The following is a 72,089-nucleotide window of genomic DNA, read 5'->3' as shown; positions in this document are numbered from 1 at the left end:
AGTGTTGGGTGAATCACTTGACACTTCTAATCTGCCTCCCATCTGGTTAATGAAGAAGCACAATCCCTGGTAGATAGCTCAGACGTTGGCTTATGAAGAATCAGTGATTCCGACAATATACCCTACTCTAATGGGGCTGGTATCGACCTGAACAGAGGATAGCAAGCCTAATCGAGGATAAAATAAACCTTGGCTAGCAATTCACGTGGTAATAAGCCCCTAGGACAGTACCCATAGACATAGTTTGGTCCACCTATCTCATATCTGTGCACAGCTTACAACCCCAACATAGAGAAAGCCACATCTGATTTGATGTGCCCTCCATTGCCCATTATACGTCTTTACCTGAGCTGGCCTCACAAAACTAGGTGACTTTCCACCAAATCAAAACATTGCTCGCAGCTCAAAATTTTCTTTCGTCCACAATAATCACATCTATGCATATCTTCCACCTTATGTCATGTTTCCTCCCATACCAATTTATTTCAAAAATCTTCTTAAAATCAAGATGTTGAGGTATAAATGATTAAATAACACCAATAACGCTTAAGCTTTTGGAGTAATTGGTTGTTTCACATGGTATCAGAGCTATTGCCTCACCGCAGGTCCTGGGTTCAAAACCGTAAAACTCTTTCGCCTTAAAAATCCATGTGTACGGCCAACCCCAAAAAGAGGGGCCACACGTGAAGGGGAGTGTTAAAGTATAAATGATTAAATAACACCAACCTTAACAGCTTAAGCTTTTGGAGTAATTGGTTGTTTCACACGAGATCGTTAGAATCTTAATGATACTTTCAGTCCCTTAATCAAACATTTAAGAAGGTTTAAGTGACTGCAACTTAACAACGCATTGAACAAAATGTAAAGAGTGTTTTCATCATTTTATAAGACATGTCAAACTGATTAGGACACAAACTCCATTAATTGGTACTCTGCCTCAATTTCTATCGAAGTGACTACAAAACTGTATACAGATGGAAGATTTGTTAAGGCCATTGGGCGTTTAGAAGCCATGAACAAGCAATGGTTGGTTTGTCTGTCTACATTTGAGTAAGGAATAAGCTGAACACCGGCCGGTGGCTATTGAGATGAGTAGAGCCTTCTCTACATCTTTAGACAAACGTCTCTGGATCAATGACACAATGTAGTCCATGATGATCGCTTCACATGGGAGTGTGATAGGCCCATTGCCCGGTAATCCGAATTCATCTTCGGACATCTTAAACAGCTCTGTGAAGATTGGGCTGTTTAGATGTGCCAAGGGAAGTGAAAAACGTTTTCCATCTGCTGTGTACACTGTAAACTGACCCTTCTCGGCTACTGGTCTGCCACTCGTACTTGAATCTGTGGCGCCATTAGTTCTTGGCAATGAGATTCTTTTCCTCCCAATGGAAGCTACCTTCCTCCACTTCATTGCCATCTCCACAATTATCTTAGTGTAGATCATGGTTTGATCTATGAGCTGGAGGGAACAGTTTGAGCAAAAAGTGTTAAAGATTTTTCAAAATCAAGTGTTTTTGGTCAAAACAATTTTTGAAAAATATTTTCTTTAAGTATGTTTTGGAAAAAGAAAAACTTTTCTTTGGAAATAGTTGCTTTTTGCAAGAGAAAGAGAATAGTGTAATGTAGTTGAAAAGATAGTCCCAAATCGGATGAGAGAAAAGAAAGAGAAGGGCTTATAAAGCACTACACTTTTCTATTACTTGTTTGATTGCACATTGGGTTGAACCCATGGTTGGACCCGCGGGACGGTGCAACGCACCGTTCGCGCACGCGCACGCGCACGCGCACGCGCACGCGCACGCGCGGCGTGGGCAATGGGCTATGGGCTATGGGCTATGGGCTATGGGCTATAGGGCGCATAGTGGCGCTTTATTGGCGCTTTTTAGGCGCATTTTGCACTTCGCATGCCGCATCGTAGCGAGGAGCGATTGGAGCCTTTAATTTTTCCAGATCTGATCTGGACCGTTGGATCTGGACGATTGTGGATCGGTCTAGTGGGTGGGCCGAATAGTTCAAAGGCCCATCAAGCCCAAGCCCAGTGTCGAATAGTTCGATTGGGTTGGGCTTTGATTCGAGTACAACGGTCGGCCCAGCGGGCCTAGTGCTCCAACGGTCAGTGGGTGCGATCCATTGGGTTGTGTCCCTTCCCAACGGTCAAGGATCTAAGGGGTGCGATCTGTACCATAGATGGATCATCTAACGGTTAGATGGGAGGACGGAAATTTAAATATCCCAACAGACTCTCTAGGATTGATCTGGTTCGTTGAATCGCGTATGGGCGCGATCTAACGGCCAGAATTCAAACCGATCTGGAAAGACTCTATACAGGGGTGCTTTTCACACTGAAATGACACCAGAGGCTCTATAAAAGTTGCAGAACCCAACCATTTCAAAGAACAATCGAATTTACCCATTTCTGGATAAATTCTTAAGACTTCTAGTGCATTATACTCTCTTTCTTGCTCCCATCAAAATTCGTTTTACTAAACTATTTTCTTATTGTTTATCTAATTACTGTTATACTGCAGTAACAGAAATTAGACTGATTCTCTCAGGCTTGTAAGATTCTAAGGGCATTTCGGATTTGACTCCGCTTGTGCATAGCGTCGTCAAATTAGTAGGACATTCCTACTGGCTTCATTGTATCTTGGAGGCAGTTCGCGGATCCCCTTTGCACACTTCTAGTGGGGGCGAAATCTGTCTTAAGGAAAGCGATTTCGCGCCTTGAAGCAAACTGGTTACTGCTTTTTCTTTCCAACAGATACAGAATTATTTCTCTAACAATCTTAAGACAGATTTATCTTTGCTTCAATGGCGTTGTACTCAATCCGTCAAATGTCCCAAGACTTTGTCAAACTTGAGCGATTTGACAAAGGGAATTTCAAGCGATGGCAGAAGAAGTTGCACTTCATCCTTACGTCGCTCAAAGTAGTTCGAGTTCTCACATCCCCAAGGCCGACAACAGTTGAAAATGAGACATTAGTGCAGGCTCGTGCAAGAATGAAATGGGAACAAGATGATTACATCTGCAAAGGGCACATCCTCAATGCTATGTCAGATACTTTGTTCGACATATATCAGGGAATGGGATCGGCAAGTGAGATTTGGAACGCTCTCGAAGCGAAGTACATGGCGGAGGATGCTAGCAGCAAAAAATTCTCTGTGAGTCGTTTCCTGAATTATCGCATGGTAGATGATAGACCTGTTATTGATCAATTGCATGAAATCCAACACATGGTGAGTCAAATTCATTTGCAAGGCATTTTACTTGATGATTCCTTTATAATTCCGTCGATTATTGACAAACTTCCGCCAAGTTGGAAAGAATTTAGAAAAAGTCTTAAACACAAGAAAGAGGAGATTTCTCTTGATGACTTGGCTCTATGCCTCAGGATTGAGGAAGAGTCAAGGATTAGAGATCATAAAGATGATCATGAGAATTCTTCCTCTAAGATACACTTGGTGGAAAATGTCAATAAACCAAACCAATAAGGGAAAGGCAATCGGAAGAGAAACAAACACTCTGACAAGAAGAATAATAAGAATAAGAAAAGGAAGGGTGCTTGTTTCAATTGTGGCAAACCAGGCCACTACAAGAGTGAATGTCGACTTCTTAAAGATAAGAAGTCGGGAACACCAACAGACAACAACAAGTTTGTGGCCATGATTTCAGAAGCAAATATTCTTGAAGATGGCAATGATTGGTGGATTGACTCGGGTGCGACGAGGCATGTCTGCAAAGACAGGAATCTGTTTTCGACCTATGAAACGGTTGAAGATGGAAGTGTCCTTTACATGGGCAATTCGTCGACGGCAGAAGTCAAAGGAAGAGGCAAAGTAGAACTGGAATTTACATCCGGCAAGCGCCTCACTCTTACCGATGTCTTTCATGTACCTGAAGTGCGAAAGAATTTAGTTTCTGGAAGCATTCTTAACAAGAATGGCTTCAAGCTCGTATTTGAATCTGACAAATTCATTCTTTCTAAGGGGGGTACCTTTGTTGGAAAGGGATATATGTATGAAGGGATGTTTAAACTCAATATCAATAAAGTGAATGTCTTTGCTTATGTTGTTGACTCTTTATCTTTATGGCATAATCGTTTAGGACATGTTAATACTAGAAAAATGCATGATATGGTTAAGTTAGATTTAATTCCAAAATGTGAAATTGATTTAGTAGATAAATGCAAAATATGTATGCAAACTAAATTAATAACTAAACCTTTCCCTCAGTAGATAGAACTTCTAATCTGTTAGACCTTGTACATAGCGATGTATGCGATATACATAATGTTCATACCAAGGGAGGTAAAAAGTATTTTGTTACTTTTATAGATGATTTTACTAAATTTTGCTATGTATATTTACTTAGTCATAAAGATGAAGTGTTGGAAAATTTTAAGGTTTATAAAACAGAAGTAGAAAACCAATGTGAAACAGGCATTAAATGCCTTAGATCTGATAGGGGTGGTGAATTCCATTTTCCTCTTTTCTGTGAATCAGTGGGCATAGTTCATGAAACTTCAGCCCCTTATACACCACAGCAAAATGGTGTAGCAGAAAGAAAAAATAAAACTTTAACTGAAATGGTTAATGCTATGCTTGTTAATTCTGGTTTGAATAAAAGTTTTTGGGGTGAAGCATTACTTACTGCTTGTTACATATTGAATAGGGTACCAAGTAAAAAGAATAATGTAACTCCTTATGAACTTTGGAAGAAAAGAAAACCAAACTTGAATTATCTTAAAGTTTGGGGTTGTAGAGCCATTGTTAAAGTTCCTAAACCTAAATTAAGAAAATTAGGTGAGAAGGGTATAGAGTGTATTTTTTTAGGATATGCTAGCCATAGTAAGGCATATAGGTTTCTAGTTATAGAACCTAATGATTTTCTACAAATTAATACAATAATTGAATCTAGAGATGCCTTCTTCTATGAGAATAGGTTCACTTCAATTCCAAAAGAAGTTCAGCCTAGTAATACTGTGGAACTTTCTTTAGAACCACAAACAAAAGATGGTGAACCTAGTGAAATAAGAAGAAGTAAAAGAGATAGAAGTGAAAAGAGTTTTGGTCCTGACTTTGTTACTTACCTAGTAGAAGGGACAAGAGAAAAACTCAAATCTTCTATAATGTTAGATTTAAATGTAGAAAGTGACCCTCAAACCTATACGGAAGCCATAAAGTCACAGGATGTCGCTTTTTGGAAAGAAGCAATTAATGACGAAATGGATTCTATTATGGGTAATAAGACTTGGTATTTAGTTGATCTACCACCTGGATCTAAACCTATTGGGTGTAAGTGGATCTTCAAAAAGAAGATCAGAGTAGATGGAACTATAGAAAAGTTTAAAGCTAGGTTAGTTGCCAAAGGGTTTACTCAAAAACCCGGAATTGATTATTTTGATACATATGCACCCGTTGCTAGGATTTCTATCATTAGAGTCTTGATTGCTCTTGCTTCCATATACAAACTTCACATTCACCAAATGGATGTTAAAACAGCATTCTTAAATGATGAACTTGATGAAGAAGTGTATATGGAACAACCTGAAGGTTTCATTTTACCTGGTCAAGAGCATAAAGTCTGTAAATTAGTCAAATCTTTATATGGCCTAAAGCAAGCTCCTAAGCAATGGCATGAAAGATTTGATAAGGTCTTAGTCTCTAATGGTTATAGAATTCATGAGTCAGATAAATGTGTATATAGTAACTTTAAAGGTGGTAGTGGTGTTATTATATGTTTATATGTTGATGATATGTTAATATTTAGTACAGATTTTGAATGTATTCAAAGTACTAAATTATTTTTATCTCAAAACTTTGATATGAAAGATATGGGTGAAGCAGATGTGATCTTGGGTATAAGAATCATAAGACATAACAGTAGTTTGATTCTAACCCAGTCACATTATATTGAAAAAGTTCTTAAAAAGTTTAATCATTTTGATTGTTCACCTGCTTCAACTCCTTTTGATCCTAGTGGGAAGTTATATCTTAATTCTGGAAGGACTATTTCTCAACTAGGGTATGCTAGTGTGATTGGTAGCCTTATGTATGCTATGACCTGTACTAGGCCAGACATAGCATTTGCTGTGGGTAAGCTTAGTAGGTTTACCAGTAATCCAAATTTCTCTCATTAGAATGCAGTCTATAGAGTATTAAAATATTTAAAGAAAACTATAGACTATGGTTTATGTTATGGTGTGGGAGCAGATCCCGCGAGAGGGGTGTGGGGCGCGAGCCGCCACGCGCTCTCTCTTGGTCTCTCGTACCCACGCGATTGGCGTGTGCCTTTTAGTATTGATTTCGTCTTTTATGTGAACTTGGGATCACTAAGGTAATCCGAATTCCACACGAAAGAGAGTGACAGAGTCGCCACCTAGATGTGGGATCTAGGACCCATAATCAACCAGAAATCTAGACTCGCTACCTGGTTACGAGAATGGAAGGTATGGGGAGTTATCCGCCACATGCACCATTCCTGCCCGATAATCGGTCTTCGATTCCAAAAGCTAATTCTTTTAAATTTATTTTAAATAGCTCATTCAACTCTATGTTAATGTGCGAACTAAGTGACATGCATCCTATGATCTAATTTCAATGTGAATCCTAGATGTGTATCTTGATTTATTAATTTGTCTGGATTCATTCTAAGTGAAAGTTCTCCTAGAATTCTAATTTCATGGAAAGCCCTAAGTGATTTGATTAAGCATTTACAAGAAAATTAATATCCAAAACACCACAATTTGTTGTGGTGCCGACTCGCGGGTGGTATGCCGTCAGACATCCAAGCTGCCTACGTACCCAAGCCTCACTGGGATCAGAGTCGACGTAGTTCGGTGCACCTAAGCTAAGTTACATATGCCTAACTCAACTAAGACACCGACCTGGACGGGATTGACTGTTTCAACAGTTTTAAGAGGAGTTATTTAATTCAAGTTGAGGATTTTATTATCTTAGGATTTCATCTAAGATGCTATATGATTCTTATCTAAATGCAAGTTGTCCCTTAGACTAATGCAGGTTTGCCTACATCCTAGTTTACTAGGCATGTCCTAAGAAAAGATTGGGTGACTAGTGTAACTAGACCTATGGCACGGTTGCTATTCATAGAAAGCGTCCGTGATGAGGCTGGACTCCTAACTCTAGGACTCCCTAAAACCTAGGACACGGCACGACACCAGTGTTCCTAAATTGGGCTCTAATGGTTCTTAGATTGGAAACCATAATCCAATGGTTCCGGAAGACTCGAGACAAATAGATTCAAATTCTTGAAGTTAATTAATTTCAGGTTTCATGGATTTTTGGTTTCTGGACATTTAAGGAATACCAATGGTTCCAGGGTTCACCAATTTCGGCCCAGAATGACATCCAAGGAAGGGAATCGTGCGCTCTTTCCTTGCGCAATTTAATACTTAGGTTATAACATCTTATTGCCTGGCATATCTCAGGATTTCCGTGGACAGTAACCTCGGAGCCAACAGCATGCTATAGCTTAAATATTCAAATTGTCAAAGATCGGTTGCAATTGGGATACGATTATGGATGCACTGGCCATTTTTCCAGGGAAATCTAAAGATCCTAAAATTTCTGTTTCAATGGATTAAGGAATGAACATGTGACAGAATTTAAGGTTCTTTGGAAATTTTTACAATGACTTTTAATTAATTTCGAATTTTCAATGGATTTTATCAATTTTAAGCATATGAGTGATTTTACAAGTGAAATTATTGCAAACGAATTCGAAATGAGTTAAAATTTCTACAGCAGCACGATGGGAATGTATGTAGCTTACTGGATGAGTTTTGTAGATTTTTACGTTAAATTCATATTTAATTTCGATTTAACAATTAATTGACCAGATTGCAAAATAACACAGAAACTACTAGCAATAGAAATCTAAATTCATGAAAATTTCTACAGAAATAAGATATGAATAAAAATAGCATGTTGTGAGAATTTCATGAATTTTGGAAACTATTTACTATCAATTTCGGATTTTCAATTTTCAGACCAGATTATGAATTAACACTACATCCCATATGCAAACAGATCCAAATCACTTGAAAATTTTACAGTAACAAGGAATATGGAATATAAGACTACTGTAAAAATTTTAAGAATTTTAATGGTGATCTGGTGTCAGTAATAATTCTCACAAAATCTGATAATTTTCAAAGAAAAATAAAATAATATACCAAACAAAATCCAACAATTCTCAAAAATTCATGATAGAATGTGTCAGTATCATATTATTTTTCCACGAAATTTCATTAATTTTGGAATCTGTTTAGTATATAATTTATTTTTCTTCGTCAAAAGAGGTTTTTTTTTGAAGAGTTTTCACGATTTTCGAAAAAATTCGAAAAAATTCAGAAAAATTCGAGAACAGTGTACCTACCTGTGGTGAAGATCTCCGCCCAATCCAAGAGTAAAAAAAATATGAAAAATCCTGCCGCCGCCGATCCGCTCTGCCGTCTTTTGCTTTCTCTTTCTTTTCTTTTTTTTTTGTTTCTCTCACTGTTGATAGAGGGAGTGATTAGAAGAGATAATGGAAGAAGAATATGTCTTAGAGGGAGTGATTGAGGGAGTGATTTGAAGAGATAATGGAAGAAGAATATATTTTTTCCTCTCCCCTCTGATATGGATGGGAAGGAAGATATATATAGGGAGAGAAAGAGAGAGAGAGAGAGATGTTAGTGGAGAGCCCATCATGTTGTCCTTCTTAGTGGAGAGCCCATCATTGCTCTTAGTGGAGAGCTACCATCATTGCTCTTAGTGGAGAGCCCATCATTGCTCTTAGTGGAGAGCTACCATCATTGCTCTTAGTGGAGAGCTCATCATGTTGTCTTTCTTAGTGGAGAGCTACCATCATTGCTCTTAGTGGAGGGCCCATCATGTTGATCCAAATTTAAGCAAATGCTCATTGCGGGCCCACCGACGGGTCCAAATTCTCTCTGGCTCGGATTCTCGTGAATAATCACTCTCAACAATTATCAGGACGACGCAAAACATGACAGAAATAACCGAAAAGATTGAGAAAACTAGCGGACACGGGAATGGAAAACACTGACGGACTGACAGCGAAACCCTAATTTATTTATCGATTAAGGCAGAGCAAAATGGGGTGTCTACATATGGTGGGTATCCAACTGTAATAGAAGGATACACTGACGCTAGTTGGATAACTGAGCGTATAGATCATACATCAACCAGTGGGTGGATTTTCACCCTTGGTGGGGGAGCAGTCTCCTGGGCCTCTAAGAAACAAACATGCATTTCAACATCCACTATGGAAGCAGAGTTTATAGCTCTGGCAGCATGTTGTAAAGAGGCGGAATGGCTTCGGAATTTGTTATTGGAAATTCCGTTATGGCCTAATCCTATGCCATCGATTTATGTCCACTGTGATAGTCAGGCCACACTATCAAGGGCATATAATCATGTTTTTAATGGTAAGTCCAGGCATATAGGACTTAGACACAGTACTGTGAGAGAGTTACTTACTAATGGAGTAGTAACTATTGATTTTGTGAGATCAAGCCAAAATTTGGCTGATCCATTTACTAAAGCTCTTGCGAGAGATATGGTGTGTAAAACATCATTAGGGATGGGGTTAAAGCCATTACCAAATAGTCACCAATGATGGAACCTCGACCCAACACTTGAATAAATATCAAGTCTTGAGTTCAATGAGTCAAAGTACATCATATGGAGTGATTGCAAGCACTATAATATATATTATATTTCCATCCCAAGGTAAAGTGCTTGGTACCTGTAATGTATAAAAGGGAAAGGCTGAGCATTTGAGCTCTTAATAGACTTATAACAAAGTGTTGGAGTGTTATAGTTACAGGGGCACTCTTGATAAGTCTACCTATGTGAGTGTGGGAGTGGTGCCGCTTCCTATGAGACCTGGCTAGTTTCTAGAGCACTCATGAAACCAAGATATAGACACAAGGCCAATTCATGTGTCGGTTTTTTAGAAATTGCCTAAAGAGATAAATTCTTATGTGTGAGATGTGTCCGGTTAACCAAATAGAATCGCTAGTTCAAAGACATGTCTACTATGCAATTCTGGTTAACTTTGATGTGTTTTCACTAAGTAAAGGTTCAAATCGAAAGATACCTTTATTTATGCATAAAAATTCCAAGCCTGATGAGAAAATCTTTTTTGATTTTGAAAATGGTGAGGGATTGTTAAAGATTTTTCAAAATCAAGTGTTTTTTTGGAAAATATTTTCTTTAAGTGTGTTTTGGAAAAAGAAAAACTTTTCTTTGGAAATAGTTGCTTTTTGCAAGAGAAAGAGAATAGTGTAATGTAGTTGAAAAGATAGTCCCAAATCGGATGAGAGAAAAGAAAGAGAAGGGCTTATAAAGCACTACACTTTTCTATTACTTGTTTGATTGCACATTGGGTTGAACCCATGGTTGGACCCGCGGGACGGTGCAACGCACCGTTCGCGCACGCGCACGCGCACACGCACGCGCGGCGTGGGCAATGGGCAATGGGCTATAGGGCACATAGTGGCGCTTTATTGGCGCTTTTTTAGGCGCACTTTGCACTTCGCACGCCGCATCGTAGCGAGGAGCGATTGGAGCCTTTAATTTTTCCAGATCTGATCTGGACCGTTGGATCTAGACGATTGTGGATCGGTCTAGTGGGTGGGCCGAATAGTTCAAAGGCCCATCAAGCCCAAGCCCAGTGTCGAATAGTTCGATTGGGTTGGGCTTTGATTCGAGCACAACGGTCGGCCCAGCGGGCCCAGTGCTCCAACGGTCAGTGGGTGCGATCCATTGGGTTGTGTCCCTTCCCAACGGTCAAGGATCTAAGGGGTGCGATCTGTACCATAGATGGATCATCTAACGGTTAGATGGGAGGACGGAAATTTAAATATCCCAACAGACTCTCTAGGATTGATCTGGTTCGTTGAATCGCGTATGGGCGCGATCTAACGGCCAGAATTCAAACCGATCTGGAAAGACTCTATACAGGGGTGCTTTTCACACTGAAAAGACACTAGAGGCTCTATAAAAGTTGCAGAACCTAACCATTTCAAAGAACAATCGAATTTACCCATTTTTGGATAAATTCTTAAGACTTCTAGTGCATTATACTCTCTTTCTTGCTCCCACCAAAATTCGTTTTACTAAACTATTTTCTTATTGTTTATCTAATTACTGTTATACTGCAGTAACAGAAATTAGACTGATTCTCTCAGGCTTGTAAGATTCTAAGGGCATTTCGGATTTGACTCCGCTTGTGCATAGCGTTGTCAAATTAGTAGGACATTCCTACTGGCTTCATTGTATCTTGGAGGCAGTTCGCGGATCCCCTTTGTACACTTCTAGTGGGGGCGAAATCTTTCTTAAGGAAAGCGATTTCGCGCCTTGAAGCAAACTGGTTACTGCTTTTTCTTTCCAACAGATACATAATTATTTCTCTAACAAAAAGAACTAGATTTAGTTCTTGGACGACCTTGAGTTTGATTGTAGAAAGCCATGTAGGGGGGTAAGTTATATATACAAGCCAGGAAGGGTATCGCAATAGATACTACATGTGAGTGTTGGGTTCCTTATGATGGGTTGTAGGGGTGCAAAACCATGTGATAATAAGAGAAGGAAGGTGGGCATGGTTTGATTTTGTTCAGGCATCGCTTCACACCATTAAGGGAGGGCCCGGTTTGTAATATCTGTCCCTTTCTTTTTGCTATCTGATTTAACTACATTTTTTGTCCAACCAATCAATGCAGCTTCCAACACAAATATTTGCTATTTGTGTTGTTACCTGAATATTTCTTGTACTGTATTTGAGAGATTTAAAAAAAAAAGTAATTCAAAGTTAGATTATTTCAACCTGAAAGCCCAACTATTAATCAACATAAACTAGACTAATCATCTTGTGGGTGCAACCATGAAGAGAATCAATAAACTCAGAAATCATTCTTTATCTACAATGCTAACACTCTGTTCTAGAATTAATTTTGAGTCCAAAACTTATTATTGGAATCAAAATTGTCAATTATTAAATTGTAAAAAGAACATTGGCCAACGGTGTGTTCTTCAACACTTCTCAATCCTCCCCCCCCCCCCCCCCCCCCTCTTTTTGGGTCAAGTGGAGACATGGTGAAAGGCCATATAGGCCAAACGGTTCACAGCAGTGTTCTATAAGAACAGTGGCTCCCTCTCTCAATTGGATTATCCCATAGCAAAATCCCCTCCGGTCTCCTGCCACTGTAGCACAATCGCGTTTTCTTATTGGCAGAAAATCCTTCCAACTCTAATAACAAGATTCATTGCCATCCATCTTGTCTGCAACGACATCTACCGATGCACATTTAGAGTTCCATCATCAAACGTTCTTTAATTATGTGCTAATCCCAGAAGAGGTTGACATTTCGGAAATCTCACAACCAGTAAAGAAAAGAGAGAGCGAAAGAAAATATGAAATCATTTGTGTAAGTGAAGATCTGAAATGAAATATGCTCTTGTTGTTCCTTATTTGAAGCTAAAATCAGCTTCTTCTTGGATCCATTTTTACTTATAAAAGAATGATCGTTTGGTGTAAATTGACTGAAGTTTGTATGTAATATATGATGATGTGACTTCTCAACAAGCTCCAAACATGCTCACATTTCAATCTCTCTTCTTGGGGCCACCTATCACATGTTTGTACAGAGCTTGCATCCAACGTATAATAGCCAGCTCACACTCCATGTGATGCTTCCTACACTGCCAATATGTTTTCGAGGTTTAATTTGTTTCACCAGTCTATTACTTGCTTAAATATACTATAGGAACATGATTCGAATTTTAATAATTTTATCAAAGAGGCAGGTTGATTAGACCACAAACTACACAATCGATAGTTTGCTTGAATCTCTACCGTACATGTGTCAGCAGAGAATCTCACAACTGTGACAATTCTAGTGTTACAGATCAATCTGTTTAAACAAAATGAACAGTTGATCAAATAGTGAGGATTGTCCAGTGGGTGAGATATTAGGACTAAGTACCAAGTAACACAGTTGAACTGTTCCTTTCCTTTTCACCTCAATCAAATATACTTTAATTTTACTAGCCTGATGCACAGTATATTGATAAAGAACGGACTAGTTCAAACGTGTATAATCTTTTTTCTCAAATATTAAGGATCATATTGGTACACTGTTTTCTAGTTTTACCAGCCATATGCACAGTATGCACAGCATATTGAGAAAGATAAAGGGTTCTGAATTTCTTCAGATAAGATATCTACTAGGGCTACAATGGCACGAGGTTCTAACCTTCTTGTCGGATGTTTTTCTTGTTTTGATCTGTAATGCTTATTTTAACGCCCCGGCCACTATGTAAATATTGTCCGGTTCAAGGTCGCAACCCTCCCCGGTATAAAACGCATCTACAAAGGGAAAAAGGGGTCTACCTATATTGCCAAGGAACTGACTCTTCCTTTCCGATGTGGAATTCTACAACTTTCGGTAGTGCCCTGGCCACTGTGTAGATATTGTCCGGTTCTAGGTCGCAACCCTCCCTGGTTTTAAGATGCATCTACAGAGGGAAAGAGGGGGTCTACATATATAGCCCAGTAACTGATCCTCCCTTTCCGATGTGGGATTCTACAATCCACCCCCCTTAGGGCCCAGCATCCTTGGCTGCATATCATACTGGAGGAGGTACGGCTCTGATACCATTCTGTAGCGCCCCGGTCACTGTGTAGATATTGTTCGGTTCAGGTCACAACGCTCCCCTGTTTTAAAATGTGTCTACAACGAGAAAGAGGGGGTCCTGGTCTACAACGATCGTGCGGTTACAAGTCTTTGAACACAACATCTATCACGTTCGCAAAACATTGCATAACTTCCATAAGGCTTACTGCATAACGTTACCGTTCATAGCGCTTATTGCCTAACGTTACCAATGGCCAGATCATTCAGAGTTTTCAAATGTTTATACTTTACATAGATATCCTTGGATAAGCTATTCTGTGATTTGCTCCCTCCTTAGATAATTTTATCAGAATAAACCCCTGAGATTGGCTACCCTGCTTGTATAATATACCCTGCCCCAATGGGGCTGTTATTGGCCTGAAGAGAGGATAGCAAGCCTATCCAAGGATAAAATAGACCCTGGCTTGCTATCCCAATGGTAAAATGCCACTTCAACTCTATCTCATTATTACTTTTCTCCAATGGAAAGACTAACAAGATGAAAATTTCAATAGATTTATCCAACCATAAATTTGTAAATGTAAGTGTAAGATTTTGTATTGAATAGAAAAATCTATGGATCATATACAGATGGAAGATTTGCAAGAGGAAATTGGCCCTTTAGAAGGCATTAACAAGCAATGGTTGGTTGGTCTGTCCATGTAGGAGTAAGGAAGAAGCCGAACACCGGCCAGTGGCTATCGAGATGAGCAGAGCCTTCTCTACATCTTTAGACAAGCGTCTCTGGATCAACGAAACAATGTAGTCCATGATGATCGCATCACATGGCAAGGTGATAGGCCCATCACCTGGTAATCCGAACTCATCTTTGGACATCTTAAACAGCTCTGTGAAGATGGGGCTGTTTAGATATGCCAAGGGAAGTGCAAAACGTTTTCCATCAGCTGTGTACACCGCAAAATGACCCTTCTCGACTACTGGTCTGCTTCTCGTGTTCAAATTTGTACCGCCATTAGTTCTCGGTAATGAGATTCTTCTCCGCCCTATTGCAGCTACCTTCCTCCACTTCATTGCCATCTCCACAATTCTCTTGGTGTTGATCATGGTTTGATCTATGAGCTAGAAGGAACTCTTTGAGCAAAAAGAAGTAGATTTAGTTCTTGGATGACTTTGAATTTTGTAGTGTTGTGCAGAAAGCCATGGTGGGGGGTAAGTTATATACACAAGCCAGGAAGGGTGGACAATAGACACTACATGTGCGTGTAGTTTTCCTTATGTTGGGTTGTAGGGGTTGCAAAACCATGTGATGATCAGATAAGATGGAAGTTTTGGGGGGGTGGATATGCTTTAATTTTGTTCAGTCATTGCTTCACCTTTGATGGAGGACCCAGTTTGTAATATCTGTCCCTTTCTTTTTGCTAACCAATTTATCTACATGCTGGTTCCAACCAATGCAGTTTCCAACAGAAATATTTGTTATTTGTGTTTTTATCTGAATATTTCTAGTATAGTAATTGAGAGAGTAATCATAAGGACATTGGAATATTGCAAATTGAAAACTCTACTATTAATCAACTTGAACTAGACTATCCATTTAGTGGGTACAGCCTGGAAGGGAATAGATAATCCCAACAGTCATTCTTTATCTACACTGCTAAGGATCTTTTTGTTTTTTTTTTTAATTTTGTGAATCAATTTTAAGTTCAAAACTGATTCTTGGGAAAATGAAGCATTTGGTTCGGTGTGTAGAATCAATTTTGGACTTATTGATTCTACATCTCAGTAATAAGTGTATTTTTGGTGGGATGTAGAATCGATGAACCCAAAATCGATTCTACGGCTGCGAACCAAACACACAATTTTGCCAGGAATCAATGTTGGACTCAAACTCAATTCTCAAAATCCATAACAAACAGGGACTAATTGTCCAACCATGGGATTTTATACTATTAATTTTGGGCCAGCATACATTTCTATTTCCATCAATTTGGAACCCACAGATTGAATGTTTGGACTGTCTAATCTGAATGGTTTCTAGGATATGATTTTATACTCCATGTGATGCTTCCTACACTGCCAATATGTTTTCGAGGTTTAATTTGTTTCACTAGTCTATTATTTGCTTAAATATAATATAGGAATATAGTTTGAATTTTAATAATTTTATCAAAGAGGCAGGTTAAGGTAGACCACAAACTACACAATCGATAATTTGCTTGTAACTCTACCGTACATGTGGAAGATGTCAGGTCTACAACAAGCCACAAAAGGTATGCTGTGTTGTTGAGCAATAACGCAGAAGTGCTGAGAATCTCACAACTGTGTCAATTCTAGTGTTACAGATCAATCTGTTTAAATAAAATGAACAATTGATCAAATAGTGAGGATTGTCCAGTGGGTGAGATATTAGGAGTAAGTACCAAGTAACACAGTTGAACTAGTTGTTCCTTTTCACCTCAATCAAATATACTTTAATATTACTATTCAGATGCACAGTATATTGAGAAAGAACGGACTAGTTCAAACATGTATTATCTTTTTCTCAAATAATCAGGATCATATTGGTAGACTTTTTTCTAGTTTTGCTAGCCATATGCAAAGTATGCCTAGCATATTGAGAAAGACAAAGGGTTCTGAATTTCTTCAAATAAGAAATCTACTAGGCTACAGTGGCACGTGGTTCCAACCTTCTTGTTCGGATGTTTTTCTTGTGCTGATCTGCAATGCTTGGTGTAACGCCCCGGCCACTGTGTAGATATTGTCCGGTTCTAGGTCGCAATCCTCCCCAGTTTTAAAACATGTCTAGAAAGGGAAAGAGGGGTCCTGTTTTACAACGATCGCATGGTTACAAGTCTTTGAACACAGCATCTATCAAGTTCGCAAAACATTGCATAACTTCCATAGCGCTTACTGCATAACGTTACCGTTCATAGCGCTTACTGCATAACGTTACCAATGGCCAGATCATTCAGTGTTTTCAAATGTTTATACTTTGCATAGATATCCTTCGATAAGCAGTTCTCTGATTTGCTCCCTCCATAGATAATTTTATCAGAATAAACCCCTGAGATTGGCTACCCTGCTTGTATAATATCCCCTACCCCAATGGGGCTGCTATTGACCTGAAGAGAGGATAGCAAGCCTATCCAAGAATATAATAGACACTGGCTTGCTATCCCAATGGTAAAATGCCCCTTCAATTCTATCTCATTATTACTTTTCTCCAATGGAAAGACTAACAAGGTGAAATTTCAATAGATTTATGCAACCATAAATTAGTAAATGTGAGTGTAAGATTTTGTATTGAATAGAAAAATCTATGGATCATATACATAGGAAAATTTGTAAGAGGCAATTGGCCCTTTAGAAGGCATTAACAAGCAATGGTTGGTTGGTCTGTCCTTGTAGGAGTAACGAAGAAGCCGAACACCGGCCAGTGGCTATCGAGATGAGCAGAGCCTTCTCTACATCTTTAGACAACCGTTTCTCGATCAATGGCACAATGTAGTCCATGATGATCGCATCACATGGCAATGTGATAGGCCCATAGCCTGGTAATCCAAACTCATCTCTGACATCTTAAACTGCTCTGTGAAGATGGGGCTGTTTAGATATGTCAAGGGAAGTGCAAAACGTTTTCCATCAGCTGTGTACAACGCAAAATGACCCTTGTCGACTACTGGTCTGCTATTCATGCTCAATTCTGTGCCACCATTAGTTCTCGGTAATGAGATTCTTCTCCTCCCTATTGCGGCTACCTTCCTCCACTTCATTGCCATCTCCACAATTCTCTTGGTGTTGATCATGGTTTGATCTATGAGCTAGAAGGAACAGTTTGTGCAAAAAGAAGTAGATTTAGTTCTTGGATGACTTTGACTTTTGTTTTGTTGTGCAGAAAGCCATGGGGTGTGTGTGTGTGTGGGAAGGGGGGGGTGTGATTAAGTTACATATACAATCCAGGAAGGGTGGACAATAGACACTACATGTGAGTGTAGTTTTCATTATGTTGGGTTGTAGGGGTTGCAAAACCATGCGATGATCAGATAAGATGGAACTTTTGTGGGTGGATATGTTTAATTTTGTTCAGTCATTGCTTCACCTTTGATGGAGGACCCAGTTTGTAATATCTGTCCCTTTCTTTTTGCTAACCAATTTATCTACATGCTGGTTCCAACCAATGCAGTTTCCAACAGAAATATTTGCTATTTGTGTTTTTACCTGAATATTTCTTGTATAGTATTTGAGAGATTTCAAAAAGAATAATCACAAGGACACGAGAATATTGCAAATTGAACTAGACTATCCATTTAGTGGGCACAGCCTGGAAGGGAATACATAATCCCAACAATCATTCTTTATCTACAGTGCTAAGGTTCTGTTTGTTTTTTATTTTGTGAATCGGTTTTAAGCTCAAAACTAATTCTTGGGAAAATGAAGCATTTGGTTCGATGTGCAGAATCAATTTTGGACTTATTGATTCTACATCTCAGTAATATGTGTATTTTTGCTGGGATGTAGAGTCGATGAGCCCAAAATCAATTCTACGGCTGTGAACCAAACACATAATTTTGCCAGGAATCAGTGTCGGACTCAAACTCAATTCTCAAAATCTATAACACACAGGGCCTAAGTGTCCAACCATGGGATTTTATACGATTAATTTTAGGCCAGTACACATTTCTTTTACCATCAATTTGGTACCCACAGATTGAATGTTTGGATTGTCTAATCTGAATGGTTTCTAGGATATGATAGTTTCTTCCAAATATGGTCTGAACTGATTGTGAACTGAATTTAGCATATGCCCCCTTCACCATGGCTCATCGCCCCTCTCCTTGACCCTTAGTTCTACCAAGTTGTGGTCCTATCATACCTTGGTCTCTCCTTATATGGCAACATTGCATTCAGCGCATATAAATAGCACAATATTTTCTCCCCAAGCTTAACATCAAGATTCCTAGCTGGGCTGTCTGCAATGACATCTACCAGTTGTATATGGCGCATTTAAAGTTCCATCATCAAAACACTCATCAAGTGTATACTACTCCCAAAATATAAGAGATTAAAATTTGGAAACCTTACAACCAGAAAAAAAAGGGAAAAGAGAGGAAATTTGAAATCATTTGTGACAAGTGAAGATCTGGAATGAAATACGATCTTGTTGTTCCTTATTTGCAGCTAAAATCAGCTTCTTGGATATATTCTTACTTAAAAAAGCACGTTCATTAGTGTAAATTGACCAAAGCCTGTATGTGAGTATGTGACTTCTCAACAAGTTCCAAACATGCTCACATTTCAATCTGTCTTCTTTGGGCCACATGTTTGTACAGAGCTTGCACCTCAACTATGTGTGTAGGTTCCCTTATGTTGGGTTGCAAAGGAAGCAAAACCATGTGATGATCAGGTTAGACTGATGTTTGGGCCATTTTGGGAGGTGGCATGTCTCAAATTTTGTACAATTTGTGGCCAATAATATATGGAGAAGATTTTACCTTGAAATTGTGGTTCTCTCTTCTCCAAAACCATTTTTTAAATGATCTCTCTTCTCCAAAATCTGTTTTCTAATTTCCATTTTGACAGCAGTAGGAACATTGTTTGGAATAAATTGATGCAGAGCATGACAATATATTTCTAACTCTTCATGTTCCACCTCTCTTTAAATATGATGGACCCCCCTTTACCAATATATTTCCAACTCTTTAAAGACCACCACTGTCTTGCCATATGAAAAAAAAAGCAACCTTAGATAAAAATCCATCCTCTTTGGTCCAACTATCTCATATTGGTGCACTACTTATACCCCAACAAAGAGAAAGCCTAACCTCAAGTGATATGTCCTCGATTGCCCATATATTTCTTTACTCTGCCTGAGCTGTCTGCACACAGCTAGGTGACTTTCAACCAACTCAAAACATTCTCACAGCTCAACCTCTTCTTTCGTCCACAAAAATCACATCTGTGCATTGCTTCCACCTTCTGTGATATCTTCCCCCTGACCAATTTATTTCAAAAATCACCTTAAAAATCAAGAGATCTTTAGAATCCTAGTGATAATTTTAGTATTTTAATCAGACAATTAAGGAGGTTTAAGTGATTGTACCGGCCAAACATTTGAACTCTAACGGCGCATTGAAAAATAAGAATAGTGTTTTCTTCATTTTATCAGACAGGTCAAACTGATTAGGATGGATTTTATAAGACAAGTCACAAACTCCCTGAATGGGTACTCTTCCTCAATTTCCACCGAAGTGACTACGAACTGAGGGAAGGCTTCTGAATTTCTTCCAATAAGAAATCCACAACGATTGGCATTACAATTCTTTTCGGGCGTGACAAGTCTTTAGATACAACATCTGCCTCATTTGCAAAACATCTGTACGACGGCCAGATCATTCAGTATTTTCAAATGTTTGTCCGCTACATATATATCTTTGGATAAGCAGTTCTGGGATTTGCTACCTACTTAGATAATTGTATCTTGAATAAACCCCTGGGATTGACTACCCTGCTCGTATAATATTCCTTTTAAAAAAAGAGATAAAATGTATTAAATAAAAGATGATTACAAGTGCACCTCAGGAGGAAGAGAATGTCTCATATACAAGGTAACTCTAGGAGCTCACAATTTGGAAAGGCAATCAGTTAATTCGTTGGCACTTCTTGGTATGAGAGAAAATGAGAAAACACCATGCATACAAAGATCTCTAATCTCATCCAATAGATTGGCAAATCTCCACTGACCGACATTAATCCCTTTGACCCACAACACAGTGTTGGGTGAATCACTTGACACTTCTAATCTGCCTTCCATCTGGTTAATGAAGAAGCACAATCCCGGGTGGATAGCTCAAACCTTGGCTTCTGAAGAATCAGTGATTCCGATAATGTACCCTACTCTAATGGGGCTGGCATCAACCTGAACAGAGGATAGCAAGCCTATCCAAGGATAAGATAAACCTTGGCCTGCAATCCCCATGATAGACAGCCCCTGGGACAGTACCCATAGATATCCTTTGGTCCACCTACCTCACGTTTGTGCACAGATTACAACCCCAACATAGAGAAAGCCACATCTGATGTGATGTGCCCTCCATTGCCCATTATAGTTCTTTACCTGAGCTGGACTCACAAAATTAGGTGACTTTCCACCAAATCAAAACATGCTCACAGCTAAAGTTCTTCTTTTGCCCAAAAAAATCGCACCTGTGCATATCTCCCATCCCACATAAATAAATCTCTACCTTATGTGATGTCTCCTCCCTTACCAATTAATTTCAAAAATCTCCTTAAACTAAAGAAATCTTTAAAATCCTAATCATACTTTCAGTGATTTAATCAATCAATTAAGAAGGTTTTAGTGATTCCACCAAGCAAACATTTGAACTCAACGACACATTGAAAAACAAGTAAAGAGTGTTTCATCATTTTATAAGACAGGTCAAATTGATTAGGCCACAAACTTCTTTAATTGATACTCTGCCCTGATTTCAATTAAAGTGACTACAAAACTGTATGGATCATATACAGATGGAAGATTTGTAGAGGCAATTGGCCCTTTAGAAACCATGAACAAGCAATGGTTGGTTGGTCTGTCCATGTTGGAGTAAGGAAGAAATTGAACACTGCCGAGTAGCTATCGAGATGAGCAGAGCCTTCTCTACATCTTTGGTCAAACATCTCTGGATCAACGACACAATGTAGTCCATGATGATCGCATCACATGGCAATGTGATAGGCCCATTGCCTGGTAATCCGAACTCATCTTCGGACATCTTTAACAGCTCTGTGAGAATGGGTCTGTTTATATATGCCAAGGGAAGTGCAAAACGTTTCCATCAACTGTGTACACCGTAAAATGACCCTTCTCAGCTACTGATCTGTTACCCGTGCTCGATTCTGTGGCACCATTAGTCCTTGGTAATGAGTTTCTTCTCCTTCCTTTCGCAGCAACCTTCCTCCACTTCATTGCCATCTCCGCAATTCTCTTGGTGTATATCATGGTTTGATCTGAGTTAGAGGGAACAGTTTGAGCAAAAAGAAGTAGATTTAGTTCTTGGAAGACTTTGAATTTGGTTGTGTTGTGTAGAAAGCCATGGAGGGGGGTAAGTTATATATACAAGCCAGGAAGGGTAGACAATAGACACTACATGTGAGTGTAGTTTTCCTCATGCTGGGTTGTAGGGGATGCAAAACCATGTGACGATTGGTTAAGATGGAAGTTTTGGAGGTGGGTATGCTTTGATTTTGTTCAGTCATTGCCTCGCCTGTGATGGAGGGCCCAGTTTGTAATATCTGTCCCTTTCTTTTTGCTAACCAATTTAACTGAATGCTGGGTTCAACCAATCAATGCAGTTTCAACAGAAACATTCGCTATTTGTGCTGTTACAGTGTTACCTGAATATATCTTGTATAGGATTTGAGAAATTTCAAAAAAGAAGAATCACAAGAATATTTGAAAATTTCAATCTGAAAGCCCCACTCTTAATCAACATAAACTAGACTAATCATCTAGTGGGCAAAACCATGAAGAGAATTGATAACCTTGGAAATAAATCATTCGTTATCTACACTGCCTAGCCACTGTTCGTTTTGAGTTTTGAGAATTAAGTTGAGTCCAAAACTTATTATTGGACTCAAAATTCTGAATTATCAACACTAAAAAAGAACAGGGGCCCAGGGCATGTTCTTCAAAAGTTCTCATTCCACTTTTTTTTGGACTGGGAAAAACCGGAAGAAGAAGAACCTGATGGTGCAATTCTGCTTCGCTTCCAGAATTCGTTGCAAATCACTGCATATTTTGCTCGAGAGTCGTAAATAAAATAAATGAGCCTAACCGGTCAGTGTTGAAGAACACCATTCTCAATTTTTAGTTGTCGGCAATGAGAAAAAGTGCAGAAGTATAGCCGAGAAATGTTAAACATAGTGCAACCATCAATTTAGAACCCATAGATTGAATGGTTGGATTGTCTAATCTGACTGATTTCCGGGATGCGTTTTCATGGTTAGCCTCACAGAATGTACTGTATGGATCTTGCTTATATTATCTGGTCAGGCCGACCACTATTTCTCAATCTAACATGCGAGTCGATCACATGCTTATATTTTTCTTCAAAATATGGTTTGAACTGATTGATTATGAGCTGTATTTAGCATATGTGTTGGGGTTCCACGCAAAAGCAAGATCCCACATCAGAAGATTGATAGGATGTGGATGGGCTTATAAGGACTTGGGCACCCTCCCCTTAACGGCTAGCTTTTACTGGTGAGTTCTACCTGGGTACCAACAACATGCCCCCACCATGACTCATCTCCCCTCCCTATCAAACCTTGGTACCATCGCAGCATTGCATATAAATAGCACAATGTTTTCTCCCCAGGGCCTAACACAATGATTCCTAGCCACCTATCTAGTCTGCAATGACATCTACCGGTCGTGTATGGCACATATAGAGTTCCATCATTCAAACATTCTTCAATTATATACTACTCCCAGACTACAAGAGAATCAAAGACCTGTCAAAATGTTATTACAATTCCCAAAAAACTCTCACAAGCTACTTGACAAAGAAAAGACAAGCTAGAACCGCACATATGACAAACTGTGGTTGTGGTGAAATCATTTCCCACAAGAAAATATGAAATCATTTGCAAGAAGTGAAGATCTAGAACAAAATAGGATCTTGCTGTTCCATATTTGGAGCTAAAATCGGCTTCTTGGATCCATTCTTGCTTAGAAAAGCATGTTCATTCAGTGTAAATTGACCCAAGCTTGTATGTTGGAAGACAATGTAAGATTGTGTGACTTCTCATCAAGCTACAAACATTCTCACATTTCAATTTCTCTTCTTTGGGCCACAAGTTTGTACAGAGTTTGTACCCCAACATAGAATAGCCAGCCCATCCTCCATGTGGGGCTTCCTCTACTGTCGATATATTTCTGAGGTTTAAGATGTTTCACTACCCTATTATTTGCTTAAATATACTATAGGAATTAACTCGAATTATAAGAATTTTATCACAGGGCAGGCCACATACTACCCAAATTGATGGCTTGCTTGAATCTCTGCTGCACATGTGGCACATGTCAGGTGACTACAACAAGTCATAACAAGGTACGTCTTTGGGAGGTGGGCATGTCTCACTTTTTTGTACAAAATGTCCACCATCAAGATATGGAGAAGATTTTACCAGGAAATTGTGATTCTCTTCTAACTGGAAATTGGGATTCTTTCTTCTCCAAAATCTGTTTTCTAGTTTTCATTTTGAGAGCTATTGGAACATTGTTTGGAATAAGTTGAGGCAGAACATGACGATGTATTTCAAACTCTTCTTTGGTCCAACTTTCACTGTGTTTTTGCACAAACTGCTACAAATATGATGGACCCTCCCTTGCCATTATATTTCTAACCCTATAAAGACTACCACTCCCTTCTCACAAAAAAAAATAAAAGCATCCTTAGATAAAAATCTATTTTTTGGGTCAACCTATCTCATATTTATGCACAGATTATGCCCCCAATATAGAAATCCAAACCTCATGTGATATGTCCTCCATTGCCAATACATTTCTTTACTCAACCTGAGCAGGCAGCACACAGCTAGGGACTCTCAACCAACTCAAAACATGCTCACAGCCCAACCTCTTTCATCCACAAAAATCACATCTGTGCATCGCTTCATGTAGATGAAGCTCCACCTAATTTGATGTCTCCTCCCTTTACTAATATATTTCAAAAAATCTCCTGAAAATCAAGCTATTTTGAGAATCCTAATGATAGATTCAGCCATTTAATCAAACAATTAAAACAGATTAATTGAGGGCATGAGCCAAACATTTGAACACCCTTAAGGGAGGGCCCGGTTTGTAATATCTGTCCCTTTCTTTTCGCTATCTGATTTAACTACATTTTGGGTCCAACCAATCAATGCGGCTTCCAACACAAATATTGCCATTTGTTTTGTTACCTGAATAATTTCTTGTATTGTATCTAGAGATTTCAATAAGAATAATTACAATGAGAGGTGAATATTTCAATCTGAAAGCCCTACTATTAATTAACATAAACATGTGATGATTGTAGGGGGTGCAAAACGTGACAATAAACACTACATGTGGGCGTAGTTTTCTTTATGTTGGGTTGTAGGGGGTGCAAAACCATGTGATGATAAGATAAGATGGAAGTTTTGGGAGGTGGGAGTGCTTTGATTTTGTTCAGTCATTGCCTCACTTTTGATGGAGGGCCCAGTTTGTAACATAAGACCATTCTTTTACCTTTCTGATTTATCTACATGCTGGGTCCAACCAATCGATGAAGCTTCCAACAGAAATATTAGCTATCTGTGTTGTTACATGAATATTTCTTGTATTATAATCACAAAGACATTAGAATATTTCAATCTGAAAGCCCTGTTAAAGTATAAATGATTAAATTATGCCATCTCCAACAGCTTAAGCTTTCGGAGTAATTGGTTGTTTTCACAAGCCCAACTATTAATCAACATAAACGAGACTAATCATTGTGTGGGCACAACGATGAAGAGAATCAATAAAAGTCTGAAATCATTCTTTATATACACTACTAAGGCTCTTTTCGTTTGAATTTTGTGAATTATTTTTGAGTCCAAAACTTAAATCAAAATTGTCAATTATTAAAATGTAAAAAGAACTTTGACCAAGGGTATGTTCTTCAACACTTCTCATTCCCCCCTTTTTTTGGGTCTGGTTGAGCAATTCTGCTTCACTTCCAGAATTCATCGCAAATCACCTCAAATTTCTGCTCGAGGGTAACAAATAAAAGAAACAAGCATAACATGCCAGTGTTGAAGAACACATTCTCTATTTTTAGTTGTCGATGAAAGAAACACAGACGTACAGCCGAGAAAGGTTAAAGAACATAACCCAAGTGTCTAACCCTTCGATTTATACTACTAATTGTGGAACATCGCACTTTTCTATTACCATCAATTTGGAACCCACAGATTGAATGGTTGGAATGTCTAATCTGAATGATTTCTGGGAATCGTTAGCCTCACAGGATGAACTGTATGGATCTCGCTTATGTCGTGCGCGCGTGCGCTTGTGTGTGTGTGTGTGTTTAAAATATGAAAGAGACAATGGTTTGGCCCTTCAAAAGCTCTGAACCAGTAATTGTGGGTTGGTTTCTCCTTGAGCGATTAAGGAACACCATCCAGTGATGAGCAAAGCCTTCTCTACATCTTTAGACACACATCATTGGATCAGTGATACAACATGTTCCATGAGAACTCACATGGCATTGTGATAGGCCCATCGTCTGGAGAAGATTTTACCTGGAAATTGTGGTTCTCTTTGTTCCAAAATCTGTTTTCTAGCTTTCATTTTGAAAGCAATAGGAACATTGTTAGGAATAAGTTGAGGCAGAACATGACGATATATTTCTAACTCTTCTTTGGTCCACCTCTCATGTGTTTGTGCATGGGATCCACCATAACATGGACAAAACTGGTATAAATATGATGAACCCTCCCTTACCAATATATTTCTAACTATTGAAAGACTACCACTAATTTCTCAAACAAACAAAAAACATCTTTAGACAAAAATATATCTTTGGTCTACTTATATCATAATTGTGAACACATTACACCACAACTTAGAGAAAGCCAAACCTAATTCGATATGTATTCCATTACCAATATATTTCTTTACCTGAGCTGGCAGCACAAAGCTAGGTGACTTACAATCATGGATTTAAATTTCGACCGATTTTTTTTTTCAAATTTCAGTCATTTCGGCCGAAATTTTTACAAAATGACCAAATTTCGGCCGAAATCCAAACCGAAGTCTTTATTTTCGGATTTCAGTCCCAGCCGAAATTTAAAACAATGCTTACAATCAACTCAAAACAAGCTCATAGCCACAAACTTCCTGAATTGCTAGTTAGCTCAATTTCTTTTGGAAGTGACAACAACCTTTCTTTTCTCCACTATCAAATGAAAAAAACTTAATTGGGGCTGTTCAACATGGGTATAGATTGAAAGGTTAAGGAGCTTAGGAAAGCACCCAGGATTAGCAAAATGCAAAAACCAGATTGGGGTTGGGGAAGGCTTCTGATTTTCTTCCAATAAGAAATCTACTGGAGCTGCAGTGGCGGTAGGTTTAACCTTCTTGCCAGAGGTTTTTCTTGCTTTGATCTGCAATGCTTGGACTGAGAGAGGAGGGCTGTTCGTATAGAACAGCACCAACGATCGGCCATTACAAGCCTTTAAACACAGTATCTATCACATTTGCAAAACATCTGCATAATGTTCATAGCGCTTACTGCATAATGTTACCAATGTCCAGATCATTCAGTGTTTTCAAATGTCTATACGCTACATAGATATCCTTGGATCAACTGTTCTGTGATTTGCTACCTGCTTAGGTAAATTCATCATGAATAAACTCCTGGTTTGGCTCCCCTGCTTGTATAATATCTACCCCAATGGGGCTGTTATTGACCTGAAGAGAAATACCAAGCCTATCCAAGGATAAAATAACCCTGGCTTGCTATCCCCATGGTAAAAAGCACCTTCAACTCTATCTCATTATTACTATTCTCCCATGGAAAGACCAACAAGATGAAAATATCAATGACTTTCACACCCATAAATTTGTAAATGTAGTATAAGATTCCGTATTGAATAGAAAAATGTATGGATCATATACAAATGGAAAATTTGAAAGAGGCAATTGGCCCTTTAGAAGCCATGAACAAGCAATGGTTGGTTGGTCTGTCCATGTAGATATATGGAAGAAGCCGAACACCGGCGAGTGGCTATTGAGATGAGCAAAGCCTTCTCTACATCTTTAGACAAACGTCTCTGGATCAAAGACACAATGTAGTCCATGATGATCGCATCACATGGCAATGTGATAGGCCCATTGCCTGGTAATCCGAACTCATCTTCGGACATCTTAAACAGTTCTGTGAAGATGGGGCTATTTAGATACGCCAGGGGAAGTGCATAGCGTTTTCCATCAGCTGTGTAAACCGTAAAATGACCCTTCTCGGCTACTGGTCTGCTACCCGTGCTCGAGTCTATGGCACCATGAGTCCTCGGTAACGAGATTCTTCTCCTCCCTTTCGCAGCTACCTTCCTCCACTTCATTGCCATCTCCACAATTCTCTTAGTGTTGATCATGGTTTGATCTATGATCTAGAAAGAACAGTTCGAGCAAACAGAATTAGATTTAGTTCTTAGATGACTTTGAATTTGGTTGTGTTGAGTAGAAAGCCATTGAGGGGGTCAGTTATATACAGGCTAGGAAGGGTAGACAATAGACACTACATGTGAGTGTGGTTTTCCTTTTGTTGGGATGTAGGGGATGCAAAACCATGTGATGATCAGATAAGATGGAAGTTTTAGAGGTGGGTATGCTTTGATTTTGTTCAGTCATTGCCTCACCTTTGATGGAGGGCCCAGTTTGTAGTATCTGTCCCTTTCTTTTGCTAACCAATTTATCTACATGCTGGGTCCAATCAATCAATGCAGCTTCCAACAGAAATATTTTCTACCTGTGGTTTTACCTGAATATTCATTGTATAGTATTTGAGAGATTTTAAAAAGAATAATCACAATTCACAAGGACATTATAATATTGCTAATTAAAGCCCTTCTATTAATCAACATGAACTAGACTATCCAGTTAGTGTGCACATCCCAGAAGAGAATAGACAATCCCAATAATCATTCCTTAACTGCACTGCGGAGGATTTATTATTATTATTATTATTTTTTGACTCAATTTTGAGTTCAAAACCGATTCTTGGCAAAATGAGGCAGTTTTTTGCGTGTAGAATCGATTTTGGACAAAAATTGATTCTACATCCCAGTAATATGTGTATTTTTGCTGGGGTGTAAAATCGATTAACCCAACATTGATTCTACATCTGTGAACCAAATGAAAAATTCTGCCAAGAATTAGTTTTGCACTCAAACTCAATTCTCAAAATCCATAACAAACAGGGCCTACCAGATGATTTTATACTATTCAGTTTGCACCATCAAACCTTTCTGTTACTGTCAATTTGTTATCCACGATTGAATGGTTGGATTGTCTATTCTGGATGATTTCTGGGATATAATATTTTTATGGTTAGCCTCACCAGGTGCGCTCTATCGATATTGCTTATGTGGTCCGGTCCGACCACTATCAAATCGACCAGATGATTTTGATTTTCTTCCAAATATGGTCTAACTGAATGATTGTGAACTGTATTTAGCATATGCCCCCCATCATGGCTCAGCTCCTTTCTTCTCAACCCTTTGTTGTACCTAGTTGTGGTCCTATCATACCTTGGTCTTGCCTTACACGCCAACATTTCAATCCACACACATAAATAGCGCAATATTATCTTTCCGACTCTAATGAAAAGATTCCTAGCCACTCATCTTGTCTGCAACGACATCTATCGGCTGCGTATGGCTCATTCAGAGTTCCATCATCAAAAAGTTCTTCAATTATATGCTAATACCAAAAGAGACTAACATATTTCCATAAACTCACAACCAGGAAAAAATGAGAAACAAAATTTGAAATCATTTTTTTGGTAAGTGAAGATCTGGAATAAAATACAATCTTGTTGTTCCTTTTTTTTTTTTTTTAACCCGGAAAGATAACGACCCTGGGGCGGATCGGCAAATTTATATATTAAAAGTTGGGACCATACAAGAGGAGGGGAAACCTCCTAGCCATCAATATAGGAAGCCATAGCCCTAGAAAGAGAGAAAGGAGGAGGGGAAGCCTCTAACTCGACAAAATAGCAAGCAAAAGCCATAGGAAAAAGGCAACTTTCAATGTTTATAAGGGAGATTGCCCTTAGTTGATCTTGTTGTTCCTTATTTGCAGCTAAAATCAGTTTCTTGGATCCATTCTTAATTAAAAAAGCATGTTCAATTATTGTAAATTGACCATAGCCTGTATGTTGGTAGGCAATGTATGATGATGTGACTTCTCAACAAGTTCCAAACATGCTCACAATTCAATCACTCTTCTATGTTTCATACACAGAATTTGCACCCCAACGTAGAATAGCCATCCCATACTCCATGTGATGTTTCCTACACTGCCATTGTATTTCTGTGGTTTTTTTTTTTTTTTGTTCCCACTAGTCTATTATTTGCTTAAATTTACTATAGAAACATAGCTCAAATTTTAATAATTTTATCAAAGGGGCAGGTTGAGTCGAGCGCAGACTACCCGAATTGATAGTTTGCTTGAATCTCCACCTTACATGTGGCAGATGTCAGGTGGCTACAACAAGTCATAAGATACACAGTGTCGATGAGCAATAGCGAAGGAGAGCAGAGAATATTCGCACGGCCTAGCAGAGATGAAAATATAACTGTTCTTCTTTAATCAAGCTTAAGATTTGTACTGAATAAAAAGGAAAGAAGGAAAGAATCATATACAGATACAAAATATGAAAGAGGCAATGGTTTGGGGTCTTCAATTGCTCTGAACCAGTAATTGTTGGTTGGTTTGTCCTTGAGGGATTAAGGAAGAGTTTGAGCACCATCTAGTGATGAGCAAAGCCTTCTCGACATCTTTAGACACACATCTTTGGATTAGTGATACAACAAACCCCATAAGAATTGCATTACATGGTCATTGTGATAGACTCATCACCTGGAGAAGATTTTACTTGGAAATTATGGTTCTCTTTGTTCAAAAATCTGTTTTCTAATTTTCATTTTAAGAGCAGTAGGAACATTGTTTGGAATAAGTTGAGGCAGAGCATGACTATATAATTCTAACTCTTCTTTGGTCCACCACTCACGTGTTTGTGCATGGGATGTACCCTAACATAGACAAAACTGCTATCAATAAGATGCACCCTCCCTTTCCAATATAGTTCCAACTCTTTAAAGACTACCACTACCTTCTCACAAAAAAAGCACCCTAAGGCAAAAATCTATTTTCTTTGGTCCACTGAGCTCATATTTGTGTACAAATGACACCCCAACATAGACAAAGCCAAACCTCTTGTGATAAGCAACTCAAAACATGCTCATAGCCACAAACTCCCTGAATTGCTACTAAGCTCAATTTCTTCGGAAGAGACTATAACCTTTCTTTTCTCCATAATCAAATGAAAAAAAAAAAAAAAAAAAAAAAAAAAAAAAAAAAAAAACTTAATTCTGTCTGTTCAACATTGTTATAGGTTGAAAGGTTAGAAGCTTAGGAAAAAACCCAGTATTAGCAAAAATGCAAAAAACAGGATTGGGGTTAGGGAAAGCTTCTGAATTTCTTCAAATAAGAAATCTACTAGGGCTACAGTGGCAGGAGGTTTTAACCTTTTTGCCAGAGGTTTTTCTTACACTGATCTGCAATGCTTGGACTGGGAGAGGAGTGCCACAACGATCGGCCATTACAAGTCTTTAAACACAGCATCTATCACATTTGCAAAATATCTGCATAACGTGACAGCGCTTACTGCATTACGCTACCAATTAACGTTCATAGTGCTCACTGCATAACATTACCAACAGCCAGATCATTCAGTGTTTTAAAATGTTTATGCATTACATAGATATCCTTGGATAAGCTGTTCTGTGATTTGCTACCTGCTTAAATAATTTTATCTTGAATACACCCCTGGGATTGGCTATCCTGCTTGTATAATATACCCTACCCCAATGGGGCTGTGATCAACCTGAACAAAGGATAGCAAGCCTATTCTAGGATAAAATGAACCCTGGATTGCTGTCACCATGGTAAAAAGCCCGGTCAACTCTATCTCATTATTACTATTCGCCAATGGAAAAACTAACAAAGATGAAAAAAATCATTGGATTTACACAACCATAGATTTGAAAATGAAGTATAAGAGTCTGTAATTAATAGAAAAATGTATGGGTCATATACAGATGTAAGATTTGAAAGAGTCAGTTTGGCCCTTTAGAAGCCATGAACAAGCAACAGTTGGTTGTTCTGTCCCTGTAGGAGTAAGGAAGAAGCCGAACAAAGGCCAGTGGAAGCTAAACACCGGCCAGTGGCTATGGAGATGAGCAGAGCCTTCTCTACATCTTTAGACAAACGTCTCTGGATCAACGACACAATGTAGTCCATGATGATCGCGTCACATGGCAATGTGATAGGCCCATCTCCTGGTAATCCGAATTCATCTTCAGACATCTTTAACAGCTCTGTGAAGATGGGGCTGTTTAGATATGCCAAGGGAAGTGCAAAACGTTTTCCATCGGCTGTGTACTCCGCAAAATGACCCTTCTCAACTACTGGTCTGCTACTCGTGCTCAAATCTGTGCCGCCATTAGTTATCGGTAATAAGATTCTTCTCCATCCTATTGCAGCTACCTTCCTCCACTTCATTGCCATCTCCACAATTCTCTCAGTGTTGATCATGGTTTGATCTATGAGCTAGAGGGAACAGTTTGAGCAAATAGAACTAGATTTAGTTCTTGGATGACTTAGAATTTGATTGTGTTGAGTAGAAAGCCATGGAGCGGGTCGTTATACAGGCCATGAAGGGTAGACAATAGACACTACATGTGAATGTGGTTTTCCTTATGTTGGGTTGTAGGGGATGCAAAACCACGTGATAATTAGATAAGATGGAAGTTTTGGGACGTGGGTATGCTTTGATTTTATTCAGCCATTGCCTCACCTTTGGTGGAGGGCCCACTTTGTAATATATGTTCCTTTCTTTTAACTAGATGCTGGGTCCAACCAATCAATGCAGCATCCAACAGAAATATTTGCTGTTTTGTGTTGTTACCTAAATACTCCTCGTGTAATATTTGAGAGATTTCAAAAAGAATAATGACAGGAAATTAGAATATTATAAATCGAAGGCCCTTCTATTAATCAACATGAAATAGACTTTCAAGTTAGCGTGCACAACCATGGGATATGATATTTTCGTGGTTAGCCTCACAGGGTGGTGGTTAGCTCCGACGACTATATCTCAATCGAACATATCACTCATCGCATGTTCATAATTTTCTTCCAAATATGGTTTGAGCTGATTGATTATGAACTGTATTTAGCATATGCCCCCACCATGACTCATCTTCCCTTTCCTCTACCCTTCATTCTACCTAGTCGTGGTCCATCATATCTTGGTCTCGAGTTTCGACTTAAATGGAAACATTTCATTCAGTACATATAAAAAGCACAATATTTTCTCTCCTAGTCTTAACATCAAGATTCCTAGCCACCCATCTTGTCTACAATGACATCTACAGTTCGCGTATGGCGCATTTAGAGTTCATCATGTGTATATTATCCCCAAAATATAACAGATTAAAATTTTGGAAGCCTCACAACCAGAAAAAAAAGAAGAGGAAATGTGAAATCATTTGGGACAAATGAAGATTTGGAATGAAATACAATCTTGTTGTTCCTTATTTGCCGCTTAAACCATCTTGTTTTATCCATTCTTACATTAAAAAGCATGTTCATTTAATGTAAATTGTATAAGGCATGTATGTTCGGCCACATGTTTGTACAGATTTTGCACCCCAACGTAGAATAGCCAGCTCACCTTCCATGTGATGCTTCCTATACTGCCGATATATTTCTGAGGTTTAAGGTGTTTCAATACCCTATTATTTGCTTAAATATACCATAGAAGTATAGCTCGAATTTTGATAATTTTATCATGAGGTGTCTTCTCATGAGAAACATGGGTGGGACCACCGCAAAAGGAAGGCTGCTCTCTCATGCAACAGACCGTCTGCAAAATGCCTTCTGCGGTGGTCCCTAGCAAATCCCTTATTTAAATGTTTGACCAAGTTAGGCCCCATCTATGTTTTTCAAAATGAACGGTATGGCCCCCACCATAGGATGATCCAAACCCTCCATTTGATGGGCCACATCATATAAATAGGTTGCGCCCCAAAATATCACTTCCATAGGATGATCCTAGCCATCTGATCTAAAGACAAACTTCATATTATGGAAACCTTTATAGATTGGAGGGTTGCGATCATCCTATGGAAATGATTTTGGAGGCACAAACTATCTATGTTGTGACCCATCAAATGGACGGTGGATAATCCTATGGTGAAGACAGTACAATAACATTTTGAAAAATATGGGTGGGGCTTACAATTGGGCCTCAATGTTACTGTACGACCCACATCATAGGATGATCCAAACCATTCATTTGATGGGCCACAGTGTAAATAGGTTGTGCCCCTAAAATTATTTCGATAGGATGATCGCAACCCACCAATCTATAAATGTTTCCATAATATATATGAAGTTTCTCCTTAGATCGGAGGGCTAGGATCATCCTATGGAAATGATATTTTGGGGCGCAACCTATTTATGATATTTTGGCTCATCAAATGGATGGTTTGGATCATCCTATGATATGAGACATATAGTTCATTTTGGAAAATATGGGTAGGGCCTACTTTGTTCAAAGATTTGAACAAATTAATTATTGGGCCCACTAGCAGTTCATGTTGGAGAGGGAAAAAGATGTTTCTAGCAGGGTTGTACCCGACAACCGATAGAATGGGAGGATTCATCCATCTTCTAAATCTTAAAAGACTACCAATGTCTTGCGACTCTTGCCACGTACCAAAAAGCAACCTTAGATAAAAATCCAACTATCTCATATTTGTGCACTACTTACACCCTAAGAAAGATAAAGCCCTTAATTGATATGTCCTCGATTGCCCATATATTTGTTGGAGAAAATTGATGTAGTGGTTAAACAGAAATGAGAAGAAGATAAGAAGATGCTTAAGGTGCGTAAATGCTTTCCTTAAGACGATATTCGCCCCCACCAGTAGTGTGCAAAGGGGACTACGAACTCGCTTTCAAGATACAATGAAGCCCGGTTCTAAACCGATTGCTTGATGACGTTCTGCACTGAACGGAACCAAGCCTGAATAACCCTTGAATTTTTCAAGTACTTGACACCCAAGTGTTTGTTTCTTCAGAAAAACAAAACACTTGAAAAAGATTTCAAAACAGTAAAATCAAGATTTTGTAGGGGATAAAAGAGAGTGTAAGAGAGTGGTAGGGGATAAAAGAGTGTAAGAGGGTGAAATTGCTTTTGGAATTGCACTGAACGGAACCGAGCCTGAATCACCCGTGAATTTTTCAAGTACTTGACACCCAAGTGTCTATTTCTGCAGAAAAACAGAACACTTGAAAAAGATTTCTAAAACAGTAAAATCAAGACTTTGTAGAGGATAAATGAGAGTGTAAGAGTGAAATTGCTTCTGGAATTGACAGTTTGGGTATGCCAAAAAGGAATTCCGAATTTTGTTTTGTATAGGTGTTTTCTACTGTTTTTATAGTCTCTGATGACTCTTCAAGGTGCAGATGCAACTAGTCTCTGGTGAATTTTCTGTAAGAAATACACCCCTACAGTGCACCTTTCCATAATGGCTTCATTTCTGACTGGAAAGATTTAAGGCTCCATCAAATCTGGAAAGGTGCAGATGCAACTATGAGCCCACGCCGCGCGCATAAGCACCGTCCCGCGGGTCCACCCATTGGCTATAATCCATTGTGCATTAAAGCAAAGAAAAGAAGTGGGAAAAGCTATATAAACCACTCTCATACTTTTTTTCAAAGCAATACGGGAGTATCTTTTCTTCACAAAACTACACTCTTTTGTAAAAAGCAACTTTTTCCAAAGAGAAGTTTTTCTTTTCAGAAACATCTTTAGAAAACTTTTTCAAAACTCTATGTTGACTCAAAATTCATGATTTTAAAAATCAAAATCCAACAATATTTCTTTATTCTGCCTGAGCTGTCTACACATATTGGTGGCTTTCAACCAGCTCAAAACATTCTCACAGCTCAACCTCTTCTTTAGTCCACAAAAATCACATTTGTGCTGTTGTGCATCGCTTCCACCCCACATAGACGAAGATCCACCTTATTTGATGTCTCCTCCCTTAGCAATCTATTTAAAAAATCTCTTTAAAATCAAGAGATCCATAGAATCCTAATGATTTCCTGATGATACTTTCAGTCGTTTAATCAAACAATTAAGAAGGTTTAAGTGATTGCACCAGGCAAACATCTGAACTCAAAACCACATTGAAAAATAAGTAAACAGTGTTTCATCATTTCATAAGACATGTCAAACTGATTAGGACACAAACTCTCTTAATTGGTATTCTGTCTCAATTTCTATCGAAGTGACTACAAAACTGTATGGATCATATACAGAGGGAAGATTTGTAGAAGCAATTGGTACTTTAAAATCCATGAACAAGCAATGGTTGGTTGGTCTGTCCGTGTTGTAGCAAGGAAGAAGCCAAACACCGGCCAATGGCTATTGAGATGAGCAGAGCCTTCTCTACATCTTTAGACAATTGTCTCTGGATCAAAGACACAATGTAGTCCATGATGTTCACGTCGCATGGCAATGTGATAGGCCCATTGCCAGGTAATCCAAACTCATCTTCGGACATCTTTAACAGCTCTGTGAAGATGGGGCTGTTTAGATATGCCAAGGGAAGTGCAAAACGTTTTCCATCTGCTGTGTACACCGTAAAATGACCCTTCTCGGCTACTGATCTGCCACTTTTCCTTGAACCTGTGGCGCTATTAGTTCTATGTAATGAGATTCTTTTCCTCCCTTTGGCAGCAACCTTCCTCCACTTCATTGCCATCTCCACAATTCTCTTAGTGTTGATCATGGTTTGATCTATGAACAAGAGGTAACAATTTGAGCAAAAAGAACTAGATCTAGTTCTTGGATGACTTAGAATTTGGTTGTGTTGTGTAGAAAGCCATGGAGGAGGGTCAGTTATATACAAACTAGGAAGGGTAGACAATAGACACTACATGTGAGTGTAGTTTTCCTTATGTTGGGTTGTAGGGAATGCAAAACCATGTGATGGTCAGATAAGATGGATGTTTTGGGAGGTGGGTATGCTTTGATTTTGTTCAGTCATTGTCTCACATTTAGTAGAGGGCCCTGTTTGTTATATCTGCCATTCTTTTTACTAACCAAGATCAATGCAGCTTCCAACAGAAATATTTGTTATCTGTGTTGTTACCTGAATATTCCTTGTTTAGTATTTTAGAGATTTCAAAAAGAATAATCACAAGGAAATTAGAATATTGAAAATTGAAAGCCCTTCTTTTAATCAACATGAACTACACTATCCAGTGAGTGTGCACATCCATGAAGAGTAGATAACTCAAACATCATTCTTTTTCTGCACTGTTAAGGCCCTTTTTTTTTTAAAAAAAAATAAAAAATTAGTGAATCGATTCTGAGTCCAAAACCGATTCTCGGCAAAATGAGGTGTTTTTTCGGTGTGTAGAATTAATTTTGGAGTCAAGTTGATTCTACTTCCTAGTAATATGTATTTTTGCTGGGATGTAGAATCGATTTGAGTCAAAAATTGATTCTACAGTTGCGAGCTAAATGTCCAATTTTTCGAAGAATCGGTTTCAGACTCAAAAATTGATTCTCAAAATCCAAAACAACCAGGGCCCAAGTGTCCAACCCATAGTTGCCAGAATGGGAAGCGAGTGTGAAAAGTGATGTGGAAAGAGCAGGGTTTAGAAAAGAGAAAATGTGGGAAGCGAAAAGCTTTAAAAAATTAGTGAGAAAATGTCTGGGAGTGTCATTGAAAGTCAACATGAAGCATGTAATAAAGCTTCATTGGAAGCGGACTAGAAGTATAGAGAAAGCATACAATAGTAGTAGGTTAGGGAGGAAGAGTTAAAATATTAAAAGAAGACTCCGCAACTTATTAGAATTAGAAGTTTTAGGAATTTATAGTTTCACATAAGTTTCATTATTTTAATGCACTTTTTTTTAAAAAAAAATGCTCCTTTGGTTTTATCAAAAAGAGAAAATATTCTTTTAGGAAGAAATAATCACCTAACTAAGAAGCGTACTCATAGGAAGCGTGATTCACCTAAATTTGGAAGGCAAGAAGAACATAGCTTCTGAAGCGAGCTTTCCATCCAATTAGAAAGTTTTTGGTAAGTTTGGTCTTTGGCCAATACTATTAAGTTTAGACCCTCACATTTCTATTATGGATCTCAATTTTGTTGTGGTCCTATCATTCCTTGGTCTTGATTTACATGCCAACATTGCAATCCACACATAGATAGAAGAATTTTATCCTCCCAACACTAACAACAAGATTCCTAGCCACGCATCTTGTCCCCAACGACATCTACCAGTCGTGTATGGCGCATTTAGAGTTCCATCATCAAAACATTCATCAAGTTATACTACCCCCAAACTCTAAAGCCATGTTTGGCAACCATGAATTTTTTTTCATGGAAAATTAGCTTACGAGTGTCAAGAGAGGGGAAGGAATTGTGCGAGATGGAGAGAAAAACTTTCAACATTGCAATCCACGCATAAATTAGCTCCTCTCAACTCTCCCTCTCCCACCCTCCTTGGCCCTCTCTCCCACCATTTGATAAACAAGGATTTCATGAAAAAAAACTTTCATGGCTGCCAAACATGGCCGAAAAAATTCAAAAGAGATAGAGAAAATTTGAAACCATTTGTGTTAAGTGACGATCCGGAATAAAATGGTATCTTGCCGTTCCTTATTTGCATCTATAATAACCTCTCGGATCCATTATTACTTACAAAAGAAGGTTCGTGTGGTGCAAATTGGCAGAAGCCTGTATGTTGGTAAGCAAATATATGATGTATAGCATAGCCAGCCCACACTCCTTGTGATGGTTCACTAGCCAATTACTTGCTTAAATATACTGTTGGGACTCGTGTAGAACTCACCCTTAAAAGCTAGCCGTTAAATGGAGGGTGCCCATGCCCTTCCAAGTCTATCCACATCAATTTTAGTTTTTCGGCGTTGGATCTTTGCTTTCCCATGGAACCCCCAACAATCTCCCCCTCCACACTACGAGCATCCCCGAGGGATTTTTTCCATCCTCGAGGGTACACCAGGGGTTACCACACCCTGGCTCTGATGCCACTTGTTTGGACCGAGATAGAACTCACCCTTAAATGCTAGCCGTTAAGGGGAGGGAACCCAAGCCCTTATAAGCCCATCCACATCTCTTTCACTTTACTGATGTGGGATCTTTGCTTTCACGTGGAACCCCCGACATAGTATTATAGGGATATGGCTCGAATTTTAATCCTTTTACAAAAGTGGGTATGTTGAATGGTCCAGAGACTAGAGACTATAGGAATTGGTAGATTGCCTGAATACACATGCGCACACACGCGCGCACACAGTACATGTGGCATATTTTAGGTGGCCAAAACTTGTCATACGAGGTGCCCAATGTCGATGAGCATTAGTGCAGAAGCACAGTGAATCTCACCGTTGAAGATCGTTTGGGTTGAAGATCCGTATGCGCAAAAAGGAGATTGAAGATATATAGTAAGGGCACACATCTCCTGATTGAAACTCAATGTTCTCTCGGATCAGCGTGGAATCTCAGACCGCCTTAGATGATTTTCCTCTGATTTGAGGTTGTAAACTCCTATTAGTGTCATACATAACAATATCGTAGAGAGATTTTTCTTCTCCGTCATGACCTATCTTTTATGTCCTTTAATTCTAGGATAAGGGTCAAGATCAAGGCTTCTCGTCTCCAACAATCACACACCCACCTAAGATAGCTACCCTCTCGTACTAGGCAGGATATTTGTCAACCACCTAATGAGTCACTCACACCCACACCAAGCTGACTCGTCAACTGACGTGGCAAACTCATACTCTCCCAAAGTCCTCAATGCACATGACATGTATATAATAAAGTCACCCATTTAGAAATTAGTTTTTAATCAAAAATAATAAATATAAATATGATTTTGGAAATTAGTGCATGTGGGTGTGTGCAATGTGTATGGGGTTCGTCATGTGATAATCTGTTGGATTTATTAATCCAAACTAAGTTTCAAATATTAAAGATTGGGCTGAGGCTTTAAGGTGGCTTTTCATATTCCTTGGTACTCCAAGAGTCATTTACAAAAGGACAAAAGAGAGGGCTTTTCTTGGTGACTCTTTGTATTCCATTAATGGTGACTCTTGGGTTTTCTCATTTTAGTTGACTGCCTTTAGTTTTCTCATTAAGGGTGATTCCAGAAGATGAAGAGACTCCTGGCTAGCTTCTAAATTAGAGAAGAAAAGTACAACTTTTCTATTTGGAAGAAAAGAGAGAAGGAAAAGGTTTTACACCATTGTTGTGGTGTGTGAAAGGAAAGCCAACCAAGGGTGTGTCCCATATTTTGGATTGAGATTTAGATCTACACAAGAAGCCTCAAATTGTTTTGTAAAACCCAATTTGCTTAACTAGAGAGACTCAAAGCTTTGCCTTCAAAGTGTTTGGTAGGTACACACCAACACTTAGTTGCTGTTCCTGGAGACGGTTCGGTCGTCAGATCCTTGCACCGGAATAGGGCCGAATAACGTCTTAAGCGAAGCGTTCTTGGACGTACAACAACTCTACAGTTATTGAGGATTATCTATTCACTGTTTGGTATTTTCATCTTTTCTCTAAATTCTTATTCTTGCGGTTGTTCATTTTGTAATTTTTCCTATTTGCACCAACATAATCTTCACCAGTGACCACTGTCGAATCACCACGGATCTCAGATAGAGAATTGAAGGACACATGATCCAACAACAACTGTGACAATTCCAAATTCAGATCAATTGATCAAATAGTGAGGATTGCAGAGTTGGTGAGAAATTAGGGCAGAGTACCCTACCACATTCGAACTACTCCCTTCATTTTTTTCCCTTTATCAAATATAAGTTAAATTTTACTAGGCATTTGTACAATATACTGACGAAGATAGAAGGAAAGTGGGCGAGATACATTTATTGTCTTTTTCTCAATTTGACATGTTGTCACAACTGTGACAATATATGTGTTGCCCATTCTCTTGACAAATCAATTTTAAGGCGTAGCCGTCAGCTTCTTAGAATCTTGAGAGCTTTGGATTCCTAATGATATTTTTCAGCCATTTAATAAAAAATTTGAATAAAAATATACATAGTGTAAGACTTTGTATTGAATAAAAAATGTATGGATCATATACAAATGAAAATTTTGAAAGATGTGGGCCCTTTAAAAGCCATGAACAACAAGTAAATGTTGGTTGATCTGTCCTTGAGGAAGTAAGAAAGATATTGAGCAGCGGCTGGTAGCCATGGAGGTGAGCAGAGCCTTCTCTACATCTTTAGACAAACGTCTTTGCACCAACAACAAAATGTAGTCCATAAATATCGCTTCACAAGGCAACATAATTGGCCCATTTCTTGGTTATCCGAACTCCTCTTCGGAAATTTTGAACAGCTCTGTGAAGATGGGGCCGTCTAAATATGCCAATGGAAGCACAAATCGTCTTCCATCTGCAGTGTACACCACGAAATGACCCTTTTCGACTGATGGTTTGCCACCCATGCTTGAACCCGTGGTGCTGTTAGCTCTTGGTAGTGAGATTCTTTTCCTCCCTATGGCAGCTGCCTTCCTCCACTTCATTGCCATCCCCACAACTCTCTTAGTATTGATCATGGTTTAATCTATGGGGTATAGATAACAGTCTTGAGTAGTAAGGAAAAGATTTAGTTCTTGGATGAATAAAGGTGTGGTTGAGTTGAGTACAAAACAATGGAGCGGGGGTCAGTTATATACAAGCAAGGAAGGTAGACAGTAGACACTACATGTGGGTGTAGTTTCCTTATGTTGGGTTGATGGGGGTGCAAAACCATGTGATGATGAGATAAGATACAAGTTTTGGGAGGTGGGCATGTTTTGAATTTGTTCATGGCCTCATCATAAAAGCAGGGCCAGTTTGCAATTCTTGTCCCTATATTTTTGGTAGACTATTTAACAACATATTCAGGGTCAGTTTGCGATACCTGTCCCAATATTTTTTGTAGACTATTTAAAAACATATTGGGTCCAATCAATATTGCTTCCAAAGAATGGCTTAGAATATAAGACCAACGATAGTTGCTTTGGGTCTTCAGCACCACTTGTTCTCAGGATGCTCGGCAAACATCATCATTAGTGATTGGAACACAATTTTGGAGAGGTGGCACTGTTATTCTTAACATTACTTTAATGATCCCATTGGATCTTGGGCATTGAAAACAAAGAAAAATTTCAATTTAAGCGAGATGGGTTTGTAGTACCTTGTGCCATGGCTTGTCCTTGTATGTAATCCAACGATCCTTGTAGCTTTTCCGACCACGGCAAAGGCCCAGAAACGCCCCTTTGCTCCTCTCTTCCTTTGCACACTACTTGGTTTATGGGAAATCTTTCTTTGAGCAAACACTCTCAATCTCTTTTTGCTCTCAAGTTTCGTAGCTTGTAGAAAGAGGGATCGAGGGTCTTTTTATAGGCAAAAAGCTCTCATAGAACTTTCCTAATGTGCCCAATTCATTTGGCAATTACACCCAAAGTAGAAACTGTAATTTGGGGTAACTTTCCTTCTCCAAACGTGTCTAAACAATAATAAGAAAGATTACTTAATATGCAAAGCCACACTAATATTAGCATCTTTAAAATATAGAAACCATGTTCTTGATTGCCTAACCAAGGAAAACCTTAAAGTTTGGAAAGTCCAAACTATAGAAAACTAAAGTGGTAGCTAGATGGAAACCCCTTCAACAAATGTCATCAAACTCAATGTTGACGGTTGCTACCTTGCAACCCAGACAAGGAGTTAATGGTTAGGAATTCATCGAGCAACATTATCTACGGGCTCAATTAGCATCAAAGATTCTACAAAAGCACAGACCAAGCCGAAGTTTGTGCTTTTTACCACGGATTGACCATTTTCATCAGCCAAATGATAGAAAGCGATTCCTCTTTACTATTTGGTGGGCCACAGGGAATTGCGACGGCATGTGGAGACTAGCTAATCTCATGGATGACTTTAAAGATCAGCATCTGTATGGTGTCTTCTATTTTTCTTTCATTCCTAGAAGCGCCAATGATTTGGATGATTGTCTGATATGAACTTTGTTTAGAGATCTGAAGCTCACACCCAAAACAGAGTATCGGAAAAGAGAAATGGAGAGAAGAGAGTAAAGAAAAAGGGAGAAGAAGAAGTCAGAGAGAGAATATTGTTTTTCATCATCTGCCCTCATTGGCTGTGATCCCACCTTTAAAAGGGCTGTCACAAATCGATCAAGTACAGGTGGCTATTTCTTATAACAACTACAATCCTTCTCTTTTCATATGTAAAGACAAAAGATGGAAAATTAACTAACTAAGACTGGACTAATCTTAATTACGCATGTAATCCTTCAACCACTTGGGTTTATTCGTAATCCTCCTTTCTCTCACTGGTTGCCCCTGTTTCTGCTGACTTTCCTCATTCACTTTCCCTTCCTGTGCACGCGCTTCATTTCCCTCTTGTGTATGTGTGCTATCATTGCCCACCCCTTGAAATGGAACCTTGTCCTCAAGGTTTAGGTGGGGATATTCCTTCTGTAGGTCGGAAACATTTTCCCAAGAGGTATCCGCTGGTAGCAATCCATTCCACTGAATCAGAACCGGTTCATTTGGTTATAGAAACTGGTTCATTTTGTGTCTGAATTTAAATAGCTCTGACCAAAACTTGCTGATGAAAATATGGTCCCGATCGTAGACAATGGATTTTGGCATGCTATGAAGTTTAACTATCATCTCCGTGAAGAGTTTTGCTACCTTGACAACATTGAAACTGGTTGGTAAGGTGCCCAAGTGAGCAGATTTTGAGAGGCGGTCCATTACAACGAAAATGGTTGTGTATCCATTAGAAGGCGGAAGACCTGTTATGAAATCCATAGCAAAAGCTTCCCAGATGTTTTTTGGGATGGGTAAGGGTTCCAGTAATCCCAGGGAAGGCGTGGCACAATATTTGGTATGTTGGCAGATAAGACATGCTTGCACAAACTGTTTGATGTCATCTCTCATTTTGTTCCCAGTAGAAACTTGTAGAAATTCGCTTGTGTGTCGCAAGACCCCTGTGTGTCCTCCCGGAGGGGTATTATGAAACTCAAAGATGATTTTGGATCGTAATGGCGAATGGGAAGTGATGAATAATCGTTGATTATGAAAAAGAAGGCCATTCCGTCTTGTGAATTCAGGGGGAGCAATACCTCTGCTGATGATGTCATGAATTTCCCTCAATTGAGGATCACTGATATTCTCTTGCTGTAGTTGAGGTGTGATATCAGAAATTGGGCTTGAAACTGTGAATTGCATTTGACAAGGAAGGATGCATGTGATATCGGAGGAAGGTTCTTGTGAAAAATTGGGCAAAGTCAACACAAGAAGTTTCGTCATTAAATCCTTTATGTTATCAAAAGCAAACTGAGCTTCCGAAGACCAACTGAATGCGTCTTTCTTGAGAAGGTTGGTGAGAGGAGCAGCAAGCGTAGCAGAATGGTGGACGAACCTCCTGTAATAACCAGTAAGCCCTAGGAAACCCCGTAATTGTTTCAAATTCGTGGGATGTGGCCAAGTTTGCATTGCCTGAATTTTATCGGGATCAGGTTGAACGCCCTCGCCCGAAACCAAATGACCCAGATATTCAATTTGAGGTTGGCAGAAAACCATAGCACCATGTAACTCATCCATTAATTCATCAATGGGGGGAATGAGGAATGGATCCTTGATTGTAATGGAATTTAGGGCCCTGTAATCCACACAAAAGCACCATGTGTTGTCCTTCTTTGTTACGAAAAGAACAGGGGAAGAATAAGGGCTATGGCTGGGGACAATGATCCCATTGTTGAGCATTTCCTGAACCAATTTTGCAATTTCATTCATCTGGAAATGAGGATAGTGATAAGGTTGAACGTTCACCGGAGTCGACCCAGGTAGTAAGTGAATTTGATGGTCGCTGTCTCGCTGTGGTGGCAGTCCTTTTGGTTCTTGAAATAGTTTGGAGAAATGATGCAAAACATTAGGAATTGGCAGCGGTAAGTCAGCCGGAATGTAGTTATTGCCACCGTCTATCAGAGATGGTTGGTTTGTGTGGTGATCCATACAAATTAATTGAAAACAAGTAGCTATGGAATCTGTTTTGGAAAGACATTTCAAATGGGAGGCCTGTAAAGGACATGGATTTAATTCCGATGTGCCCACAATCTTCACTGGTTTTCCTGGCCAGGTAAAGTCCATGGCGGAAAGCTTATAGTCGGCGAGGATTGGTCCTAACTCCTCTAACCATTGAACTCCTAATACAATATCTGCCCCCTTAATGGGTAATACAAAAGGTTGTAATGAGAAGTCATGGTTCGGAATTGAAATATGGGCATTAGAACAGAGGTGTGTGCAAAGAAGAGAATCACCATTGCCAATAAGAACTTTGAAAGGGGTTGTGGGCATAATGGGCCAATGGAGTGATTGAGCAACCTTCTCCTGAACGAAGTTGTGTGTGGAACCACGATCGATTAAAATGTGGAGAGAGGTATGAGTACTCACGCCTATGACGCGAATAGTTCGAGGATTCAGCTGTCCAACCATAGCATGAAAACAAATTTCGGCTGAGTTGTCGTTGGCAAGCGCATCCGTAGAGACTAACTGGTCATCCATCGGGTCCTCCTCTAGCATATACAAATGATATAATCTCCGTCGACAATCATGACCCGGAGTGTACCGATCATCACAAAAATAGCATAATCCTTTCTCTAGTTTCTGTTTCATGTCCTCCTTTGATAACTGCCTTGTTCGAATGGGTAGTTGTCTCAAGGGTGGTGCGGGAAGGGCGAGAGGTTTAACAGAGGGAATAGGTGGTAAATGTAAGAGACCTTGGCCCCCAACTAGATTGATCCACCCAGGTTTCCATGATTTTCGTAGGTCAGCAAATTTTTGTTCGTAAATTCGAGCGAAGGAAATCGTTTGTAACAAAGAGGTAGGTTGTAAGACTTGGAGTTCTCTTCTCAGCTCGAGTTTCAAACCGGAAATAAAGAAACTCACAAGAAATGATTCAGGGAGACCACTAACCGTGTTAGAAAGATCTTCAAAACGGCTTTGATATTCTTCAACAGAGGTTTTTTGATGAATCTTCGCCAAGGCTCCTTTAGGGTTTTGGGATAGAGATGGTCCAAAACGGAGACAAATTGCATCCAAGAAGCCCTTCCATGAATGAATGAGGTTGTTAGAGCGCGCCCATTGAAACCAAGCAAGGGCCGGTCCTTCCAGATGAAAGGAAGTGATGGCCACACGCTGATCCTCTGGTGTCCCGTAATAGTAAAAAAACTGTGTGATTTTGAAAATCCACCCAACGGGATCGGTGCCGTCAAATTTCGGAACATCCATCCGAATAAATTTGGTAAAGTTTGTCTGATTTGGAACGGTTTCCTCCGATGAGTTACCTGAAGAAGTCTCCTCACTGGTTGGACGATGAAGCAGGGTTGCCGGTGATTGGAACTGAAGTTGTTTGAGCATAGCAACCAGTTCGCCATGTTGTTGCGATTGGAGGAGTCGGAACTCGTTGATTTGTTGCTGGTATTGTTGGAAGTGGTCGTCGATCTTCGCTTGAGACGGCGTATTGTCGGCCATTGATGCAAACGAAGGTTCGAACTCTCAATGAAAGCTAGGGGTGGACATGGTTCCGGTTCGAACCGAGGAACCGAACCGAACCGGCACATATGGTTCGGTTCGGTTCGGTTCCATAGTTATATGGTTCGGTTCTGGTTCTAATAACCTGGAACCGATGGAAATTCGGTTCGGTTCTGGGTTTGGATCCCGGAACCGAGAACCGAACCAAGAACCGACCCACCTTAAAACCCTTAGTCAGGAAAACAAGTTTTTTAATCTCAGCACTTGCCCAAATATTTTTAATCTCACCAAACAAGCCTTAATATTTTAATGGCAGGAAAGAAGATGTGGGAATCCTTTTTGTTTTTAATATTAACTTGAAAGTTTTTGTAAGTGTAAGAAGAAAGTGAAAGGCTTTTAAAAATAGTAAAATATTATGAGAGTAGTTTGTATAACGCCCCCACAAAGTCATATTCATCATTTCATTAGAGACTTTTGTGCTCTGCTTTTCCCATAATGATGATGACAAGCTGGAAACAAAAAATTATTCTATCTCAAGAAAAGAAAACCAAACATTCAAACAACTATTGTGAAGAAATTCCGTTGATTTGATGAAGATCGGGTAAACCCAGAACCGAACCGAACCGAACCGATTATATATGGTTCTGGTTCGGTTCGGTTCCAAACTTATATGGTTCTGGTTCGGTTCCAATTTCAGGGAACCGATTATATATGGTTCGGTTCTGGGTATACCCCAAAACCGAACCGAACCGAACCATGTCCACCCCTAATGAAAGCACCAATGATATGAACTTTGTTTAGAGATCTGAAGCTCACACCCAAAACAGAGTATCGGAAAAGAGAAATGGAGAGAAGAGAGTAAAGAAAAAGGGAGAAGAAGAAGTCAGAGAGAGAATATTGTTTTTCATCATCTGCCCTCATTGGCTGTGATCCCACCTTTAAAAGGGCTGTCACAAATCGATCAAGTACAGGTGGCTATTTCTTATAACAACTACAATCCTTCTCTTTTCATATGTAAAGACAAAAGATGGAAAATTAACTAACTAAGACTGGACTAATCTTAATTACGCATGTAATCCTTCAACCACTTGGGTTTATTCGTAATCCTCCTTTCTCTCACTGGTTGCCCCTGTTTCTGCTGACTTTCCTCATTCACTTTCCCTTCCTGTGCACGCGCTTCATTTCCCTCTTGTGTATGTGTGCTATCATTGTCTGACCAAATCAGGAGCATCTAGAGCCCCACTTTATATGGGGCGATGTACTTTTGTATGGTTCTTAGGAAGGAAATTCATGGCCTTTAATTATCTTGGCAAAGCGGGAATCATAGGGGTGTTTAGAGATAAGTTTTTGGATGGCATTAGTTATGTGATCGGCGATAGCTTCATTTCTTTTGTTCATATGTTCCTAGGAGTGCCAATGATCTAGCGGATCGACTAGCTAAATCTGGGGTATTGACGGACTCTGGTTATTCCGGGTACTCAATTCCCATTTATGTGAATGGGCATTGGGGAAAGCCGGCTACATCCTGTGGTACGGCAATATCGGGGTGTATATCCCACTACCCATCATGTATTTCACTCTTGAACAAAGCATACTGAAGATTTTTTTTTGACATTTTCCTTATTTAATTCCGCCCAATGTCATTTTCATCCCTGATTCCAATAATTTTGTTTGAAGCAAATGCCAAGATCAGGCATAATTGAAATAGGATGCCAATTCGAGCACCTGATTCTGGCAATCCAAATGCACCCCAATTAAAAAGTTTGTCACCGTTCTTCCATGTCTACTTCTTTCATAGAAGTTGGTCCCTTTCTGGTATACCCCTTATTTAACTTGGTATCAGAGCCTGTCCGATTTTCTTTTGCAGGATATGTTCCTCTAAGACCTTAGAGTGTCAAAGGAAATCCTTGAGATTGCCAGGGAAGATAAAAAAGAGAAGGCCAAGATAACCTATTATGATATTTTCAAACCTTTATCAAATGGTTGGGATCTCCATAAAGCGTGAGCTTAGGCTACATTTGCATTGCCAAAATCAGGAATCGGAGTCGGAATCGGTATCCTATTATGATGCCTATCATCCCCCCTCCCCCAACCCCCACGCCTTATTCCGTGGTTTTTTTTAACCAAATACCGGAATTGGGCTAGGATGCCAATTCCAGCTCCTAATTCTGGCAATCTAAACGCACCCAAATTAAGAGTTTTCCTAAGAATTGTAGCTACTGATATTTTCAACCCACGGAACTTAGATCAATAGTGTCACTTGGTGGTGGGCCATCGACTAAACGGTTCTGATCACTTTAAATGATGGGCTACACCCAACAATATCCCAGTAGCACAACTCCTATCAGTAATTCTAATGCCAAAATTTTTGACTTGTTTAACCGAGAGATGAGGGGAACATGGAGAATAACCAAATATCATCTTTATTGTTAAATAGCATGGAAAATCTCCTTACCAAAAAAAAACTAGTATAATCTCCTTTTTGGTGCACTTTGTACTCTGCAAGTATGCATCATCACTTGGAACACTTACATTTTTTTCCAGATTAGATCTAAGCCATTGATCATGATCTTGGTCGATCGATGTTGTTGAATGGTGATATATATATATATATATATATATATATATATATATATATATATATATATATATATATATATATATCCTGAGCTGCTATATGATTTAGCCAATAAGATCGCACTCAACTGTGTTCCAACAGATAGAACATGGATGATAAATGGTTATTAAATTTTGGTAAGATAGAATGGATTATCTCCAAGGAAGCCCAACAAAGATAAAATATATATAACCAAATTTGCTCTCAATCATAAATTTGTCTAGTGTAAGATTTTGTATTAAATAACAATTGTAAGGATCATATACAAATATAAAATTAGAAAGCGAATGCTTTTGCCATTCAGAAGCCATGGACAAGTAATTGTTGGTTGGTTTCTCCTTGAGGGATCAAGGAAGATGTTGAACACGGGCCAGTGGCTATGGAGATGAGCAAAGCCTTCTCGACATCTCTAGACACATGACTCTGGACCAAAATTACAACATACTCCATGAAGCGCGCATCACATGGCAATGTGATAGGCCCATCACTTGGTAATCCGAACTCGTCTTCAGTCATTTTAAACAACTCATTGAAAATGGGGCTGTTGAGATATGTCAAGGGAACCACAAAACGTTTTCCATCTGTGGTGTACAAACTGAAATGGCCCTTCTTTACTACTGGTTTGCTACTTGTGCTCGAATTCATGGCCACACTAGTTCTTGGGAGTGAGAGTCTTCTTCTTCCTATGTTAGCTCTCTTCTGCCATTTCCTTGCCAACTCATTAGTGTTCATGTTTTAAACTACGGGCTGAAATGAAAGATTTGAGCAACAAACAAAAGATTTCTCTTTTTCTTGGATCACCAGATATGTGGTGGTGTTGAGTAGAAAGATATGATGGGTGTCAATTTTATATAGGCAAGGGTAGACAATAGTAGACACTATATGTGAGTGTAGCTTCCCTTGTGTTGGGCTTTAGTGGATGCAAAAATATGTAATGATGAGATAAGAGGGGAGTTTTGGTCCTCTTGGGAGGTGGGCTTGTTTCAGTTTTGGTCAGCTGTCGCATCATCATCAAGGAAGGTCCCAGTTTGTAATACATCTCTCTCTCATACTACCACATACCACATGGAAAAACTTTTTGTCAACAGTATATTTTGTTGGTAGAAAATGTCCACCACATTAGTGATACATGAAGTTTTGGTGAAGATTTTTGCTGTATTTTTGTTCTAGTGGGTGGGCCGAATAGTTCATAGGCCCATCAAGCCCAAGCCCAGTGTCGAATAGTTCGATTGGGTTGGGCTTTGATTCGAACACAACGGTCGGCCCAGCGGGCCCAGTGCTCCAACGGTCAGTGGGTGCGATCCATTGGGTTGTGTCCCTTCCCCAACGGTCAAGGATCTAAGGGGTGCGATCTGTACCATAGATGGATCATCTAACGGTTAGATGGGAGGACGGTAATTTAAATATCCCAACAGTCTCTCTAGGATTGATCTGGTTCGTTGAATCGCATATGGGCGCGATCTAACGGCCAGAATTCAAACCGATCTGGAAAGACTTTATACAGGGGTGCTTTTCACACTGAAAAGTCACCAGAGGCTCTATAAAAGTTGCAGAATCCAGCCATTTCAAGATAGAATCGAATTTACCCATTTCTGGAAAAATTCTTAAGGCTTCCAGTGCATTATACTCTCTTTCTTGCTCCCACCAAAATTCGTTTTACTAAACTATTTTCTTATTGTTTATCTAATTACTGTTATACTGCAGTAACAGAAATTAGACTGATTCTCTCAGGCTTGTAAGATTCTAAGGGCATTTCGGATTTGACTCCGCTTGTGCATAGCGTCGTCAAATTAGTAGGACATTCCTACTGGCTTCATTGTATCTTGGAGGCAGTTCGCGGATCCCCTTTGCACACTTCTAGTGGGGGCGAAATCTGTCTTAAGGAAAGCGATTTCGCGCCTTGAAGCAAACTGGTTACTGTTTTTTCTTTCCAACAGATACAAATTATTTCTCCAACAATTTTGTGGTTCTCTGGCCTTCAAAATCTGTTTTTGATTTCCTTCTTGAGAGCTGTAAGGATATTATTTGGAATATGTTGCGTGAGTCCCACATGTAGGCAACAGATGGCAATATATTTCTACCTCTTCTTTGGTCCACCTCTCATGTGTTTGTGCATGGGTTTCACCCCAACTCAGACAAAATTTTAATATTATGGGCCCTCAATTGCCAATACATTTTTTAACCTACCAGCTCAGGAGAAACAGTCTTTCCAACTCCTCTGGATTCAATTTCTGACTTCACAGCTCTGTCTCAAACTTTGGGTTTTTTATTGGATTTTCAAAATAGAAGCATTTTTTTAAATATAAAGTTATTTGAAAAAGGAATGCTTTCAGAGTGGGTAAAAAGTCATGTAAAAAGTCTAAAAGTTTAGTCCCACATTAGAAAATTAGAAGAGTAGAGAGGGATTAATAAGTATCCCTCCAGTCTTCCCACTTGATTTTAAAGCACATGCCATATTTAAAGCATATGCCACCGTTTGCACACTTGTGGCATGCAAAATTTGCGTGTGTGCATCATTGCGAGCCACATTAATTTGTTTTTCTTATTCCTATGATATTCTTCTTTTGCGTATTCTTAAGTTTTAGAAATCTTATATCGATAGATTTCTATCCGAAAATCTAAAACTCAACACTACTACTGTTCAAGTTAGGAGAACTCTTTACTCACACCTATGCGGAAATAAGACATCACAGCAATCTCCTCCTTGATTCATTCCCTAACTACCTTAAAGATTTTTCGTTGGTATCCCTACGTCTACTATCACCGAAACAACAATTAGCCTTCTGAATATACCCAAGTATATTCAAATGTATATGCATCGGATAAAATTTGAAACATATTCAACACAATTCAAGAATAAAACCCCACATTGCATTGAATAGCCCCTATAAGGAGGAAGGCAAGCAGGTTAAGTTTGTGTTAAGCTAGTTTCGTATGTTATTGTAATCATGGTTTAAAATTTCGATTTAGGTACCGGTTTCGGACTTCCGAAAAACCGAAATTTCGGCCGAAAGTTGGTAATAATTTAAAAACAATGTTTAATTCATTTCGAAATTTCAGACTGAAATTCTGAAATTTTGGACCGAAATTCTGAAATTTTGTGACACACACACACACACACACACACACACACACACACACACACATATATATATATATATATATATATATATATATATATATATATATATTAAATTACAATTTCTCGAAATTTCGGCCGAAATTTGGTAAAGGTCGAAATTTGGAATTTCGGGAAATTTCGGTTTTGGTCTCCACCGAAGATTTCAGTCGAAATTTAAATCCATGATTGTAACGTATAGATCAACATAGACATACCATATGTAAAACATGGAAGTTGCTGAAAGTTAACAATTTAGGTTGACTGGAATACGCCCTTCTTGTTCCCTTATATCAAGTGTAAGTTAATTTTTTTGGCCAAGTATTTGTATTATATATTGAGAAAAATGGAGAGAACATGGGTGCAAATGGATATATAATTTCATCAGATAACATGGATAATCTTGGTATTACTACCTGTTGCAGTGCCAACTTAGCAGCCATATCATGCCCATATTTAAAACTTTATTTTAAACGACGTTTTTTTGAATGTACGTTTGTCGTTTAATAATACTTTGTTAAAAATTGTAGCAATTAATATTTTGGGGAGTCCTACAAAATGTGTTGTATCTGACGGAGGGGGGATATTTTCTTTCTCCTTCTCTTAGTTGTGTTATTATGTTCTACTTTCTTTTTCCTCCCTCTTAATTAACTGCATCACTATCCTCCCGTAGAAGCCAAACAGAGATGAAAATATAACCGAAATTTGTCAAAGAAGCCTATGATTTTGTATTGAATAAAAATTTGAATCATATACAACTGTAAAATCAGAAAGTGATGACGGGATGACGGTTTCGCCATTCAGAAGCCATGGACAAGTAATTGTTGGTTGGTTTCTCCTCGAGGGATCAAGGAAGATGCTGAACACCGGCCGGTGGCTATGGAGATGAGCAAAGCCTTCTCTATATCTCCAGACACACAACTTTGGACCAACGATACAACGTACTCCATTAAGAATGCATCACATGGCAATGTGATAGGCTCATCGCCTGGTAATCCGAACTCGTCTTCAGCCATTTTAAACAGCTCATTGAAGATGGGACTGTGGAGATATGCCAAGGGAACCACAAAACGTTTTCCATCTGTGGTGTACACACTGAAATGGCCCTTCTTTAGTACTGGTTTGATACTTGTGCTCAAATTCATGGTCCCACTAGTTCTTGGGATTGAGAGTCTTCTTCTTCCAATGTTAGCTTTCTTCTGCCATTTCCTTGCCAACTCCAAAAGTCTCTTAGTGTTGATCATTTTTCACACTATGGGCTGAAGTGAAATATTTGAGCAATAAACAAAAGATTTCGCTTGTTCTTAGATCACCAGAGATGTGGTTGTGTTGAGTAGAAAGATATGATGGTCCTCAATTATATATAGGCAAGGAAGGGTATAGACAATAGACACTACATGTGAGTGTAGCTCTCCTTATGTTGGCCTTTAGTGAATGCAAACACATGTGGTGATTAGATAAGAGGGGAGTTTTGGCCCTTTTGGGAGGTGGGTATGTTTTACTTTTGGTCCCATCACCTCATCATCAAGGAAGGGCCCAGTTTGTAATACATCTCTCTCACACTTCCACTTAGGTAAACTTTTTTCTGAGCAAGAGAGTATATTGATAAATTGTCCACATCATTTTTTATTTTTGAAGATTTGGAAAAGATTTTATCTGAATTGTGTGGTTCTCTGTCCTCCAAAATCTGTTTTTGATTTCCCTTTTGAGAGCCTTAGGGACATTGTTTGCAGTAAGTTAAGTGAGCCCCACATGTAGCAAAACATGACTATAATTCTAGTTCTTCTTTGGTCCACCTCTCACGTGTTTGTGCATGGGTTGCTCCCCAACATATACAAAACTGCTACTAATATGCTTGGCCTTCCTTTGCCATTACATTTTTTTAACCCTCTACAGGATATCATTACAATAGCATCTTATCTATATTCAATCATCAGCAGAATTACTTTCAATTCCAAGACATTCAACAGGTTATATCTCACATATATAGAGGGAGGGAAACAGAGTCACTGATTAGTAGCTCTGGAGAAACAAGATTTCCAACTCCTCTGTCATCAATTTCTTACTTCACAGCTCTGTCCCCATCATTTCTATTTTATATCATTGTTCTTTCTCCTAGTAGGCCAAAATCTTGAATTCTGAATATGAAGTGTGCTATCCACACTAAGAAGTACAAAATCATCCTCACTTCTACAACAGAAGAAATGATTTGGGAACCGATATGGCCCAGTTTTGACTAGACAGCCCCAGCTTACATGGTCGTTGCTTCTAACCATGGCTGACCCAATCACAATATTTTTCATTAAATTAGACTATTATATCATCCAAAACTCATCAATCTAAGAGCTTGTATGTCATTTTGTCCATATGAAATTGTGATTATGAAGAACAATGTTGAGTTTCGTAGCAGATCATTGAGAATAGAAGCTCAACTTTTCTAAATTACTCTAATTAAACCATGCTATAGGTTTGTAATGGAGCTTGCATCCCTTTTTTTAAACCCAGAGTGAGTCAACATGTACTCTTGAACACTTTTGACTGCAACAGCTCTGTAAGATATTTGTTCTCCTTGCTTCTAATTATTTCATGATTTCTATGCCCCTCCCAAACCTTTCTGCCTTTTCATCCCTTCCCCATTCATTAAAATAATTGACACCCCTTATCAGCATTCCATTTTCACTATACGAGAAAATAGAAGATTACAAAAGGGATTACCCAACCCCTTTACAAATATAACACTTTCCCTTTTCTCACCTTGAAAAGCTCACACTCAACTGCTGGGAATTTAACCTGGTAGAACTCACCCCTACAAGCTAGCCGTTAGAGGGAGGGTGCCCATTCTCTTATAACCCAGCCCCATCCTCGTGGCTTTACTGATATGGGACTATTTGCTTTTGCGTGGAACCCCAACAATCTCCCCCTCCACGCGGAAGCAACGTGGACCATCTCGCCCCTCCACGCGGCGGCAACGTGGGAACCACGAGATCTTCTCCGAGGGAATTCCACCGCACACCGGGGTTACCGAGATCTTCCCGGGAGTTACCACGCCCCAGCTCTGATACCAATTTGCCGGGAATTTAACCAAGTAGAACTCACCCCTAAAAACTAGCCATTAGAGGGAGGGTGCCCATTCCCTAATAACCCAGCCCCATCCTCATCGCTTTACCGATATGGGACTATTTGCTTTTGCATGGAACCCCAACATCAACCCTCAAGCACTGCCGTGAGATATTTCTTGTGCCTCACTTTGCATCTTATGGTTTTCCTAGAAACATTACATAAATAGGAGCTTCCTTTTCTAACTCAACTCTAGGGAAGTCGAGGATGAGGGACGAGTATTCATTTTTTAATGATGATATATATTGAAAAGGGGGAAAACCAATTATTTGGATGCATTTATTAGTTAGATTGTATTCCTTTGGTCATCGGAATGGTATTTAGATTTATTAGTAATTTTTTATTTGTTCAAAATGATTATGAATTTTTTAAGGGTAAAAATTTCATTAAAATGAACGAGATGGTAAGAAAAACAACAAAAGAAAATACAAGAATTGAAAATATACAAACAGCCCCTACCCTCAAGGCGGAAGAAAATCATAATTCTCAAGAGAATCGAAGTGTACTCCGCTTTTTGCTAGTTTGTCCGCTACCCCGTTCGTCGATCTTCTTATATGGCAAAATGAGATCCTAGAGGAGCCAAGAATGATTATGACTGCAATACTTTTATTCGAAATGAATGCATAAGCTATAAAGTACAAAGACCTTAACATACATAACTTTGCAATGCGGAGTAATTTTATGTTGGAAGTTTGAGCCTGCTTCACTGTTAACCATTTTAAATATTTATTGTTCTGATGAGTGAGACATGATGACAATGTATTAGAGTCCACTGGTGTCAATTGAGAAACTGAGGGTAGAGGCCGGTGGTGAGCCAGTAAGGGATATCTGGGGTGGCCCATTTACTCCTTTACAGCTTGATTCCAGTGTAACAATGTTGATCCATCCAGGTTCATTCATTTATCTGCCAGCATTTTTCATGCTTTCTCCATGTTGTTTACATCGTCATTACCAAGAGCACAAGTGCACAACAACCATCTCACTAGGCTTGCCTATGACCTTGATAAGAAATAGCTGACGCCTCTTCACATTTCTTTTTTCTTTTTTATTGGGGGGGTTAATTTGTTACTTGTTAAACCCTATCTAGCTTCTTTCTTTGCAAAGCTAAATCATAAATGTGCCATATAACTTTGTTCAAATGCTCGACTTTGAGCTCACTGGCTATCCATCTCTCCTAATGAGAAGCGTTAGCAGGACCTATCTATTGTATCTCCCTGATCCCACCTTTCATCAGTATCTTGATGGGGCCCTGCAGGATCTAACTCTCGGTCTTCCGGATTTAGCCGATGTTGTTAATCTTGTATGTCATAGATGCATCTCCCCACACTACTTATCTCGTCTTGTCCAGATTTATCTTTTAATGAGGCACTCCCTATGTATGGCCTTCTAATTCTGTCTACTGGCCGCATTGTCTCATCACCTTCTTTTGATGCAGACTGAGCAAGGTAACTAAACGATCAACATTCCACCACTGGCTTTTGCATTTTTTGTAGGTCTAATTTAATCTCCTTGTGTCCTAAAGGTAAACAAAGATTGCTCAATCTCATGCTAAAGCCAAATATCCCTCTATGGCATCTATGAAATCTACTCTTCTTTGTCAGCTTGTTCTTGTATTTTCCAATCGTCCTTCTCTTCATTGTGATAGTAGCTATTCCTCTATGGCATCCATGGTGGCTGAACTTATTTGAGTGCCTACTCTTTCTTATGAGCTTATTTATTTTCTCTAGCTACTCTCCTTTTTGAACTTATCCATTTTGTTGACCGAGTTGAATCCCTTTTACCTTGACTGAGTTCTCATCTGAATCTGAGATATAAGTCAACATTACTTCTGTGACTGACCCAAGTTCATAAAATTTGAGTGTCAATAATTTTTTTTTGAAGAAAGCAACAGAATATATATTTATATATATGAATAAGCAGAACCGAGATGGTCCTGTCGGAACAATGAGCAAATAAAATAGCAAGACAATGACTCAAGGGGGGAGATAGTCAAAACACTCCAATTCGGCCCGGGAAACACCACTCTTAGCCAGAGAGTCGGCTGCCACATTGGCCGATCTCCGGACATGCTGAAAGACCATGGAGTAGCCCTTTCCTCTATCCTCTATCTCCTCAAAGAAGTGCACAAATCTCCAAGGGGGAGAAGCGTCTCCCGAAAGCCAGCTAATAACATTTACGGAATCGCCTTCGACAATCAGACTGTCGCACTCCAAGCGAGGCATGGAAAGAATCCCACTGTGAATGGCTCGAACCTCCGCCTCAGACGAGTCGGCATATCCAAGAGGCCCCGAATAGGCCCAAATGACTTCCCCTTTATGGTTCCGACATAACCCCCCCACTCCAGCCGCTCCTGGGTTACCGATAGAGGAACCGTCAAAATTGAGCTTCAGAGACCCCGGTGGCGGGGGGGACCATGAGGGTCGAGATTTCACTTTGTTAACCGATTCCATGCATATGGTTGACCACCCTTCCCAAAGGGCATACGCAGAAACAAACCGAAAAAGAGGAAGTGAACGGGCCCAGGAGATGACCGCTGCTACCACCTGTATATAAATCCAATATGGGGACCTGACCTTCCCTTCAAAGACCCGCGCATTCCGCTCTTTCCACAAGAACCACCAGGAGGCTAAGAGACACATCTTCCACAAAATTCTACCTTTCCTCTTCCACGGAGCCCAGTCCCAACTCCTAATAAATTCGGCCATAGAATTGGAAGCAACCCAACTGACTCCAAATCTAGAAAAGAGATGACCCCAAATATATGAAGCAACCTGGCAATGTATAAATAGGTGGTCGATGGATTCCCCGGCGGATAGACATAGACCCCTTTTATTGTGGCAGAGTTCTCCGAGTCCAAGTTTGAAACACTGACAAGAACTATTAGTACTTTGAGAACTGTAGTTGATGAAAATGAACTATTATTACTGGTAGAGCAACTCAACCTTTTAACAATGCCATCCAAGGGATATCCATGGTTTTAAATTTCTCCAAAATTTTCCCGAAACAACTGAAATGTTTCCGTTTTTATCCTCACTGAAACGAAATCTCAATGAATTCTTTCCATTTCATTATTTCCCGAAAATTCTCAAAATTCGACAGAAATGGTAAGAACGTCAAAAAAAAGAAAAGAAAAGATGTTATGATTTGCATTTTCTTTCATATCATTAATGTAGAGAATAATGATATTTGGTAGGAAACCGTATCTTATGCAGAGATGTCATATCGGCATGGGACCAATAATACCTCGTAACTCTGTGGTCTTGACATGAAGTTAGGGTCCCTGGAAGGGAGACTAGTTATTGTAGTACTTACAATTCCTTACATTGTACTTCTTTATTGACTTTACTTTTCTAGACATGTGCGACAACGCATGTCACCATGTTGGATGTGATTGACTTCCCCAAAGTTTCATCTTAAAATTTCATCATTTGCATATGTTTCCATACATTTCCATGATTTTACAATATTTCCACCGAAACAGAAATGTTTCCGTCTCCGAGTCCAAGTTTTTGTAGGGAATGTGATTATTTGGCGTGAAGAGATGGAATTGGGAAATGATGTTTTGCATGTTGTGGATGTTGGTATTGATCATGTTTAGTGTTAGAGTGAGACATTTCTAACATGGATAGTGCATAACAACTGACAGGTGATTTGGGGTGAAAATCATGCCCAAAAATGGGGGTAGGAGAGAGTATAAACCCAATGTGTAAATACAAAGTTGGTATGTAGTAAACCTTGTTATTGCTCCTCATTTTAACATGGATAGTGCATTACAACTTGGAGATGATTTGGGGTGAAAACCATGCCCAAAATAGGGCTAGGGGAGAGTATTTTTTTTTAATAAATGGTTTTGGGTAGGAGAGAGTTATCCAGGCAAAGTATAAACTCAATGTGTAGATACAGAGTTGGTAAGTCGTAAACCTTTATATTGCTCCATCTCATTCTTTGCCCACTATGTAGAGTCTCCCAAACAAGACATGTGTTCCAAAGTTGCACCCACAAGCATTAGATTACTTTGATTAACTCTTCAGGTTGATCAGTGGTTAGGGCTTATAGGAGCACAATGCCCATTTTTTGAACATAGAGCATTCCAACAAGAAAGATATTAGGCCTACGTTGTCCTGTTCGGATCAGGGCTGGGGCGTATGCCAGGTGACTTAGAAAAGGATAGGTAAGGTCTAGGGAGCGCAATTGCTAGAGCACGGGAGAATGAAGAGTAATGATTTCAGCAAGAGCAGCCGGACGGACTACTATAGTGAGTCTAGTGACTACTAGAGTATAGTAGAGTAGAGTTGAGTAAAAAGGTATAGTATAGCAGCCTTTCCTACGGGTACAGGGGTGTCTCTGACACGGGTACCGAATGCTGAATTCAGAAAACCTATTGAAAAATTTTCATAAGTTACATAGATATAATGATTTATTTCCATTTAAGAAACTTACTAAAACATGCAGTAATTGTAAATTGTAAAGTTGTGGTAGTAGTGTTTAGAAAAATAAAACAGATAAAAGAGATTTAGAAATGTCTCGGGTGCTTCTCTTATTTTTAAAAATCAATGTAACATGGGAACAGGCAATGTTATCTTTGGTATATAACCAAGCTAAACACATTTTAAATCTCAGATAATCGCGTCCACATACAGAGGAGTACAAGTCTCTTGAAAACAACCTTAAACATAAAGTTTAAGATAATCAGAAATCTAGTTTCTGATAAAACCAGCAGAGCATAAGCCTTGTCAAAACTCAATTCCTTGCAAGAAAAACCGATCACGGGAACTACACCTTGAAGATTAAGAAATCGAATGAAGGTAAGATTCCTTGTGATGAGTATTCTCCTAAAAAAATCCTTAGAAAATTATGTCATGAAAATGACAAAAATGCCCTTATCTGATAAGAATGATCAAAATAGAAGAAATTCATCGGAAGCAATAAAACCTAAAACACCCACATGTCATAGAAAATAAGTAAAATGCTCTTATCTCTGATTTTAATTTTGATTAATTGAATGTTCGACCTATTTTAGTGGAATTTCACTTATTTGGAAACTTCCCTGTACTTGGAAACTAACTAGGCAACGGTAGGAATTTCACTTCTTTGGAAACTTCCTAGTTAGATTAGAATTTGAAAAGCCTCTATAAATAGAGTGTAGTAGAGAAAAGGTAACTTAATCTTGGGTGAAAGAAAAGAAAAAAACCGTTTAAAACCCTAATGCTGAATATTCATATGGGTGAGGAAGAAGAGAAAGAGAATGGGCTGCCCCCTAGCTTAATGGGTGAAGAAGAAGAGAAAGAGAATGGCGTGCAACTGCAAATGAACAAGAAGGAAGCCATCGTCTGTCTTGCAATCTCCTCAGTAACCTGCCTTGTGATGATCATATATATACACACGATATAAAGGGGATCATCAGACTCTCATCAGAATTACCATTTCCCCCATTCTCACCATGCTCAACTTTTTATCTTCTTCCACCGCTTCTAATCTATTAGATACTCGCAACCCCGCTTCTGGAATCGTCGCCAACATTGCTCTCTTACTCATTCTCATCCCCGCATGTTCTATGCTCACTTACCTCTCCATCTCTACAACTTGGCCATGGCTTGTACTCTCTTTCACTCCTTGTCTTGTCCCTCTACTCTCTTTATGTTTCCACTTCTCAGCCTTGGTTTCCTCCATAAGAAGAGACACACACAATCCTCCTCTTCAATCCACTCAACACAATCCTCCTTTTCACATCTCTATTGACATCTCTACCCTCCATAACCAGCCTTCCACAAAATGTTGAGGTGAGCACTACCATACCATGTTTTTATCATTTCTTCCACTTCAGTTTTTTTCATTTCTTGATCGATTTCCCATCTCTTTATTTCAGATCCCCGCAGAAAAGGAAAAAGATAGTGGTTTGCCAAGTGGTGGGATTGTACAGGGGAAAAGGGAGCTGTCTAACATTAAAGAAGACATAGTTTAGTCTAGGTTGATAATTCAGTGTATCCCATTAGTTTTTTTTTTAAAATCTTGTTAAGCATTATTGCAGTGTTATGTTTAAAGCAAGAGAACAAGTACTGTTATCGAATGTTATGTAATTTCATACCAATTTTTATACACTTCTCTCTATTTTCCCCCTTGAGTCTCTGTTTTTGTTTATTTTTTCTTGGCATTACAATTCTTTTCGGACGTGACAAGTCTTTAGACACAACATCTGTCTCATTTGCAAAATATCTGCATAACGTTCATAGCGCTACTACATAACTTACCAACGGCCAGATCATTCAGCATTTTCAAATGTTTGTCCGTTACATAGATATCTTTGGATAAGCTGTTCTGGGATTTGCTACCTGCGTAGATAATTATATCTTGAATAAACCCCTGGGTTTCACTACCCCTGCTTGTATACTATTCCTTTTGAAAAAAAAGAAGATAAAATTTATTAAATAAAAGATGATTAAGTGCTCCCCAGGTGGAAGAGACTGCCTCATATACAAGGTAACTCTAGAAGCTCTCAATTTGGAAAGGCAATCAGTTAATTCGTTGGCACTCCTTGGTATGAGAGAAACAGAGAAAACACCATGCATACAAAGATCTCTAATCTCATCCAATAGATTGGTGAATCTCCACTGACCGATATTAATCCCTTTGACCACACCACAGTGTTGGGTGAAACACTTGACACTTCTAATCTGCCTTCCATCTGGTTAATGAAGAAGCACAATCTCCGGTGGATAGCTCAGACCTTGGCTTCTGAAGAATCAGTGATTCCGATAATATACCCTACTCTAATGGGGCTGGTATTGACCTGAACAGAGGATAGCAAGCCTATCCAAGGATAAGATAAACCTTGGCTTGCAATTCCCATGGTACCCATAGGCATCCTTTGGTCCACCTATCTCATATGTGTGCACAGCTTACAACCCCAACATAGAGAAAGCCACATCTGATGTGATGTGCCCTCCATTGCACATTATACTTTTCCTGAGCTGGCCTCACAAAACTGGGCGACTTTCCACCAAATCAAAACATGCTCACAGCTGAAGTTCTTCTTTTGCCCACAAAAATCGCACCTGTGCATATCTCCCACCCCACATAAATAAATCTCCACCTTATGTGATGTCTCCTCCCTTACCAATTAATTTCAAAAATCTCCTTAAAATAAAGAAATCTTTAAAATCCTAATGATACTTTCAGTCATTTAATCAATCAGATTGCACCAAGCAAACATTTGAACTCAACTACAAATTGAAAAATAAGTAAAGAGTGTTTCATCATTTTATAAGACAGATCAAATTGATTAGGCCACAAACTCCCTTAATTGATACTCTTCCTCGATTTCTATTAAATTGACCACAAAACTGTATGGATCATATACAGATGGAAGATTTGTAGAGGCAATTGGCCCTTTAGAAGCCATGAACAAGCAATGGTTGGTTGGTCTGTCCCCCATGTTGGAGTAAGGAAGAAATTGAACACCGCCGAGTAGCTATCGAGATGAGCAGAGCCTTTTCTACATCTTTACTCAAACATCTCTGGATCAACGACACAATGTAGTCCATGATGATCGCATCACATGGCAATGTGATAGGCCCTTTGCCTGGTAATCCGAACTCATCTTCGGACATCTTTAACAGCTTTGTGAGGATGGGGCTGTTTAGATATGCCAAGGGAAGTGCAAAACGTTTTCCATCAATTGTGTACACCGTAAAATGACCCTTCTCAGCTACTGGTCTGCTACCCGTGCACGAATCTGTGGCACCATTAGTCCTTGGTAATGAGATTCTTCTCCTTCCTTTATCAGCAACCTTCCTCCACTTCATTGCCATCTCCACAATTCTCTTAGTGTAGATCATGGTTTGATCTATGAGTTGGAGGGAACAGTTTGAGCAAAGAGAACTAGATTTAGTTCTTGGATGACTTTGAATTTGGTTGTGTTGTGTAGAAATCCATGGAGGGGGGTAAGTTATATATACAAGCCATAAAGGGTAGACAATAGACACTACATGTGAGTGTAGTTTTCCTCATGTTGGGTTGTAGGGGATGCAAAACCGTGTGATGATTAGTTACGTTGGAAGTTTTGGAGGTGGGTAGCCTCGCCTGTGATGGAGGGCCCAGTTTGTAATATCTGTCCCTTTCTTTTTGCTAAGCAATTTAACTGCATGCTGGGTCCAACCAATCAATGCAGTTCCAACAGAAATATTCGCTATTTGTGCTTGTGCCTGAATATATCTTGTATAGGATTTGAGAAATTTCAAAAAGAAGAATCACAAGAATATAAGAAAATTTCAATCTGAAAGCCCCTCTCTTAATCAACATAAACTAAGACTAATCATCTAGTGGGCACAACCATGAAGAGAATTGATAACCTTGGAATTAAATCATTCGTTATCTACACTGCTTAGGCACTGTTCGTTTTGGATTTGGAGAATTAATTTGAGTCCAAAACTTATTATTGGACTCGAAATTCTGAATTATCAAAATTCAAAAAGAACATAGGCCCGGGGCATGTTCTTCAAAACTTCTCATTCCACTTTTTTTTTTGGACCAAACAAAACCGGCAGAAGAGAACCTGATGGTTCGATTCTGCTTCGCTTACAGAATTTGTCGCAAATCACTGCATATTTTTGCTTGAGAATCGTAATTAAAAGAAACGAGCCGAATGGGTCAGTGTTGAAAAACACCATTCTCGATTTTTAGTTGTCGGCAATGAAAAAAGAGCAGAAGTACTGCCGAGAAATGTTAAACAAAGCGTAACCATCAATTTAGAACCCACGGATTGAATGGTTGGATTGTCTAATCTGACTGATTTTCGGGATGCGTTTTCATGGTTAGCCTCACAGAATGTACTGTATGGATCTTGCTTATATTATGTGGTCAGGCTGGCCACTATTTCTCAATCTAACATGCGAGTCGATCGCATGCTTATATTTTTGTTCAAAATATGGTTTGAACTGATTGATTTACATAGATATGGTTTGAACTGATTGATTTACATAGATAACTTATATTTTTGTTCAAAATATGGTTTGAGCTTCATTTACATAGATATCTTTGGATAAGCTATTCTGGGATTTGCTACCTGCTTAGATAATTATATCTTGAATAAACCCCTGAGATTTACTATCCTGCTTGTATAATATTCCTTTTGAAAAAAAAGAAAGATAAAATTTATTAAATAAAAGATGATTACAAGTGCTCCTCAGGTGGAAGAGACTGCCTCATATACAAGGTAACTCTAGAAGCTCCCAATTTGGAAAGGCAATCAGTTAATTCGTTGGCACTCCTTGGTATGAGAGAAACAAAGAAAACACCATGCATACAAAGATCTCTAATCTCATCCCATAGATTGGCGAATATCCACTGACCGATATTAATCCCTTTGACCCACAACACAGTGTTGGGTGAATCACTTGACACTTCTAATCTGCCTTCCATCAGGTTAATGAATAAGAACAATCCCCGGTGGATTGTTAGGACCTTGCTTCTGAAGAATCAGTGATTCCGATAATATACCCAACTCTAATGGGGCCTGAACAGAGGATTGAAAGCCTATCCAAGGATAAGATAAACCTTGGCTAGCAATTCCCACGGTAAACAGTCCCTAGGACAGTACCCATAGACATACTTTGGTCCTCCTATCTCATATCTGTGCACCACTTGCAACCCCAACATAGAGAAAGCCACATCTCATGTGATGTGGCTTCCATTACCCATTATACTTCTTTACCTGAGCTGGCCTCACAAAACTAGGTGACTTTCCTCCAAACCAAAACATGCTCGCAGCTAAAGTTTTTCTTTTGCCCACAAAAATCGCACCTGTGCCCTTCTCCCAGCCCACATAAATAAATCTCCACCAATTAATTTCAAAAATCTCCTTAAATAAAGAAACCCTTAAAATCCTGATCATACTTTCAGTCATTTAATCAATCAATTAAGAAGGTTTTAGTGATTGCACCAAGCAAACATCTGAACTCAACGACGCATTGAAAAATAAGTAAAGAGTGTTTCATCATTTTATAAGACAGGTCAAATTGATTAGGCCACAAACTTCCTTAATTGATACTCTTCCTCGATTTCTATTAAAGTGACTACAAAACTGTATGGATCATATACAGATGGAAGATTTGTAGAGGCAATTGGCCCTTTAGAAGCCATGGACAAGCAATGGTTGGTTGGTCTGTCCATGTTGGAGAAAGGAAGAAATTGAACACTGCCGAGTAGCTATCGAGATGAGCAGAGCCTTCTCTACATCTTTAGTCAAACATCTCTGGATTAACGGCACAATGTAGTCCATGATGATCGAATCACACGGCAATGTGATAGGCCCATTGCCTGGTAATCCGAACTCATCTTCGGACATCTTTAACAGCTTTGTGAGGATGGGGCTGTTTAGATATGCCAAGGGAAGTGCAAAACGTTTTCCATCAATTGTGTACACCGTAAAATGACCCTTCTCAGCTACTAGTCTGCTACCCGTGCTCGAATCTGTGGCACCATTAGTCCTTGGCAATGAGATTCTTCTCCTTCCTTTCGCAGCAACCTTCCTCCACTTGATTGCCATCTCCACCATTCTCTTAGTGTAGATCATGGTTTGATCTATGAGTTGGAGGGAACAGTTTGAGCAAAAAGAACTAGATTTAGTTCTTGGATGACTTTGAATTTGGTTGTGTTGCATAGAAAGCCATGGAGGGGGTTAGTTATCTATACAATCCAGGAAGGGTAGACAATAGACACTACATGTGAGTGTAGTTTTCCTCATGTTGGGTTGTAGGGGATGCAAAACCATGTGATGATTAGTTAAGATGGATGCTTTAAAGGTGGGTATGCTTTAATTTTGTTCAGTCATTGCCTCGCCTGAGATGGAGGGCCCAGTTTGTAATATCTGTCTCTTTATTTTTGCTGACCAATTTAACTGCATGTTGGGTCCAACCAATCAATGCAGTTTCAACAGAAATATTCGCTATTTGTGCTGTTACTGTGTTACCTGAATATATCTTGTATAGGATTTGAGAAATTTCAAAAAGAAGAATCACAAAAATATTTGAAAATTTCAATCTGAAAGCCCCACTCTTAATCGACATAAACTAGACAAATCATCTAGTGGGCAAAACCATGAAGAGAATTGGTAACCTTGGAATTAAATCATTAGTATCTACATTGCCTAGGCACTGTTCGTTTTGGATTTTGAGAATTAATTCGAGTCCAAAACTTATTATTGGACTCAAAATTGTGAATTATAAAAATTCAAAAAGAACAGGGGCCCTGGGCATGTTCTTCAAAACTTCTCATTCCACTTTTTTTGGACTGGGCAAAACCGGCAGAACCTGATGGTGCAATTCTTCGCTTCCAGAATTTGTCGCAAATCACTGTCGTAAATAAAAGAAACGAGCTGAACGGATCTGTGTTGAAGAACACCATTCTCGATTTTTAGTTGTCGGCAATGAAAAACGAGCTGAAGTACTGCCAATAAATGTTAAACATAGCGTAACCATCTATTTAGAACCCACAGATTGCATGGTTGGATGGTCTAATCTGACTGATTTCCGGGATGCATTTTCATGGTTAGCCTCACAGGATGTACTGATATGGATCTTGCTTATATTACGTGGTCAGGCCGACCACTATCTCTCAATCTAACATGCGAGTCGATCACATGCTTATATTTCTTCAAAATATGGTTTTAACTTATTGATTATGATCTGTATTTAGCGTATGTGTTGGGGTTCCACGCAAAAGCAAGATCTCACATCGGAAGATTGATAGGATGTCGATGGGCTTATAAGGACTTGGGCACCCTCCCCTTAACGGCTAGCTTTTAAGAGTGAGGTCTACATGAGTCCCAACAATATGCCCCCACCATGACTCATCTCCCCTTCCTATCATACCTTTGTACAATCGCGGCATTGCATATAATAACACAATGATTCCTAGCTGCCTATCTAGTCTGCAATGACATCTACCAGTCATGTATGGCACATATAGAGTTCCATCATTCAAACATTCTTCAATTATATACTACTCCCAAACTACAAGAGAATAACAATTAGAAAACCTCACGACCAGACTAAAAGAAAAAGAGAGAAAAAGAGAGAAAAAGAAAGGGAAATCTTATCGGCACAACCTTGTTTAGATATTTGTGCTAACCTATTTGTCTTTTAGTTTTTAAAGACCTGTCAAAATTTTATTACAGTTCCCAAAAAGCTCTCACAAGTTACTTAACAAAGAAAAGACAAGCTCGAACAGCGCATATAACAAACTGTGGTTGTGGTGAAATCATTTACCAAAAGAAAATATGAAATTATTTGCAAGAAGTGAAGATCTGGAACGAAATAGGGTCTTGAGGTTCCATATTTGGAGTTAAAATCAGCTTCTTGGATCCATTCTTGCTTAAAAAAGCATGTACATTCAGTGTAAATTGACCCAAGCCTGTATGTTGGTAGGCAATGTAAGATGGTGTGACTTCTCAACAAGCTACAAACATGCTGACATTTCAATTTCTCTTCTTTGGGCCACATGTTTGTACAGAGTTTGTACCCCAACGTAGAATAGCCAGCCCACCCTCCATGTGGGGCTTCCTTTACTGTCGATATATTTCTGCGGTTTAAGATGTTTCACTACCCTATTATTTGCTTAAATATACTATAGGAATATAACTCGAATTATAAGAATTTTATCAAAGGGCAGGTTGAGTAGGACACATACTACCCAAATTGATGGTTTGCTTGAATCTCTACAGCACATGTGGCACCTGTCAGGTGACTACAACAAGTCATGATAAGGTACTTCTTTGGGAGGTGGGCATGTCTCAATTTTTGTACAAAATGCACACCATCAAGATTTGGAGAAGATTTTACCCGGAAATTGTGTTTCTCTCTTCTACCGGAAATTGTGATTCTATCTTCTCCAAAATCTGTTATCTAGTTTCCATTTTAAGAGCAGTAGGAACATTGTTTGGGATAAGTTGAGGCAGAACATGACTATCTTTCAAACTCTTCTTTGGTCCACCTCTCATGGTGTTTGTGCATAGACAAAACTGCTATAAATATGATGGACCCTCCCTTACCATTATATTTCTAACTCTATAAAGACTGCCACTCGCTTCTTACAAAAAATAAGGGAAGATTACATTTACACCCCCCTCTAGTTTCTGACACATCCACTTCTACCCCTACGGTTTAAAACGTGACAACTGCACCCCATGTGGTTTCAATTTGTGTAAGGTAGACCCCTTCAGTTGACGGTTCGTCCACAGATTGAAGGGTTAGGATGATCCGATGGAGCTGATTTTTTAGGCATACCCTATCTATGTCAGGGTCCATCAAATGAACGCTTTGGATCATCCAAACAATGTGGGCCCACTGTGTTTTTTGTAGTGTTTGGATTCGGGTATGTGCCCACATTGTTTGGATGATCCAAAGAGTTCATTTGATGGGCCCTGACATAGATAGGGTGTGCCCAAAAAATCAGCTCCATCGGATCATCCTAACCCTTCAATCTGTGGACGAACCGTCAACTGAGGAGGCCTACCTCATACAAATTGAAACTACAGGAGGTGTAGTTGTCACGTTTTAAACTATAGGGGTAGAAGTGGATGTGTAGAAACTATAGAGAGAGTGTAAATGTAATTTTCTCAAAAATAAAAGCATCCTTAGATAAAAATCTATCTTTTTTGGTCCACAGATTATGCCCCCATCATAAAAATCCAAACCTCATGTGATATGTCCTCGATTGCCAATGTTCCTTTACTCAACCTGAGCTGGCAGCACACAGCTAGGTGACTTTCAATCAATTCAAAACATGCTCACAGCCCAACCTCTCTCATCAACAAAAATCACATCTGTGCATCGCTTCACATAGACGAAGCTCCACCTAATTTGATGTCTCCTCCCTTTACTAAGCTATTTCAAAAATCTCCTGAAAATCAATAGATTTGAAAATCGTAATGATACTTCAGTCATTTAATCTAACAATTAAAGCAGATTAATTGAGGGCACGAGCCAAATATTTGAACACAACAATGAAATGAAGAATAAGTGAAAGAGTTTATTCATAAGACGGGTCAAACTGATTAGGCCACAAATTCCTGGAATTGGTACCCTGCCTATATTTCTACCGAAATGACTACAACCTTCTTTTGTCCATTATCAAATGAGAAATAGATATTGGGTCTGATCAACAAGGAGATAGATTGAAAGGCTACATAAGTTAACAAAATGCTCATGATCAGCAAAATTTAAAAACCGGATTGAGGTGAGGGAAGGCAGGATGGGTCCCACCGAGTCCCATACCTAAGTAGGCCTCCACTCAGGACTGTAACATTCCATCACCCTTCTGCATCTGCTTCCTCAGCGGCCCACTCTGCGGAGGCTTTCACTCTGGCCATTTTTCCAGCTAGCCCATTCCTCAAGTTGCCCCTTTTGCAGCTGCCCACTCTATGGTAACTTCATTATGGTTTTCTTTACCAAGTAGCTCTTTCTTGGTAATCCTCTCCACAGGTCGCCCATTCCTTGACTCAAACACGTGACATCGTGGCTGCTCTGATACTAAATGTTAGGTACCTGACCAAGATGCCAAAATCTCCTGAGCTGACGGAACGCATGAGGATAAGCCCTTTAAACATGTCCCATACAATGCTGGGTCCCACCTAGTCTCAGGCAGTGCCCCACTCAGGACCGTAAGAGTTTTAACCTTATTGCCCTGATATGCAGTGCTTGGACTGAGAGGGGGGCTGCTGCTAATCATTAAAACAGCATTATCAAATTTGCAAAACATCTGCATAAGGTGAATAACAAGCTGGGATTGGCTACCATGTCGTATAATATACCCAACCATGATTAATGATGCTAACCCCTTAAAGTTTGTCTCATTATTACTATTGCCCCATGGAAAGAATAACAAAGATGAAAATATCAAGGGATTTACACAACCGAAAATTTGTGAATGAAGTGTAAGATTTTATATTGAAGAAAAAAAATGTATGGATCATATACAGATGGAAGATTTGTCAGAGGCAATTGGCCATTTAGAAGGCATGAACAAGCAATTGTTGGTTGTTCTGTCCATGTTGGAGTATGGAATAAGCTGAACACCGGCGGGTGGGTATCGAGATGAGGAGAGCCTTCTCTACATCTTTCGACAAACGTCTATCGATCAACGACACAATGTAATCCATGAGAATCGCATCACAAGGCAATGTGATAGGCCCATCACCTGGTAATCCGAATTCGTCTTCAGACATCTTAAACAGTTCTGTGAAGATGGGGCTGTTTAGATATTCCAAGGGAAGTGCAAAACGTTTTCCATCAGCTGTGTACACCGCAAAATGACCCTTCTCGACTACTGGTCTGTTACTCATGCTCGAATCTGTGGCGCCATTAGTTCTCGGTAATGAGATTCGTCTCCTCCTTATCTTAGCAACCATCCTCCACTTCATTGCCATCTCCACAATTCTCTTTGTGTTGATCATGGTTTGATCTATGACCTAGAGGGAACAATTTGAGCAAAGAGAACTAGATTTAGTTCTTGGATTACTTTGAATTTGGTTGTGTTGTGTAGAAAGCCATGGAGGGGGGTAATTTATATATACAAGCCAGGAAGGGTGGACAGTAGACACTACATGTGAGTGTGGGTTTCCTTATGATGGGTTGTAGGGGGTGCAAGACCATGTGATAATAAGAGAAGGAAGGTGGACATGTTTTGATTTTGTTCAGGCATCGCTTCACACCCTCTAGGGAGGGCCCGGTCTGTAATATCTGTCCCTTTCTTTTCGCTATCTGATTTAACTACATTTTGGGTCCAACAATTCGATGCAGCTTCCAGCACAAATATTTGTTATTTGTTTTGTTACCTGAATAATTTCTTGCATTGTTTCTAGAGATTTCAATAAGAATAATCACAAAGACATGAGAATATTTCAATCTGAAAGCCCTACTATTAATCAACATAAACATGAGATGATTGTAGGGGGTGCAAAACATGACAATAGACACTACATGTGAACATAGTTTTCTTTATGTTTGGTTGTAAGGGGTGCAAAACCATGTGATGATTAGATAAGATGGAAGCTTTGGGAGGTGGGAGTGCTTTAATTTTGTTCAGTCATTGCCTCACTTTTGATGGAGGACCCAGTTTGTAACGTAAGACCATTTCTTTTTTCTTTCTGATTTATCTACATGCTGGGTCCAACTAATCGATGAAGCTTCCAACAGAAATATTAGCTATTAAAGTATAAATGAAAGCCCTCTTAAATTATAAATGATTAAATTATGCCATCTCCAACAGCTCAAGCTTTCGGAGTAATTGGCTGTTTTCACAAGCCCAACTATTAATCAACATATACTGGAATAATCACTGTGTGGGCACAACGATGAAGAGAATCAATAAAACTCTGAAATCATTCTTTATATACACTACTAAGGCTCTGTTCTTTTGAATTTTGTGAATTATTTTTTAGTCCAAAACTTAAATCAAAATTGTCAATTATTAAAATGTAAAAAGAACATTGACCAAGGGTATCAACACTTCTCATTCCCCCTTTTTTTGGGTCTGGTTGAGCAATTCTGCTTCAGATCCAGAGTTCGTCACATTTGAACTCAACGACGCATTGAAAAATAAGTAAAGAGTGTTTCATCAGTTTATAAGACAGGTCAAATTGATTAGGCCACATCCCTTAATTGATACTCTGCCTCGATTTCTATTGAAGTGACTACAAAACTGTATGGATAGTATACAGATGGAAGATTTGTAGAGGCAATTGGCCCTTTAGAAGCCATGAACAAGCAATGGTTGGTTGGTCAGTCCATGTTGGAGTAAGGAAGAAATTGAACACAGTCGAGTAGCTCTCGAGATGAGCAGAGCCCTTCTCTCGAGATGGTCTCTCCTCTCCATCTAGCTTTTTTTTTTTTTTTTTTTTTTTTAACCCGGAAAGGAATGCGACCCCGGGGCGGGCCTCTGCATATTATTTATTGAAGGCACAATACAAGAGGAGGGCAAACAACCAGCCCTCTAGACCGCGACAAACAAAGGGGTACCAAAGACCCTACACAACACCACCTGCTTCGATCATTTGCTTGGGCGAATATTTGGAAAACCATTAGTGTCGCA

General features: G+C 39.2%; 1 protein-coding gene and 9 pseudogenes across 1 annotated transcript; all 10 read right to left on the bottom strand.

The window, feature by feature from the left end:
• Positions 1–1,003: 1,003 nt before the first annotated feature.
• On the bottom strand, positions 1,004–1,447 carry LOC143853812 (auxin-responsive protein SAUR64 pseudogene; annotated as a pseudogene).
• Positions 1,448–14,330: 12,883 nt separating this feature from the next.
• Positions 14,331–14,774, bottom strand: LOC143853811 (auxin-responsive protein SAUR64 pseudogene; annotated as a pseudogene).
• A 12,615-nt stretch (positions 14,775–27,389) lies between these two features.
• On the bottom strand, positions 27,390–27,833 carry LOC143853810 (auxin-responsive protein SAUR64 pseudogene; annotated as a pseudogene).
• A 3,760-nt stretch (positions 27,834–31,593) lies between these two features.
• On the bottom strand, positions 31,594–32,058 carry LOC143853809 (auxin-responsive protein SAUR67 pseudogene; annotated as a pseudogene).
• A 3,666-nt stretch (positions 32,059–35,724) lies between these two features.
• Positions 35,725–36,464, bottom strand: LOC143854928 (auxin-responsive protein SAUR64 pseudogene; annotated as a pseudogene).
• A 4,178-nt stretch (positions 36,465–40,642) lies between these two features.
• Positions 40,643–41,233, bottom strand: LOC143855176 (auxin-responsive protein SAUR68 pseudogene; annotated as a pseudogene).
• Positions 41,234–42,885: 1,652 nt separating this feature from the next.
• On the bottom strand, positions 42,886–46,152 carry LOC143853808 (uncharacterized). The gene is made up of 2 exons (XM_077363534.1): positions 43,309–46,152; positions 42,886–43,143 (listed from the first exon to the last, which is right to left on the bottom strand). The coding sequence occupies exons 1-2, from the start codon at positions 46,150–46,152 to the stop codon at positions 42,886–42,888; spliced, it is 3,102 nt and encodes a 1,033-aa protein (XP_077219649.1).
• Positions 46,153–49,069: 2,917 nt separating this feature from the next.
• Positions 49,070–49,501, bottom strand: LOC143853807 (auxin-responsive protein SAUR63 pseudogene; annotated as a pseudogene).
• Positions 49,502–52,687: 3,186 nt separating this feature from the next.
• On the bottom strand, positions 52,688–53,131 carry LOC143853806 (auxin-responsive protein SAUR67 pseudogene; annotated as a pseudogene).
• A 9,261-nt stretch (positions 53,132–62,392) lies between these two features.
• Positions 62,393–62,839, bottom strand: LOC143853805 (auxin-responsive protein SAUR64 pseudogene; annotated as a pseudogene).
• Positions 62,840–72,089: the final 9,250 nt, after the last annotated feature.

The sequence above is a fragment of the Tasmannia lanceolata genome, unplaced genomic scaffold (genome assembly GCF_043159265.1).
Source record: "Tasmannia lanceolata isolate RefF3 unplaced genomic scaffold, GAP_Taslan_0.1 ptg000020l, whole genome shotgun sequence".
NCBI lineage: Eukaryota > Viridiplantae > Streptophyta > Magnoliopsida > Canellales > Winteraceae > Tasmannia > Tasmannia lanceolata.
The sequence above is the reverse complement of the archived record's forward strand: the minus strand, read 5'-3'. Positions and strand labels throughout refer to the sequence as shown.

Coding starts and splice junctions, on each gene's coding strand:
- LOC143853808 (XM_077363534.1), bottom strand. CDS start 46,152: ATGGCCGACAATACGCCGTCTCAAGCGAAGATCGACGACCACTTCCAA. Junction 43,144..43,308: donor CCAGTTTCAATGTTGTCAAG/GTAGCAAAACTC, acceptor GTTCTGATTCAG/TGGAATGGATTGCTACCAGC.